Raw genomic sequence first — 72,089 nt, 5'->3', positions numbered from 1 at the left:
CATCGAAGGTGCAGGGTTTGCTTTCTGGTTTTCTGATCCAATCCGTGCGACAGAGCAAACATTGTATATACCGTTACACCCCCGGAATGTAGCCATGGCGCATGAATGGTGTAAACAGCTGGCAGGGAGGGGTTTTGAGACCACAACCCCAGAATGCAGTGGAGCGACACAGATTGTTACATCGCGCTTGATGCTAACGCAAGGGACATACAATACTCGGACACATCATAGTCTAAAGGCAACCTGTTTCATGGCCATTAAGGCATGGGCGCCTTTGGTGGGACACGGTTATAAAAAAAAAAAAAAAAAAAAAAAAAAAAATACACTCCAATAGCAATGGCCTAGAGCGCGGGCAAAAACCATGGCAAAGGCAGGGTGAGCAAGCCTGATCCCCCTCTCTCGCTGGCGGGAGAGGGGTGCTCCGGCGGGCGTGGGAAGGAGGGGCATAGGGAGGGGGGGTTGTAACGGGGGCAGGTTGTAACGGGGGCAGATGACGCGCACCCTGACAGGGGGTTTAAAGGAAGGGGGGTTGGGTTAAAGGCAATAAGCTGGCGTAACATGGAGGGGCAAATGGGGGGCTTCAGGAGAAGTGGGCACTACGGGGCGGGTACAGAAGGGAGGACGACTCCGCGGGAGGTCAGGGGAATCGGGGTGGTATAAAAAAAAAAAAAAAAAAAAAAAATTATTATGCTCGTGGGGGGGGGGGGGGGGCATATCAATAGTATGGATGGGCGGGGGCCGCCCAGTTTTGGGCAGCCAGGGCTAGAGCTGCGGGTGTGTCAGCTCACTGACAGGGCGGGCCACTTAAAAGGGGCAAGGCAAAGGCGTGCCGTTTTCCCGAGCTCACCACAATTTCTTTCATCCTTCAGGTCATACAGGGCGGTGAAGGTTTGTCTGCACCAGGCTGAATCGCAGCTGTTAAAGGGACGGTTGTGGAACCAAAGGTAATTAGGGCCAGTAGGCAGTGCAAGGCTAGGCCGTCGGACGCAGCCAGGGCATAAGGGGGGAGGGACAAATGCATGCCGATGGGCTGCAGCATATCGTGTGCCTACTTCGAAACATTCAGTACATTCCTGGAATGGGCATTACATGAGGTGGAGAACAGGGGGGTCAAAACCCATTATTTAGACGATTTTTTGTTCATTGGGAAACGGGGCACGGACACTTGCAGCTCATTACTGAACAAATTCATAGGTTTAGCGGCTGAATTAGGTGTACCGCTGGCAGCAGAGAAGACGGAGGGCCCCTGCACCCGCTTAACCTACCTGGGCATAGAGATTGACACAACCGAAGGTCTATGCAGGCTGCCTCAAGAGAAGGTAGCTGAATGCATTGCCCACATAGACAGAGTGTTGAGTAGCCACAGGGTCCCGGTGAAAGTTATTCAGTCACTGATTGGCAGGTTGAATTTTGCGGGCAGGGTCATCCCGGCCGGGCGGGTGTTTGCAAGGCGGTTAACGGCAGCTGCAGGGCGGGGCTCCAAAGGTTGGCACATGATACGCTTGGGCGCCGGTATAAGGGACGACTTGTGCATGTGGAAGGGCTTCCTGGCAGACGTCAATGGGGTACGCTTGTGGAGGGCCCCCTGGGTTACGTTTAATGAGCTTCAGCTATTCACAGACGCAAGTGGCAGGCACGGGTTTGGGGTGATTCTGGGTGCGCAATGGTGCAGGGCGGACTGGCCTAGCGCCTGGAGCAAGAAGGGATGGTGCAGAAACATCAATGTGCTTGAATTGTTTCCCATTATAGTGACACTGCACCTCTGGCCCAGAGAACTAGCTAACAAACGTTTAACTGTATGGTCTGATAATATGGCAGTGGTGGGGGGTATAAATACTCAGGTGGCCTATTGCCCAGCAACCCTGAGCCTGCTGCGCCACCTGGTGAGGATAGGTCTGAGCATTAACACAGAGATGGGGGCAAGGCAGATCCCGGGTGTCTCTAACACTGCTGCGGATGCACTTTCTCGTTCGCAGATGGGTCGATTCCGCAAAGCTCTTCCAGGGGCGAACAAGGACATGGTACCGTTCAACAGCGAGTGGTGGAGCCTAGTGTCCTGGACACGGGTATGAGGGCATTGGCAGCCAGGGCACTTTCGGGGGGGTCAAGGGACAGATACAGCAGGGGTTTCAAGACCTTTTTGGAAATCACGGGGGACAGTGACCAGGAGCACGGTGAAGCCAGGGTGCAACAATTTATACTATGGGCCAAGGGGAACAACAAGTCGAAATCATGGCTTGCAGGGCACTTATGCGCGGTCGCTTTCCACAGCCAGTTAGCGGGCCGCAGCGACCCGACCAAGGGCTTCTTAGTCAGGGCAGCTTTGAGAGGATGGGACAGGGATGCGCCCCCCAGCAAGGACGACAGGCGACCTATCCATTTCGAACTGTTGAAAATGATGCTCACCCGGGTCAACAGAGTATGCCACTCCCCTTATGAGTGCACCCTGTTCAAGGCAGGCTTCACGCTAGCATTCTTCGGGGCCCTGCGCCCTAGTGAATTGATCGCCCGCTCCAAGCACGATCAGGAATACAAGGCATTGCAAAGGGGAGACATAAGCATCTCAGAGGGATCACTGAGGGTGAAGATAAGGAGATCTAAGACGGATCAGAGGGGCTTAGGAAGAAACCTGGTACTGGGATGTCTGGGGACAGGAGAATATTGCCCTGTCATGACCATGAGTGCATTTTTGGAGGCCAGGAAAGGGGGCCCAGGGTACTTGTTCATACATGAGGATGGCTCCCCCCTTACGCAGTTCCAATTCAGGAAGGTTATGGCTTCGGTCTTAGCCGACATCAAAGGGAGCAATGGGCACTACACGCCCCATTCGTTCCGAATAGGGGCGGCCACGACAGCATTCCAAGAAGGGATGGGCGGGGAGAACATAAAGAGAATTGGGAGGTGGGATTCGGACAAGTACAAACTCTACATAAGGCCTGAATGGGTATAAGTGCAGAGGGCCTCAGGGGGCGGGGGAGGTCGGCCAAAGAAGCCAGGGGAGGTGCAAGGAATGGGGACAACTCACCAACCCTCAACATTAATTTCTCCACAGATCGCAAAATGGTGTGGGTCATCGGACACTCATTTGTGGCCCGGGCAGCAAGGGGCGCGAAGAAGGAGTACAATGATTTACATATGGGTTTTGTACGGACCCGAATTTGTTGGTTAGCGAAAGGAGGGATGAGATGGGACGAGTTGTGGGGGGTGCTGGATGATGGCCGGGGGCGCCATGGCCGCCCTGACATAATAGTGATCCACTTGGGGGGAAACGACCTGGTGGCAAGGGGGAGAAGGGGGCTATTGGCGGGGATGAGGGCCGGGCTCACTCAGATGGGGAATAGCTTCCGGGGCACGGCATTGGTATGGTCAGAGATAGCATCGAGGCAGGCTTGGAGGGGGGCGCATTCGAAAAGGGGCGTCGAGGAATCTAGAAAAAAAAAAAATAAAAAAATAAAAAAAAAAAAAAATAAAAACTGAATGCAAAAATGGGAAAATTCCTGATCAGCAGGGGCCTGGGCTGGGTCAAACATGCCTTGATTAGTTTGAAAACTCCGGGTTGCTTTGGGGAAGATAAGGTTCACTTATCTGAGGTGGGGGTAAAGGTGATGGTGGCTAACTGGAAGGATGCTTTGGAAGGGTTGGGTTGCAAATAAACCGCTGGCAGAGGCCGAAGGGGGGGGGGGAGAGAAGGTGTCTAATTAGGCACTACCAACTAAGAAAGGCCGTTAGTTGGCCCGAAACGCCCCCTCCCCAATGGGGGGGGGCCTCCGCTAAGACGGCGGGACGGAACGGTCAAGGGAAGACCTCATTTCGGCACGCCACTGCCAGGTCAGTTGGCCCTCCTGCAATGGAGTACGGAACAAGATCAAGCAAACCGGAAGCACGCCGGCAGGGAAGGCTGCGGCACAATTCAGCACGCCACTGGTTCAATCCGGAGGGCCTGGTTGTTTGTTGTGAACGTAATGTTTGGGGGTTAGTTATGGCAGGGTAATGGGGGTGTCACAGGCGACCAGGTGCATGAGGGGGAACTCACTGCGGCCGGTGACCCGCTGTGAGTCATGGCTGAGACACCGGTCGCAGCGACAGGTCTCTTGCAGACAAGCCCAGCGGATGTTACCTGGTGTTCCCGTTAGAAAGCACTGGCGGATACCACAAGGGGAACTGCACAGCCATTAGTTTATTATGAACGGCGCCCAGGAGTATTAGACTCAGGGGAGGCCCATGTGAATGGGGAGGGATAGGGGGCTTGGAAGACCTTCCAACTCCAAAAGTGGGCGGGGGAAATGGGAAGTGCATTGTGGGAAACTAAAAATGGAGAGCAACAATGAAGACAGCAAGGGGGGGGGAGAATCGAAAGATTTCACAGTAAACGGGGCTCCGGCAAGTAGTTTCGAAACGGAGGGGAAGGGGGGGGGTTTCAAGAGATGGGGGCACTCGTGAGTGGCAGCGCCAGTTGAGATAAAAGAAACACTGGGGAGGGGGGGGCCTTGGAATGCGGGGGGTAGGGGCCAGGAGGAGCAGGGGGGATAGTTTGGGAGGACCCCTCTTTAGCGAAAGGCAGGGAAAGACGGTGGGGATAAGAAGGTGGTTGAGCTCTGGGGTTTGATAGCGCGAGATGGACGGGGCTCTCGTGAACAGGAGGGTGCTATGGGGAAGAGGGGCCGGAGGGGAGTGGACAATCCAGGCGGGGAGAGCTAGGGCAGCCCAGGGTCTTGGCGGAAGGGGGATGGGGGCTTCCTAGCAGGACGGGCTAAGGGAAGACCTTTTGGGGAGAGAAGTTTGACAAAGATCAACAAACCCACCAGGGGAAAGGGGTTTTGGAATCCAGGGGTAAGGGAGCAAAAAAGGGGAAATGAGACCGGAACGCATCCTTTAGAAGGAGCCGAAGTGAAAAGAAAAGAAAAATGAATGTAAGACATGGAAGGGAAAATTGCACGTAAATGGTGAGGGGGAAAGTGAATTGAAAAGTAAAATGGAAATGTGAAATGTGAAATGTGTAATGTGAAATGGCCAAAGGGTAGAGAGGGACTGCTGAGGAAGGGGCTGGGCGCCTGGGTCGGGTCCTCCAAGGACCCGAAGAGGCGGGGGGGAAAAGTTGCATTGTCTCAGCGCAGAATCCTGAGTAAAACGGAACACCTGTAAGCTAACTCCTGACTTTATGAATGTAATAAAGTTTGCTGTGGCAATTTTTCTCCCACTCATCCAACTGGTCATGCCTCTCATTTGGGACGTAATGGGGGGGGGGGCTCCGTGGGAGGAGGTTAGCCATGAAGGAGTGTGGGAGTCTGAATGGGAGACTTGGGGTGGGGGGGCAATTAAGCATAGATGGCTGCCGCCGGGCCACACCGCTGAGGGTGTCGGCGCTACGACGGGCTCCCGCGCCCTACAACGGAGGGCCCCTCGGCGGGGGCCCCCCTTAGTGACGATTCCCTCAGGCGGCCCGGTGGGAAGGGGAGTCGAGGGTTGGGGGAGGCAGCGTGGAGGCAGCATCCCCCACCTCGGGGGGGGGGGGCAATGACGCCACTCTAGCGCGCGGGCCCGCGCGCCGCAGCCTGGGCGCTATAAAAAAGCCCGGGAAACCCAGTTGGGGCCTCTTCCGTGGCTACCAACAGCTGAAATTGCCCTCCCGCCCACCCTTGCATTATCTAATAAATTATGTTGTTTTCTTGCAGACAAGCCCAGCGGATGTTACCTGGTGTTCCCGTTAGAAAGCACTGGCGGATACCACAAGGGGAACTGCACAGCCATTAGTTTATTATGAACGGCGCCCAGGAGTATTAGACTCAGGGGAGGCCCATGTGAATGGGGAGGGATAGGGGGCTTGGAAGACCTTCCAACTCCAAAAGTGGGCGGGGGAAATGGGAAGTGCATTGTGGGAAACTAAAAATGGAGAGCAACAATGAAGACAGCAAGGGGGGGGGAGAATCGAAAGATTTCACAGTAAACGGGGCTCCGGCAAGTAGTTTCGAAACGGAGGGGAAGGCGGGGGGGTTTCAAGAGATGGGGGGCACTCGTGAGTGGCAGCGCCAGTTGAGATAAAAGAAACACTGGGGAGGGGGGGGCCTTGGAATGCGGGGGGTAGGGGCCAGGAGGAGCAGGGGGGATAGTTTGGGAGGACCCCTCTTTAGCGAAAGGCAGGGAAAGACGGTGGGGATAAGAAGGTGGTTGAGCTCTGGGGTTTGATAGCGCGAGATGGACGGGGCTCTCGTGAACAGGAGGGTGCTATGGGGAAGAGGGGCCGGAGGGGAGTGGACAATCCAGGCGTGGAGAGCTAGGGCAGCCCAGGGTCTTGGCGGAAGGGGGATGGGGGCTTCCTAGCAGGACGGGCTAAGGGAAGACCTTTTGGGGAGAGAAGTTTGACAAAGATCAACAAACCCACCAGGGGAAAGGGGTTTTGGAATCCAGGGGTAAGGGAGCAAAAAAGGGGAAATGAGACCGGAACGCATCCTTTAGAAGGAGCCGAAGTGAAAAGAAAAGAAAAATGAATGTAAGACATGGAAGGGAAAATTGCACGTAAATGGTGAGGGGGAAAGTGAATTGAAAAGTAAAATGGAAATGTGAAATGTGAAATGTGTAATGTGAAATGGCCAAAGGGTAGAGAGGGACTGCTGAGGAAGGGGCTGGGCGCCTGGGTCGGGTCCTCCAAGGACCCGAAGAGGCGGGGGGGAAAAGTTGCATTGTCTCAGCGCAGAATCCTGAGTAAAACGGAACACCTGTAAGCTAACTCCTGACTTTATGAATGTAATAAAGTTTGCTGTGGCAATTTTTCTCCCACTCATCCAACTGGTCATGCCTCTCATTTGGGACGTAATGGGGGGGGGCTCCGTGGGAGGAGGTTAGCCATGAAGGAGTGTGGGAGTCTGAATGGGAGACTTGGGGTGGGGGGGCAATTAAGCATAGATGGCTGCCGCCGGGCCACACCGCTGAGGGTGTCGGCGCTACGGCTGCTTGACCCCTGCCTCTGCAGAGTGACTCTGCACTGTGGCAGCACAGGCGAGAGGCGCTGGACCGTTTCAGCTTCTCTGTGTGTTTAACGGCGCGTGTTTGCTTCACCTTCTGCTCTCTGGTGGGTCAGTGCAGTGCCAGTGAATGGCAATGATGTGTGAGTCAGTCTCCACCCCCCCCCCCCCTTCCCTGGGAAACTAGGTTTCTGTTACATGCATGCTGCACAGTAGCATCCGTGGACCTGGGGGCTGAAGGGGGTGATTGTAATTTGGTGTTAGTAACCCGTTCCACGGGCTATACCGGTGGTAACGGCCTGGCAGCCCAGGTTAAATGTCTGAGCCAAGCAAGGGCGTTTAACGATGGCACCCGGGACCTTACCCTCCTTGTATAGCTGGTGGAACGGGTTACTAACGCTATTAGCAATGCCGGTTACTTTGCCGTAACCCGGGGTGCTGATAGCAGGGTCTTTTCTATGAATGTACGGGACGCCTCGCTGCGTCCCATTCATTATTCATATAAAAAACTGTTCATTAAGTGCAACACATTTCATGCTCCCAAAATACATCTAAGTGCAACACATTTCCTGCCCCCAAATGACATCTATGTAAATGGATGTTGAAGAACTGAAAGTGTGGTTTCAAAGAAAGTGAATAAGATGGTTGCCCCAAAGTTGAGGACCGATAGAGCCTGGAGCATGTATACGCTTTGATGAGTATGGGTATCCAATGAATAAGATATGTTAGGGTCTGCTTGTCTTTGATAGGGGGGGGCATAGCAGAAATTACACGTAGCATCGGAGCCTGTGAGCAACAACAAGCACTACATCAAGCTTGTGCTGGTGGATAATGAACTTGCAGAAGGGCAATTGTCCATTGAATTCAGAGTGTTATCTCCACAGGGCACGTAAATGCAACTAAGAAGTAGAGAACCCAAAGTATGAGGAAAAGTCCAGGTTGGAATGAGGAAAACTGGTGTTCACTCCCCCGTTCTGTTGATCTTCGCTCAAAGCTGGTTACTCCTCTCTGACCCCCCTTGCAAATATCTCACCCTAATAGGAAGTTAACAATACACTGGATTGACAGACTCAGCCTCCAAACTTTACATCCACGGGGCCAATCTATTATCAACCAAAATGTGGATGGTTGAGGGATTAAGGTAATATGGTGGTGTGCGCTGGGATGAAGAAGAACGTTTCCGGATATGGATTACCAGTCTTTGATTTCTGATGTCTCCCAAATCATGTTTACAGGAAACCTTGGCACTTGATCCTATGTTCAAAAAAAATATTGTTAATTTTGTATTGCTCTTCATGTCGGACTCCAGTTTCTAAGCGCGGACCCAGGTATCAGACCTGCGCTGCTCGGTGCTGACTTGTTTCCAAGGTAAGTGTGTTGCCCCTGAGCTATCTTCCAGGGCAGCCGCACCTCAGTGTTATATACATTTTTGTATTCCTGCCTCGAAGGACCCCCGAGGAAGACTGAACGGGGGACTGTTAGTATTGATCAAGGTGGAAATAAATGCAAAGATGTCATGTTTAGGAAGGCATCTCAATTGAATTGTCCAGTAGTACACTTTTCCCATCCAGTTTAATGTATATAATAGACTATTTCCACTGAAGACTGATGCCAGTTTAGAATCCCCATTGGAGAATTCTGATGAGCAGCTTAATGTCCATGGGAGATTTCTTCTAGTTATATGTCTTTATATCGAAGTAAGTTAAAACGAATGCCCATATATAAAATCTTTTATCTTGAAAACTTTTATAGTCAATGCATTTTTTTTGGGGGGGCTGTTGACACCCAAACTCCCGTTTCTAACCTAAAAACCCATCCCGACCGTTTCCCCAAATAATGTAACCCGTTACCCCACTCTAAACAAATTCACTATAAAGGTTTTCAAGATAAAAGATTCGATATATGGGCATTCAATGTAACGGATTCGATATAAACACTGTATACCAGTTCTTATGACAGATTTGAATATTACTTTTCAACCTCTCCCTATTATGCACTATGTTACGGTCTTTGAGAATCCAGAGAAGGGTAAATCCTCAGCGGGTGCCTACACCCAAATGCAGAAAAAACATGCCCAACTTCTGATGGAGCTAAGATGTAGGGCAAGCAATGGCAGGACAAGGGGTGATATGCCAGCTGGACCTATGTTTCGAACATCCTGCCGCCTGAGTCAATATTATTAATATGGCATTTATTGAGCGCCGATCTAAGTTTGGGAAGCATCAGGGAGATTTATAAGTCACAGGAGGAAGTACACTGCAGAGGAAGCAGATCCCAAGAGATCAATGCAAGGGAGCCGGAAGCTAGCAAGTCATGTTGACTATGTCCAAGGGGGCCGATTACATTGGGGTTGGGTACACGATTTTGAGGTGGATATGCAGGTAGAAAGTGCTCAGGAACCCTTGCATCACAAGGCAACTATCCGTGGATTAGATTTAAACTTGAGAGGCTAATCTGTGCCGAGTCGTCTACGTTGGTTGCCACCACCAATCGCAGGAGAATTCACTTGGCAAACCTACAGATCTTAAACACTTATGGAAATATCAGTCTATTAGCTAAAATATTTCTCACCAAGCCATGTTCTGCTTTTAAGAAGAATTTTATTGCAGACACAGATTGTAGTAATGCAAAGTAGTGGGCGGACCTCAAGGCAACGACTGGTAGAGGTAGGATGGAGATTTCCAGTTGGACTGATTGCAAACAGTTGATTATGAAAGAGATCGAAGAAGATAGAAAGAGGGAAGTAATAAGGGAGGTACTAAATTCAAAAGACTGGTGGATGTCTGAAGCACCGTGGTCCATGTGTCGGGGCATCCACCCCGATTTTGCAGTCGACTCGAACATTACAGAAGACGCATGGTTTGACCTTTTTAGCAAGCTTTATTAGCAAAGAGAACAGCCGGAGCAACCCTTGGAGTTTTAGTGCAGACAGAGCAGTGAGGGAAAACGGCACCTTAGATCACCGACGAAAAGGCCAAGGTGGCGCTTGAGTCCCTGGACTCAGGGAAATCCCTAGGGCCTGACAAGATCCCTAATAGTAACTGTGCCTAAGCTATAAGGGTGCTCCCTAACAAGGCTCTTTGGCGAGATAAGTATGGTCATCTGGTGTTCCCATCATGGAGGGGCGGAGGTTTGTCCTGGTTTGGAACAAAGGTGACAAAAGGGTTCTGGCCAAATATTTGTGGGGTGGAATAGCCCCAGGATGCCATAAATAAAAGGCAAGAGTCAGTGGGGAAATGCCCCTAAGTAAAGGCCTGCGCTGAAATAATGTGGGACATGAGGCTTATGGAAGCAAGTTAAAAAGTAATGAAAGTTTGCATCAAAACGTCAAGACATTTAAGGATGCCAACTGCCTTGCATATGGGAAAGGCACATTGCAATGTTTGACACATTCTTGGAGAGCTGAAATCACATTCTCAGAAACAACAGCCCACGGAACCCTCAATGGGATGTTAACATTGTGTGCTGTGAAGTAGACTGCTTTTTGTCATGAACATTAAATAAAATGAGTAATCATTTTTTTCTCTTTAAACTAAAAATATGCTCATCACAATGTGTGCAGGACTTTTAAATATGAACTTGGTTTCTGTCTATCATGAGCATATCACAGAGGAAACAACAGTGTACAGGGGATAAGGGGATGTTTAACTGCAGTAAAATGAAGGCCTTTCAAGGCTGAAATCATCAGAATGACGTTTTCGATTTTGCCTCTAAAGTGACACTCTGCACAGCCAGATGTGCACCAAAAGTCCGTAGAAGTGTAATTTTGATGCCCTCCTTTAACCCCCGTATGCAGGGAACAACTTTGCAGTGACACTTCTACATGTTAAAATTGTGTGCATTTCCAAGAGTTCATTTTAAAGTGAAATGTGAGTTACAAGGCAATTTTGGCTAAGTGGGGGCAGGCCATGGGTTTTTCTTTGCTTGTGATTTCTTCAAATGTGAAACTAGATTCCAAGCCCCCTGTTGTCATGGGGATGTCAGCCTGGCTCACTTAAAACATGAGGGTCTTCCTTTAAAAATACAACTTAAAGGTACTTAGAGATTGAATTCACGGTGTGGACAAGATAAAGGTAATTCTGTTCTCCGGCATTTATGACCTAGGTCACACAGGCCGCCATAAAACTTGTATTAGCTGGCCATTAGCTCTTGGAATGAGCAAGCTAATCTCAACACAGGACCGCTCTTGACGTCCCAGCCAGGAAAAGGCAAATTGCAAGGATGAGAGCCAGGGTCAAGGAGGCAATTGACTGTCCATTGTGTCAAATGGGCGAAATGGTTTTCATTGTGTAAAATTGGCAATATTTGTCACACAATAGTCATGGTGGGATTTCTGAAAAGGTGTCAGCCAGCCACTTCTGGTAATCCCAAAACGATTTTTGTGGGACCAACAACTGAATGTGGCCCTTCATGTGAATTTGAGAACTAAAGAAAAGTTGGTTAAAACATGCAAAATATGATTTACATGTTGCCCACCAAGGGCCATATTTTTCACTGATATAATTCTGGAGTAAATGAAGAAACCCGTATCTTTGCACCAGTATACCACACAGACAGCTGACGAGGCTTATGTTGTTCACTGAAAAATATAGTGTTAAAAATGCCTTCATATTTGTCAAAATATGGAGATAGGGCACTTGTCATGCAATGAAATTTCTATGTCCCTGAACCAGACCAAACCTGCCTGTCGAAGGAAGATGATGGAGTAGTCACCTCCCCTGGTGTCTCAATGCACTCCCACATTTTCTGGACCTATCAGCATGCAGGTGGGTGTGGGGTAGTGACAATTAACCTATCCCTTCTGCGGGAACTATCACACATTTGTAATGTCATTTGCCCTATAACTAGGCAACCCCGCCTCAGATCAGGACACTTGCCACTAACCCCTGAGGTGAGCTGCTGCTGGAAATCTGGAGGAACATCCCAGCAGTAGCAGTGATGCCTAATCTTGCAGAGGGACCAGGAGACTTAGTAGCTGACTTGGGACCCATTGGGGGAAAGAGGAAATCCTTGACTGACCCCATTGGCTGTCCCAGCAGTGGTGCTCTGACGATCCATGATGTCCGATGCAGACCTCTCCTGTAAGTACATATAGCACAAGCCATAGATTGCATAACCCCTTTATTCTTTCGGCATTGTATTAGAGAATTTGCCTTTCAAAATCCCCAAATGCCTGTATTTCAGTCATTGCCCCATTGAAGAATCCCCATTTGCCTGTGTAAATCCTTAGTGTATTTGTCTAAGCAAATCAATTAATTTCCCCATTTATTTCACAGGATTTGTATTGTTGGAATTCAAACCCAACCATCTTTTCCCAGCACATTGTGAACTGGTATAGTCATAAAGTGTTGTCCAAAAGAATGAATCCCATTGTGATCTGAGTAACAAATGCGTCCCTGTGGTTCAATTGTGCCCTGCTAAACAAATTTCCACCTGCAGCTGTATTTTCCCATTGCATCTGTCATCCTAACTCAAAACCGATTTTCCTCGTGTGAGCTTCCCCCTTTCCCCGACCTTACCTGTCATTTTAAGCTTTAGAAAAATGAACTGCATTTGCATTTTCTTTCACATTAAAAGTGTGCCCAACATCCCAAAGCCGATTTTCCCCTTTTACTCCTCTTTCCCCATCGTGAGGTAAAAACAAATTTCCATGTGCCTTTTCTTTCCCATTGCCCTTCTGTTGAATATCCTGGAACCAATGTTGTCTTTGTGTGCTGACTAGTATTCTCTAAAGCCCTGCCTGTCTTTCTAAGAATAAGCAAGTGAATTCCCTGAATTTCTATTTTTTTTCTCCAAAACAGCTGTGATAAATAATTTAAAAAACTAAAAATAAACATTCTTCCATGGTGCTCTAAAAAATGAATTTTTCCATTCTTTGCTGGCTCCCCATTTTGTTTCCGTGGGCACCACACCAAAACCGATTGTCCCCGTGTATTCCTACTCCCTGCCACTGCCTTCCATTTGAAGGAATCAAGTCCAATTGCTATTTGGGGGTAGAGGGTCACAGGGGGAGTGCTTAACTATAGTGCTATCATTGTTTGTTGAATTGTTCTTCTTTGGTTTTGTCATTAAAAAGGAAGGATTTTTGACAGTATATCTTAACCAAGTCGCTTTACAGAAGTCATTGCGTTTTTGTGTTGCCACAACATTGGTGGCTTATGTAAGCTGTTTGTTCTAATTTGCACTTAAATAATAAATTAATAAATCTCTTATTGATGCACACCAGCCTGGTTCCTAGTCCATTGTGACATGGGGTGTTTGTGGAGGTTGGGTGCGAGACGGGTTGGAGGCCTACTCAAGAAAGGATCCTTATTGTAGAAATAAAAAGCTTTTTTTTTGTACGCCACATTACTAGTAAGGGAAGGAGGTCCCCGACTTGTGTGTGCCGTGTAATAAATCGCAACATATTGCCCGGTTGCTCTAATCAATGGTGTGAATAAATGATATGGCAAGATCCTGGATTCCTGGATTGAAGCAAATGCAGTGATTTCACATCCACAAACTGGGTTCCAGAAAGGGGCTAGTGCCCTAGTTCAGGATTTTTCATGTTATTTAGCTGGTGTGAAAAAAGGTTCTTCTGAACAAGGGGTCATTATAATGTATTTAGATGGTTTTAAAAGCAGCCTTTGACTGTGTATCACAGACTTAGGTCTGGAATCCCTCCTGCCCTCGATCTACATACTGCAGTTATGGGCCTATATAGTGGGAATCATGCAGAGGTAAGGTGGATGTGGGGGCAAAAGTAATTTGTCATTTTAGGGTGGGGCAGTGGTACGCCATAGCTGTGGTAGCCCCTACTCGTTACAGGCAACATTAGACAGTCAACTGGGGAACAATCCTTACAGCATAGCTTTTATTACAGGTGTGCCCACAGGGGCTGTTGGGAATAGGTAACATTTACAGTTAGTGGGGAGCATGTAACAGCACTGAAAGGTAGTTGGCAGTGTGGAACAGGGGTGGGCTGTATAGAGGGGTCTCTAGGAGTGATGCTAGGCTGATAAAGCACATCAAAAATGTAAGGGTTTTAGCCTTCAGTGATTAAAAACAATATGGCCTTACGAGGGCAGAGCAGGGCAGGCAGATCGCTGCTGGACTTGGTCATGTGAGTCCAATGAAAGACTTGGGAGTACTCCGCTTCCCTTCTGAACTTCGGATAGGCAAGTATCCACAAGTGATTTTTGGAAAGGAATTCTGCAGGAGCGGAAGTCCCTTTAAATATGACGTTCCTTTAGTTCCTCGTCATGATCACCCAACAAATGATGACTTCCTTTTCCCCCAACCCTTCTGGCATGAGCAAGAATTGTGTCTCGATGATAACCCCTGCCAAACACTGCAAGAGTTTCTCCATCCGTTGATGGTTTTTAATGAAATATTGTGTGATCATAAAGATCCTATGTATATAATTCTGTAGGTATGTGCATGCTTTGGGCATGTCCACAGCAAATCTGACCCTGGGACATGGCTTCACCTCTCAGCCACTCCTTTCATAGATTATGTGACCTTCTAGGTTTTGGGGAGTGGAAACATTGGGCCTCATTACAAGTCTGCCGGTATCCAACGGTATTACCTTACCCGTTGCCTGAAATGCTGGAATTAGGTAGTGGGAATACTGGTAAATCCCACAGGACACTGTTTTCAAAACGGTTGAAACCACAATAGGGGATAAACAAACTTCTCACTCTGTAGTAGATTGTTTGTAATGTACAAAAAGGAGTTCAATTATGTGAAAAAGTGTCTATAGTATCCTCTCAAACAATTCCAATAATACTGGAGTGTGTATATATTTAATTCACAAAATATTACAAATTTTATTAATGACACAACATCATGTTTCTTAAAACAACAATCATAAAAATGATCATATAGCATAAAACAATTGCAAAAACTTAAAACAACACAAGTGAAACCAACATAAGTGGGTCCTAATGATGTATTTGTTTAAGGGTCAAAAATGTGTAACTTATTCACATTCAGATCCCTAAGCCTCAATAATTTTGGCCGTTTCTTGTTCTTATTGGTACATTTATAGATTCCCGACTTGTACAAGTTTCTGTCCATTCAGAACAAAGGTTTCGGACATTCTTCAGGGGTGTATAGTATCTTGTGTCGATTCCTAAAATCTTCTAGCATGTGGGAAGTACCCTCTCTTACTCGAGGGGTTACTATCCTGGAGTCTTTTGTAACCTCAACTGGTTTTACTATGCAGATTCCAAATTCTTGCCGGAATTCTTGCCTTCTTTCCTCTATTATCCAAATTCTGTAAGTCCAAATGTTCGCTGACTTGTGAGAAATGACCAGGTGACACCACTCAATGTTAAATATATTAACAAGCGGCGGTTCTTCTCTATCTCAAACATACAAGAGGATCCTTGAGTCTCTATGGTAGATGATAATCTCAATTGCACTTTCCAGGTAGCCACAAAATGCAGAGCCCAATTCCAATTCTTCCTAGAGTCTGGGTACTCAAATCTCTGTAATGTCTCTGACTCACTGACTCCCTCCACATCACACTAAAAAACAATTAAAACATAGACAATAACAAATGTAGTTGTCAAGCATGCCGGCTGGAACTGTGGTACATTATAAGATCAGCATCAACCTACACTTGTAAACTGGTAACTGCTTGCAGACCCTTCATCTCCACTCCCAACTGCATCATCCTGGCAAGAAGCCTTGTAATGGCCAAAATGGACTACTGCAATGCCCTCTATCTTGGAACTAGCCAAAAGAACCTTAACAAGCTTCAACAAGCTCTCTGGGAGCACTTATTGACTTACCTGAACCCCCCCTTGCACTTGTGCCTCCTTCCCCCCCGCACTTGCGTGATCTGAATGACACAAGGCCTAGTAAAGTTGTTTGTTTTGTCCTACTTCTGTCGCCCCTTGCCTTTTCGCGCCTAGAAACACTTGTGTACAGGCGCCTTATAAATGACTTATCATATCATATCATATCATATCACAAACAGCACTTCAGTTGGTTTGCCATTAACTGGGATTTACATGCAATTAAGTTAATTGTTTGATAATCAGTACTATATTTTTTAGCACCTGCTTTGAATAGGTAGCCAGATCTTTTCAGGAGCAAAGCATGTCTAGATGGTTAGACGAATATCCTCAGAAAGAGCCTTTCATGCCTGTGTCCACCTGCAGGAAGGCAGTTTTGTCACTGGGTTGGCCTGGATGACCAAGTGCCTGCACCATGCACTATTGAGAAGCACAGATTTCACATCAGGGATCGTCATGCATTTAAAACATGCCCTTCCATGGTGCAGGGTTGCGGGGCAGGGCATGGGGAGGGCTTGGGAAGGTGGCGGTTCATAACTCTGCTATTAAGAATTAAAGCAATATTATTCTTTCCTAGCGAACAGAACCCCGGTCATTCCACAAAGGAGCAGCATAATAAGTGAATTAAACCAAGTCATCCTGCAAACACAGCTTCTGAGAAGCCCACTTCCCTGCACACCACTATGGAGGAAAAGGCATCCAGGGCCCAAATGGCACTGCCAGATAATTATTTGAATTTGCTGCCCTTGTCTAAAGATCACAGCACTCCCAGCCACAAGACCCCACTCCGCCTTCCCCCTCCCATTGACCGTCCATGACTGAGCTGATTGGTGGTCCATGGCATGAAACATGGAACACCAAAAGGACTTGGCAACAGGAGTCACATCCAGCCCATGCCCTGAATGCCGTCACGGGGGAAAATTCATCCAGGACTTAAGCAGCCTGCATGGTAATTATTTGAATTTGGGGGCCTTTTTTAAAGCACATAGCACTTCCCAGTACCCCCCAGCCATAAGCCCTTCTGCTCCGCCTTCCCTTCCCACTGCCCACCCTTGCCTGAGCTGAATGGTGTCCCAGGTCATGAGACCCAGAACCCTACATTGAAGCCCTTCCTCAGGGCAGCCTTGCCCAGGCAGCCGGCTAAGGGCTCAGGCAAAGGGTACCTTCCTGTTGGCACCTTCCATCACTTTTTTCCTGTTCCCCCCAGGCACCCTAGCCCTGCCAGGTCTCGCCCTCACAGTCTGAAGCTACAACAGTTAGGAGACTACACCGTAGCTGCACTGCTGCGTTTTGAATCTCTCTGCCATTTTGTTCCAACCCATTGCATTATCTACCCACAGTGCTTCTGGGTTGGATCTGCATTTTGAATCTCACTGTTATTTTGTTCAACCACATTGCATTTTCTTCCTTGAGTGTTTCTGGGTTGGGTTTGCATTCTTGAATCTCCCTATTTTTTTGTTCCACCGCATTGCATTATCCTCCCACAGTGCTTCGGTTACAGGCTCGCCCTCCTCCCCCATGACACCTCAGGCACTCGGACACAAATAATACACAGGAGACCAAAGGTAGAGGGAAATGGGCTGTAATGCAAACCAGACCAGTGCATGGGAGGGCTGCTTACTGCTCTACCGCCCAGGCCTGACTCATCCTTATATGCAAACCGAGTTGCTAAATCCATTCTTCATCCATAAGCAGATATAAAGCACGTATAATAACAAACAAGTCCATTTCAGAGAAAAGGGGGAAGGGGCATAGCCTGCAGTTGTGAAATGCACTGTCATATCAGTGTGTCAGCGCCTGGCTTTGGGGATTTGATCCAACAGTGTCGTCAGTTGTGTACCTCTGAAGAGGGGCTCATGAACTGGCTCCAGAAAGCCTGAGACATCACGCATCATGCATTCAACAGCTCAGCTCAGCTCTGCGACCTTGCTTTGCACAGGTGTTCAGCTGAAGGACAGTCTGTAGGCCAGTCTCATTGCATCAGAGGGGCCTCAATGAAACCAAAAGAAAATGCAGTATCAGAGTTGGTAACTATTTTTCCTTCTCATTTTATCTATGAACCCCTAGAATCACTCTCCAAAGCATTGCACTACTTCTACATAACATACACTCCAATAAAATAATAAGGAAGCAAAATAAAAATAAAAAATTCAAAACAAGACAACTAATTTATGTCCTAACTTATCTAAAGCAATTCATTCCTGCATAAACACCCCCGCTATCATCATTGTGAGGAGTTGGACCATCCGCATGGTGGGTATGCACTCACCGCGACTTTTCTGAAATTTTATATGACATTGAATGACGGTAGATCAACCTCTGGAAAATGTGTGGGGCTAATTCGCACACATTTTCCTATGCTCACCGCACAACACACAGATACACCTTTGTTCTCTGGTGGACACAGCCTACAGGCACAGCCCTCCCTGTCATATTTAGTTGGGATCTGACAGGTGGAGTACACAATGCATCTCAGAGGGGGTAGGGCCAAAACCTTCCTCCTGCCATGGCCAGCCTAATTAAAGACTCCATAGATCTGCACTCTCCATTTGTTTACCCTCTGCAGATGGTAGCAGCAATTAACATAATTATCACACTAATAGACTATACTTCAAACAGGCCCACGTGGGGCCTGGCTGCAGAGGCTAAAACAAAGGAGACATGAAACCCCAATACTCCTTTTACATGCACTGTGTCATCCTGAAGCCAGCTCCCGCCTCTCAGTATCAAGGGCAGTGACGTGTCATGTCTGGGACTATGTGTGTACAGTATGCCACCACCACATGTAGACCCCATTCAGAAGGTACAAATATGTGGATTGATGGAGACATAAAATCTGTTCTCGCTGCAGCTTCAAGGGAGACCTGTCGCTTTAATCAGGAACCACAGCGAGCTCAATTAACCACAGAGACCCTTTGATCCACAGCAGACAGGAAGATGGGTAGGACTTAGTATTACATGTTTTCACTACTTTACCTTTTCTGCTACAAACCACCTCATGCATACAGGCTATTGTTGGTGGGGACCCAGGATTGGTTCATTAAGGTATGCGTAGCCTACACCAATCACTGTGGCTCATTTGGCTTTAAAAGAGGGCTGAACCCATCTTTTGGGCAGACCATCTGAAGACTCTGTAAGGAGTGGCAAGAAGAACTCAGCATTGCACCCTGGCTGAAGGAACAGGTATCCAGTGATAATATTGCAGGAAATAATAAAGTATGAATTTACAAAGATGAACAAATATAGTGGGTAAAAAATACCTAAAAGCAGAACAAATATTGAAATAAAGAAAATAAAATGTAATGATAGGGGCGGGTTTCAGGTGTAAGAAAAACGGATTTAGGTTAAAATTGGGTTGAATAGGAGGGACACAAGGAGAGTTTAGGAGCAGAAGAGGTAAGAGGGGGCAGGCCCTCCCACCCGAAAATAGGTATTTTTACAATGTGCACTGAAAAACTAATTTCAATATTTTTTCATGCAATATTTATTACACTTTGTAATTATACTTCACTGCTATCATTGTTATTTCCGCAATAAATCACAGTGAACTGAAGGAACAGTCAGCCTTACATCTTCTGCCAGTGAGGGAAGGCCAGGACCAACAAGGGGTAAATAAGATCCCTCCCCTAAACACCTCCCAAAGAACAGAGTGAGATACTGAATCCAGAGGACCCTCCAGCAGCTGCCGTTACGTCCACATTACCAAAATTGGACAGTGAGGTTTATAATGTGCTTGTGTTTCCAATCTGTTCAGATCCCTTCTGGTGTACTAGAGGTGTGGGGCTGATTGATGGCTTAGAAACTGATAGTCAACACTGGTGCTCCAGAAGTTGATTTGTCACAATCATAAACCATTATCTAGGGAGCATCTAAAACAACAAAAACAGCTATGACTACATGTCCTTCCCTTTCTAGCTTTGAGCATCCCTGTCACTCCAAAATCCAGCACCACCTTCTTCATGTGTCTGTCATGTTCGTGCGCACTGTCCAAGTCAATTTTTCTATTACTTTCCAGTATATAGTCAGGCTCTAGTACCTCGAAGAACCTATGTGCACACGCAGGCAGTGTCAGCGACAACATGCCAGTGCTTGGCTTATTTCTCACAAATAGCAGCTTACATGGTGAATACCTGGCCGCTGACCGCTCTTTCACTCGTAGGCCATGGAGAACAAATCACAGCCAGTCTTGCCATTGTGTGACTTTCACATCCATCTGCTTGAACAGCTCCTTCTTTGGCCCCTCTTTCTGTTTTTTCTTCTAATGCGTCACACAATTGTCCATGTGCTCCTGCCAGCCCTCTCTGCCCGTGGGCCATCAGGCCATCTCTGTCCGGCACTGATACCCATTGTCTTGCTCTTCCTCCCCATTGATATATTGCATCATTTGTTCGTCCTTCTCTTGCCGGTCTGCAGGAGCCACTCGCATTTCCTTTGACCCTCCTTCTTACTCTTCTGTAGGATCATTGGTATCACTTTGAGCAGATGCCTCACCTTATCTTCTATCGATGCCATTGGCTGTGGCTGTAGGTCATTGTCAGTTGTCATGGGCCACTCTCACTCAGATGGCATTATCTTCTTTTTTTATTAGAGTCAACACCATTGTCATTCACCATACTGTGCTCTTTTCCCCCCAAACACTACCGGGTCATGCTGCCACTGACTACCTTCTTTATGCGTGGGCCCAATGTCCTTCACTGGTTCACATGCTCTGAAAACGTCCTGTTGTGTTTTGACAGTCTCTGACATACATTGATGTAGGTTGCCTGACACTACCCCTTCCACTGGATTTTTGTTCACTGCACCGTATAAGGTGCACACTGCAAAGTCACCCGTCCTTCCGAAATCTAGTTTATTGCTTGCCCTTCTGTCCAGATATGTCTTGCCCCATGCCATCAGAAACAGGGTCGGACTGGGACAAGAAATCGCCTCACAAGAAGTGCCCACCCCTCGCCTCAAAAAAGGTGCCCACCCCTTGCCTCATGACCCTTGACCTCTGATGACATCACCGGAAATGTCATTTGACCCCACCCCAAAGTGACATCGCGGGAAGTGATGAAACATGACCTTTCACCCCTTGACTAAACAGGAAGTGGCATCAAATAGTATTGTTCCTAAGTACACTAAATTACTGTGAATCCAAGCAGACGTCCATGGCCAAATGATAATCTGTTATTGTATAGCACTTATGCTTAAGCTCTTTTTTATAGAACAAATATGCATACAATATCACCCAACCTGTGTTGGTACTCATTTATCGACCTAAGAAGGATGAAAGGCTTTTTGAAAAGAAAAATAAATAGAAAAAAATATATATATTTTTTTCAGTTTTTTTTTTCTTCTTCCAAACTGGCCCAGGCATGGCCAGAAATCGGCCCCCAGTCCCCAAGGACGATTTCGGGCCGGCCACGGGCCGAAAGGCCGAGGGGCCAATCCGACCCTGGTCAGAAACCCATTTGTGTAGGTCAGAATGTGGGTGGTACTCTTAGTAGAGGCCGTCACCAAAGCCACTGGGACTACCTGTAACCTGCCTCTCTATCCCTGCAGGCACCTTTCCAATTCCTTCCCTTTCTTGGAAATACGTAGAGGCAACCCCACAGTGTTCAGTGTACCCACCCCGATTCGCACAGTTGCTGGTGCAAGCATCTCACAATCCTGCTTCTCTTTGCATTATCCTCCTGCCCACTCATTGCACTCACTCACCGGCACTGCTTTTCTCAGTGTCAGTCATGCATCATCAGCAGCATTCAGAATGTACACCCACCCCTGGGTGGACCCTAACTTTTCCTCCTCTTCCACCCTCATTATGTCGTCTGTTGTGGCCCTCATGAAAGTGTGTGTAAGCATGGCTGCAAAATCTGAGGGGCTCTGATCACTCCCTATCCACATAACCTTTGTGATATCATGGTGTTTCGCTTGCTTTTCACCCCAAACTCCCTTATCCGTTCCCTGCAGTATCCTTTGTAACTGCCAATCCTGGGTGACCCCCACTTCCCTATTCTTTCATACCGACTGGGGGCCCACATCCCAATTGTCCACCATGCTCCTCAGCCTCTCCAGTACTACCCTTGACCCTGATTTATATAACAGGTCTGCCCCATACTCCCACCCAGTGGACCGGCGTCTGCCATATTGTAACTGTAACTGTAATATGGAACTGGAATCAGCCATACCACACGTTAACTCAGGCTTCCGACTTCACACGCCTGCACTGTGACCTCTACAGCATCCACCCTACACCGGCTCTCCATGACCGGCACTGTGACTGTATCGCAGGTGCTTAGGAAGGCACTGACCCAATTGCAGTCCTGTAGTTGCCCTTGCATTCCTGTACTGTACCACTGCAGCACTTTGAGGCACTGTCTCTGTATTATTCCAGGAAACACCAGAGTACCCTAGTCAAAGGCGCAACAGGTACATTAAAAACACTTTTTTCACGTACCTGTTTTATTGTTATATACCCCAGTCATGCACGTCAGGAAGGGGAGCTACCGTGTTTCGGCACCAATATGTTACAGCCTTGCCCTGATCCCCTTCAACACCTCAGGCACTTGGACACAAATAATACACAGACCAGGGCATGGGAGGGCCGCTTAGTGCTCTGCCTCCCCAGGCCTAACTCATATACCCTGATCCCCTTCGACACCTCAGGCACTTGGACACAAATAATACACAGACCAGGGCATGGGAGGGCCGCTTAGTGCTCTGCCTCCCCAGGCCTAACTCATATACAAACGGAGTGGCTCTACCCATAAAATAGCACGTATAAACCACGCATGATAACAAACAGGTGCATTTCCGAGAAAAGGGGGATGGAGTATAGCCTGCAGTTGTGAAATGCAAAGTCATATCTGCAAGGCAGCCTCACATCAGCTCAACTGATAAAATACTACTGATACCGACGCACAATTCGGCCCAGCTGTACATACATTCTGACCCATTATCTCACCTGATAACTATGGGTTGGTACTAGGGACCAAGCCACTCCCTACTCATCTTTGTGGTGGCTAAAAATGTACACACACAAATTAGGAATTCATTTCTTCATCTCACACATCACTGACAATGGTCTTACGAAGGGAGTTCAACCCCACAGCGCTCGGAGGCCTCGCCAATGGCAATAGGCACTATACAACTGACATATATCATAGCAGAACATAACATAACACACAAGAGGCTAACTTCCTGGCTGCTTCCACTATGATTCTACCCAGCCCTCACCCGTCGTAATACACTGATTGTAGCAATCACCCCCAACATCAACGCTCATAGTTTATGCTGTCACCATTCCGAATTCTTCTAGCCACTCAAGAAGAAAGGTGCCTAGACCACCAGGGGGCGATGTCCAAGATGGCTGCCGGGTCCATAGCCTGCAGTTTCCTACTGGCCAAAAAGTAATTTAAATGATTATCTGCAGCCCTCCTTGCCTTCCATTTCAGTAAGCAATGGATTTCTGATGCCCCTGTGACTGTGATCTTGTCAACTGCTATAGGAACTGACGGCAGTGCCTGGATGCAAGAAAGTGATGGAGAATAACCTTTCTACAATGGATCCGTTGGTAGAATTTACATTCCTGACTGCTGGCGATACAAAACTCACGGTGAATGCATGGCAACTGTGATTGAAATGGAAAGCAACTGCAGGTAGCGGCTCGGTCGTGCGAAGCTGTGGGGAGCACGTCCATTTTGTGGCGGATTACACACCCCTTTTAGGGCAGCAACGCGGTCTCCATTACATTCTCCTCTGGTATCCCAACATATGACAGTTAGTGGTGGCACCTAAGGGGACATTCACTGTACTCTTCCAGAATATCCCTGAGTTCACATACTGAATTTGCCGATCACCCATACAAGTAGACATCGCCAATAATTTACTGGGAAGAATCCCTTGTCCAAACACGCGTCGAGGTGGTCAGGGATATCACCCAGGTATCCCATATCTGCGCTCCTCCACAGTGGGGAACTATTGACTGTCTCTCCTGCCGGACTCAACCAGAAGGCGGGCTGGGGTACAGACTCTATAGTATGCCTGGCTCCATCAAAATAATTGGTCAATAGCAAAGACTGGTCAGCCAATGTTTTTACGGAATTTAGGGCACATTAGGAGGTCTCAGGCCCACACGCAATCTTTGTGGCGATAGCTAATGGGGTCAATACTAGCGACACTAAGCAGACCTTACTCTTAAACAGGGCACTACTTCTGCAAGAACATGCTGTGGTACAAATTCCCATCTGACTAAATAACTCTGGCCTTGCCACAACGCATCATGTGCTACTGAGCCCATGCTCCCCAGTCTCATTGCGTCTATAGGGGCTTCTACAGTTTTACATTCTGTTGTTTGTTGATCACTCAACACTGCGGTTCAAACCTATCAACGATTAATGTCTGCCTGCAGACTGTTCTGAATGATCAGCCTCTAACAGCGCCAATGTGACCCAGAGGTCATCAGGCAGATTCTGCCACCTTGGGTGCATCTGGCAGGAGTTTGACTTGTAATAGAGGGTGGTGGTGGTGCCGCAAGGGGAGTGCCCCTCCTGCGCTTGCCTACGGCACAAGAATGGCCGGTCCAAAACCAGTCAAGTAATATACTTCCTCAAAGTTGCCGACTGGTGCTTTTCACAAGACTGATCCTCCCTCCCGATTTAAATTGCTATCCCAACCATTGATAGAATTCATGGCCCAATCCAGTAAATTTATCAGCACAGTGGGTGGCTGAGGGGGCTATATCCCCGGAGGTCTTGGTTGTAGGCCCGGATAGAAGCTCATGTGCTACAACCAGTCCCGCCAGTCCTAACATTAGCTTAGCCCCTGATCTTTTCCAGACCAAGCAACACCCATTGATGCACGCCTTATTGCAGTACTGAGAAATTGAACCAAGGAGCTCTACAGATTACCCTTACATGGTCGTATTACCTTCAAGACCACATGCATCACCTAAAAAGCTCTAATGTCCAAGGTGCCATCCTCTTTAGTTGAGAAGTTCACCATCTCAGGAGGTCAACGCAGCACGAGGAGAAAAGATATCGCCAGACTGCAAAAAACAAGCCTTCTCCTGCTATGCTCCCACACTCTAGGACAAAATCCCTGCTAACATCAGGCTGGCCCCCTCCTACCTGCAATTCAGGAAACATCTGAAGACCCTGCACCTAAATGAACCCTCCACCAGTGATGCCTGTGTAAGCATTAAACATAAATATAAACAAATGAGGACCAAAGACCGAAAAGACGAGCCAACCCCCACCCCATGTTCCATTTCCTTTATTGTACGGCACTCTTTGCTTTTGAGCTACGATGGCGCTACATAAATTACAAACCTACATGTTTATTTTTTTTTTTATTTTTTTTTTATTATTAATTGAGCAATTGTTAGGTGCTTATGCAACAAAATGGTGTTTCCAAGTGCCACAAGCAAATGGGGATGGAACAAGGGGAAGGAATACAATGTAAAAAGAACAGTAAGTATACACACATGGTCCTACGAGACCTTGTGGCATTCGGATGTGCAAGTGCAGTGAAGAGAAGTGCAGGAGATAAGGAAGGGAGGGGGTGTGAAGGGAGTAAGGTATGGGCAAGTGCTGGTGAGCCTGTGAGGGAAGCGCAAAGTGGCGCCAGGGTAGGAGTCCACTAGCTAAGTGCTGGGCAGAAGGATCCCAAGGAGTGGGATGCAGGCTCGATAGCCAAGTGTTCCACAAGTGCAGTGCTGAGGGGGAAGTAATGGTGTCAACTGGGCAGAGAGCCTGGTCATGAAGGACCAGGCCGCCAGTCTCGGTGGCAGGGGGATGGTTAGCAGGGGAGGGAAAGAGGGAAAGAGGTAGAGAAAAGCAGAGTTTTGAGAAGTTTCCAGAACTTAAGGAGGTCCGGCTCAAGTCTAAGAGGGGCAGGGAGGCTGTTCCAGGGAGAGTCACCCACCGAAGAGAGAGACCTACCCCCCACTCTCTGCTTGGAGAAGCATTTGACAATCAGAGAGTTGGAGTTAGAGGAGGGATGTGTTCAATCAGGGCAGTATTTAGGGAGAGAAAGTTGGAGATAGCATGGCCCCATGCCCCAGAAAACCTTGTGGATGATGCAGAGGGTCTTGAATTTGATCTTTGCAGCCACAGGGCCACATACATACACAGATGCATAATGCTAAATGATACGCCTCTTATGTGTCCTACCAACAGGAGGCCTGGTGTTCTTTCTGCAGACCACATGCCACTCCCCAAATTTCCACTGCTCTCTCCCCAAATACTGAACCTAACTTTACTAACCAGATAATTCAAAAAGCCATCACGTCTATAGCACAAGGCTGGGAACCAGGTCCAGACTAGATCACCGTGGATTTCTTTTAAACCTCCAAAAATCTTGTCGCCCCATGCCTATTAACACTATGCAATTCCTTACTGTAAGAGCTGCATAACAATAGTTCCCTTTGCGAGGCCTTAGTCCTCTTCCCCAAAGCCAGCAGGGACAATACATGGATCACACATTTTAGACCCATTTCACTTTGATTTCAAAACGTTTGCAAAAATACTTGCTAGTAGAATTAATACAACTCTATCTGCACTGATCCCCACCGAACAGGTCGGATTTGTGGGTGTCAGATTGGCCTACGACAATCCCAGATTGGTATGGAACATGGTACACACGGCCAGACCCACACATGTCCTGAGGGCCAAGTCGCTGCTATCCCTCTGGATGCTGAGAAGGTATTTGATCGGGTGGATTGGAACTATATGAATAGGAGCCACTCCTCCATTCCCATGGAGACCAGGAAGCAGGAGCAGCAACAACGAGGCGGCAGCCGGGTATCGCCACCGCAGAAGAATTCAGGAAAGGGAGACTTGGGGTAGGATGGACGGGAGTACATATAGGCAAGGGAGGGTCGGGGGAAGATGGCGGTGTGGGGCAGGAGAAACCGCCAGCAGGTGGCTTAGAAAACAGGCTTAGATCAGTAGATTCAGGCCGTGTTCCGAGCAACCTGATTGGTCGGTCACACCGCCTTTGGGTACTAATGGAACATAGGATACATCGCTCGCAATAAGGACCCGTGAAGGGACTGCGCCTTGCTCCTCTTACCAATAGTCAAACATAATGCAAATAAACTGTACCTGTAACAGCGCCTCGATGCCTCCGGGATCTTGTGCGTTTTATAAATGAAATAAATAAAAAGAATGGTGGTGGTGGAAATAAGGGGGGATAATGTTGGCGTTCCACACTACATTTCCACAGTGCTCAGATATGGGCCTTTTGTGATGCAAATGCAGAAAAATCGGCACTGAAATGATGACAGTTTCTAGGATGCCACGGAACCCATCATTGCAATCAACATTTTAGGAAAGGGCCCGGGGCAGGACATGCCTGGATACCCGGACGACTCTGTTACATCAAAGAACAAAGAAGTTTGACAGAGAATAGAGGCGCCTAAGCCAGTGGTAGCAAGTGCAAACAAAGTGGTCCTGAGCAGGACTGTCTCTCCAGAGCATGTCCCGAGCAAGACTGTCTCACCAGAAAATGTCCCGAGCAAGACTCTCTCACCACAGCATGTCCTGAGCAAGGCTGTCTCTCCAGAGCATGTCCCGAGCCAGACTGTCTCCCCAGAGCATGTCCCGAACAAGACTGTCTCTCCAGAGCATGCCCTGAGCAAGACTGTCTCTCCAGAGCATGTCCCGAGCAAGACTGTCTCACCAGAACATGTCCCGAGCAAGGCTCTCTCACCACAGCATGTCCTGAGCAAGGCTGTCTCTCCAGAGCATGTCCCGAGCCAGACTGTCTCCCCAGAGCATGTCCCGAACAAGACTGTCTCTCCAGAGCATGCCCTGAGCAAGACTGTCTCTCCAGAGCATGTCCTGAGCAAGACTGTCTCACCAGAGCATGTCCCGAGCAAGACTCTCTCACCACAGCATGTCCTGAGCAAGGCTGTCTCTCCAGAGCATGTCCCGAGCCAGACCGTCTCCCCAGGGCATGTCCCGAACAAGACTGTCTCTCCAGAGCATGTCCTGAGCAAGGCTGTCTCTCCAGAGCATGTCGTGAGCAAGGCTGTCTCACCAGAGCATGCCCTGAGCAAGACTGTCTCTCCAGAGCATGCACTGAGCAAGACTGTCTCACCAGACCATGGCCTGAGCAAGACTGTCTCACCAGACCATGTCCTGAGCCGGACTGTCTCTCCAGAACATGTCCTGAGCAAGACTGTCTCTCCAGATCAAGTCATGAACAAGACTTTCTCTCCGGAGCATGTCCTGAGAAAGACCGTCTCACCAGAGCATGTCCCGAGCCAGACTGTCTCAACAGAGCATGTCCTGAGCAAGACAGTCTCACTAGATCATGTCCTGAGCAGGACCGTCTCACCAGAGCATGTCCCGAGCTAGACTGTCTCAACAGAGCATGTCCTGAGCAAGTCTGTCTCAACAGATCATGTCATGAGCAAGACCGTCTCACTAGATCATGTCCTAAGCAAGACTGTCTCACCAGAGCATGTCCCGAGCCACACTGTCTCAACAGAGCATGTCCTGAGCCAGACTGTCTCTCCAGAACATGTCCTGCGTAAGACTGTCTCACCAGAGCATTTCCTGAGCAAGACTGTCTCATCAGAGCATGTCCAGAGCAAGACTGTCTCACCAGACCATGTCCTGAGCCGGACTGCCTCTCCAGAACATGTCCTGCGTAAGATTGTCTCACCAGAGCATGTCCTGAGCCAGACCGTCTCACCACAGCATGTCCCGAGCAAGACTGTCTCACCAGAGCATGCCCTGAGCAAGACCGTCTCATCAGAGCATGCCCTGAGCCAGACTGTCTCAAAAGATCATGTCATGAGCAAGACAGTCTCACTAGATCATGTCCTGAGCAAGACCGTCTCACCAGAGCATGTTCCGAGCCAGAATGTCTCACCAGACCATGTCCTGAGCCGGACTGTCTCTCCAGAACATGTCCTGAGTAAGACTGTCTCACCAGAGCATGTACTGAGCAAGACTGTCTCTCCAGAGCATGTCCAGAGCAAGACTGTCTCACTAGAGCATGTACTGAGCCAGACTGTCTCTCCAGAGCATGTCCTAAGCAAGACCGTCTCACCAGAGCATGTCCCGAGTAAGACTGTCTCACCAGAGCATGTCCCGAGCAAGACTGTCTCACCAGAGCATGTCCCGAGCAAGACTGTCTCACCAGAGCATGTCCTGAACAAGACTGTCTAACCAGAGCATGTCCTGAGCGCAAGACTGTCTCATCAGAGCATGTCCCGGGCCAGACTGTCTCACCATGGCATGTCCCGAGCAAGACCGTCTCACCAGAGCATGTCCAGAGCAAGACTGTCTCTTCAGAGCATGTCCTGAGCAAGACCGTCTCACTAGATCATGTCCTGAGCAAGACTGTCTAACCAGAGCATGTCAAGAGCAAGACTGTCTCACCAGAGCATGTCCAGAGCAAGACTGTCTCATCAGAGCATGTCCAGAGCAAGACTGTCTCACCAGACCATGTCCTGAGCCGGACTGCCTCTCCAGAACATGTCCTGCGTAAGATTGTCTCACCAGAGCATGTCCTGAGCCAGACCGTCTCACCACAGCATGTCCCGAGCAAGACTGTCTCACCAGAGCATGCCCTGAGCAAGACCGTCTCATCAGAGCATGCCCTGAGCCAGACTGTCTCAAAAGATCATGTCATGAGCAAGACAGTCTCACTAGATCATGTCCTGAGCAAGACCGTCTCACCAGAGTATGTTCCGAGCCAGAATGTCTCACCAGACCATGTCCTGAGCCGGAATGTCTCTCCAGAACATGTCCTGAGTAAGACTGTCTCACCAGAGCATGTACTGAGCAAGACTGTCTCTCCAGAGCATGTCCAGAGCAAGACTGTCTCACTAGAGCATGTACTGAGCCAGACTGTCTCTCCAGAGCATGTCCTAAGCAAGACCGTCTCACCAGAGCATGTCCCGAGCAAGACTCTCTCACCAGAGCATGTCCCGAGCAAGACTGTCTCACCAGAGCATGTCCTGAACAAGACTGTCTAACCAGAGCATGTCCTGAGCGCAAGAATGTCTCATCAGAGCATGTCCCGGGCCAGACTGTCTCACCATGGCATGTCCCGAGCAAGACCGTCTCACCAGAGCATGTCCAGAGCAAGACTGTCTCTTCAGAGCATGTCCTGAGCAAGACCGTCTCACTAGATCATGTCCTGAGCAAGACTGTCTAACCAGAGCATGTCAAGAGCAAGACTTTCTCACCAGAGCATGTCCAGAGCAAGACTGACTCTCCAGAGCATGTCCTGAGCAAGACCGTCTCACAAGATCATGTCCTGAGCAAGTCTGTCTAACCAGAGCATGTCAAGAGCAAGACTGTCTCACCAGAGCATGTCCCGAGCCAGACTGTCTCACCAGAGAATGTCCCGAGCAAGACTCTCGCACCACAGCATGTCCTGAGCATGGCTGTCTCAACCGATCATGTCATGAGCAAGACAGTCTCACTAGATCATGTCATGAGCAAGACAGTCTCACTAGATCATGTCCTGAGCCAGACTGTCTCAACAGAGCATGTCCTGAGCAAGTCTGTCTCAACAGATCATGTCATGAGCAAGACCGTCTCACCAGAGCATGTCCCAAGCCAGACTGTCTCTCCAGGGCATGTCCCGAGCAAGACCGTCTCACCAGAGCATGTCCTGAGCAAGACTGTCTAACTAGAGCATGCCCTGAGCAAGACTGTCTCAACCAATCATGTCATGAGCAAGACAGTCTCACTAGATCATGTCATGAGCAAGACAGTCTCACTAGATCATGTCCTGAGCCAGACTGTCTCAACAGAGCATGTCCTGAGCAAGTCTGTCTCAACAGATCATGTCATGAGCAAGACCGTCTCACCAGAGCATGTCCCAAGCTAGACTGTCTCTCCAGGGCATGTCCCGAGCAAGACCGTCTCACAAGAGCATGTCCTGAGCAAGACTGTCTAACTAGAGCATGTCCAGAGCAAGACTGTCTCTCCAGAGCATGTCCTGAGCAAGACCGTCTCACCGGATCATGTCCTGAGCGAGACTGTCTCACCAGACCATGTCCTGATCCGGACTGTCTCACCAGAGCATGCCCCGAGCCAGACTGTCTCACCAGATCATGTCATGAGCAAGACCGTCTCACCAGAGCATGTCCCGAGCCAGACTGTCTCTCCAGGGCATGTCCCGAGCAAGACCGTCTCACCAGAGCCTGTCCCAAGCAAGACTGTCTCTCCAGAGCATGTCCCGAGCAAGACCGTCTCACCAGAGCATGTCCAGAGCAAGACTGTCTCTCCAGAGCATGTCTTGAGCAAGACCGTCTCACCGGATCATGTCCTGAGCAAGACTGTCTCTCCAGAGCATGTTCTGAGCAAGACCGTCTCACCAGAGCATGTCCAGAGCAAGACTGTCTCTCCAGAGCATGTCCTGAGCAAGACCGTCTCACCAGAGCATGTTCAGAGCAAGACTGTCTCTCCAGAGCATGTCCCGAGCCAGACCGTCTCCCCAGAGCATGTCCCGAACAAGACTGTCTCTCCAGAGCATGCCCTGAGCAAGACTGTCTCTCCAGAGCATGTCCTGAGCAAGGCTGTCTCTCCAGAGCATGTCGTGAGCAAGGCTGTCTCACCAGAGCATGCCCTGAGCAAGACTGTCTCTCCAGAGCATGCACTGAGCAAGACTGTCTCACCAGACCATGGCCTGAGCAAGACTGTCTCACCAGACCATGTCCTGAGCCGGACTGTCTCTCCAGAACATGTCCTGAGCAAGACTGTCTCTCCAGATCAAGTCATGAACAAGACTTTCTCTCCGGAGCATGTCCTGAGAAAGACCGTCTCACCAGAGCATGTCCCGAGCCAGACTGTCTCAACAGAGCATGTCCTGAGCAAGACAGTCTCACTAGATCATGTCCTGAGCAGGACCGTCTCACCAGAGCATGTCCCGAGCTAGACTGTCTCAACAGAGCATGTCCTGAGCAAGTCTGTCTCAACAGATCATGTCATGAGCAAGACCGTCTCACTAGATCATGTCCTAAGCAAGACTGTCTCACCAGAGCATGTCCCGAGCCACACTGTCTCAACAGAGCATGTCCTGAGCCAGACTGTCTCTCCAGAACATGTCCTGCGTAAGACTGTCTCACCAGAGCATTTCCTGAGCAAGACTGTCTCATCAGAGCATGTCCAGAGCAAGACTGTCTCACCAGACCATGTCCTGAGCCGGACTGCCTCTCCAGAACATGTCCTGCGTAAGATTGTCTCACCAGAGCATGTCCTGAGCCAGACCGTCTCACCACAGCATGTCCTGAGCAAGACTGTCTCACCAGAGCATGCCCTGAGCAAGACCGTCTCATCAGAGCATGCCCTGAGCCAGACTGTCTCAAAAGATCATGTCATGAGCAAGACAGTCTCACTAGATCATGTCCTGAGCAAGACCGTCTCACCAGAGCATGTTCCGAGCCAGAATGTCTCACCAGACCATGTCCTGAGCCGGACTGTCTCTCCAGAACATGTCCTGAGTAAGACTGTCTCACCAGAGCATGTACTGAGCAAGACTGTCTCTCCAGAGCATGTCCAGAGTAAGACTGTCTCACCAGAGCATGTCCCGAGCAAGACTGTCTCACCAGAGCATGTCCCGAGCAAGACTGTCTCACCAGAGCATGTCCTGAACAAGACTGTCTAACCAGAGCATGTCCTGAGCGCAAGACTGTCTCATCAGAGCATGTCCCGGGCCAGACTGTCTCACCATGGCATGTCCCGAGCAAGACCGTCTCACCAGAGCATGTCCAGAGCAAGACTGTCTCTTCAGAGCATGTCCTGAGCAAGACCGTCTCACTAGATCATGTCCTGAGCAAGACTGTCTAACCAGAGCATGTCAAGAGCAAGACTGTCTCACCAGAGCATGTCCAGAGCAAGACTGTCTCATCAGAGCATGTCCAGAGCAAGACTGTCTCACCAGACCATGTCCTGAGCCGGACTGCCTCTCCAGAACATGTCCTGCGTAAGATTGTCTCACCAGAGCATGTCCTGAGCCAGACCGTCTCACCACAGCATGTCCCGAGCAAGACTGTCTCACCAGAGCATGCCCTGAGCAAGACCGTCTCATCAGAGCATGCCCTGAGCCAGACTGTCTCAAAAGATCATGTCATGAGCAAGACAGTCTCACTAGATCATGTCCTGAGCAAGACCGTCTCACCAGAGTATGTTCCGAGCCAGAATGTCTCACCAGACCATGTCCCGAGCCGGAATGTCTCTCCAGAACATGTCCTGAGTAAGACTGTCTCACCAGAGCATGTACTGAGCAAGACTGTCTCACCAGAGCATGTAGTGAGCAAGACTGTCTCTCCAGAGCATGTCCAGAGCAAGACTGTCTCACTAGAGCATGTACTGAGCCAGACTGTCTCTCCAGAGCATGTCCTAAGCAAGACCGTCTCACCAGAGCATGTCCCGAGCAAGACTCTCTCACCAGAGCATGTCCCGAGCAAGACTGTCTCACCAGAGCATGTCCTGAACAAGACTGTCTAACCAGAGCATGTCCTGAGCGCAAGACTGTCTCATCAGAGCATGTCCCGGGCCAGACTGTCTCACCATGGCATGTCCCGAGCAAGACCGTCTCACCAGAGCATGTCCAGAGCAAGACTGTCTCTTCAGAGCATGTCCTGAGCAAGACCGTCTCACTAGATCATGTCCTGAGCAAGACTGTCTAACCAGAGCATGTCAAGAGCAAGACTGTCTCACCAGAGCATGTCCAGAGCAAGACTGACTCTCCAGAGCATGTCCTGAGCAAGACCGTCTCACAAGATCATGTCCTGAGCAAGTCTGTCTAACCAGAGCATGTCAAGAGCAAGACTGTCTCACCAGAGCATGTCCCGAGCCAGACTGTCTCACCAGAGAATGTCCCGAGCAAGACTCTCGCACCACAGCATGTCCTGAGCATGGCTGTCTCAACCGATCATGTCATGAGCAAGACAGTCTCACTAGATCATGTCATGAGCAAGACAGTCTCACTAGATCATGTCCTGAGCCAGACTGTCTCAACAGAGCATGTCCTGAGCAAGTCTGTCTCAACAGATCATGTCATGAGCAAGACCGTCTCACCAGAGCATGTCCCAAGCCAGACTGTCTCTCCAGGGCATGTCCCGAGCAAGACCGTCTCACCAGAGCATGTCCTGAGCAAGACTGTCTAACTAGAGCATGCCCTGAGCAAGACTGTCTCAACCGATCATGTCATGAGCAAGACAGTCTCACTAGATCATGTCATGAGCAAGACAGTCTCACTAGATCATGTCCTGAGCCAGACTGTCTCAACAGAGCATGTCCTGAGCAAGTCTGTCTCAACAGATCATGTCATGAGCAAGACCGTCTCACCAGAGCATGTCCCAAGCTAGACTGTCTCTCCAGGGCATGTCCCGAGCAAGACCGTCTCACAAGAGCATGTCCTGAGCAAGACTGTCTAACTAGAGCATGTCCAGAGCAAGACTGTCTCTCCAGAGCATGTCCTGAGCAAGACCGTCTCACCGGATCATGTCCTGAGCGAGACTGTCTCACCAGACCATGTCCTGATCCGGACTGTCTCACCAGAGCATGCCCCGAGCCAGACTGTCTCACCAGATCATGTCATGAGCAAGACCGTCTCACCAGAGCATGTCCCGAGCCAGACTGTCTCTCCAGGGCATGTCCCGAGCAAGACCGTCTCACCAGAGCATGTCCCAAGCAAGACTGTCTCTCCAGAGCATGTCCCGAGCAAGACCGTCTCACCAGAGCATGTCCAGAGCAAGACTGTCTCTCCAGAGCATGTCTTGAGCAAGACCGTCTCACCGGATCATGTCCTGAGCAAGACTGTCTCTCCAGAGCATGTCCTGAGCAAGACCGTCTCACCAGAGCATGTCCAGAGCAAGACTGTCTCTCCAGAGCATGTCCTGAGCAAGACCGTCTCACCAGAGCATGTTCAGAGCAAGACTGTCTCTCCAGAGCATGTCCTGAGCAAGGCTGTCTCACCAGAGCATGTCCTGAGCCAGACTGTCTCTCCATAGCATGTCCTGAGCAAGACTGTCTCACCAGAGCATGTCCCGAGCCAGACTGTCTCTCCAGGGCATGTCCCAAGCAAAACTGTCTCACCAGAGCATGTCCCGAGCAAGACTCTCTCACCACATCATGCCCTGAACAAAACTGTCTCAACCGATCATGTCATGAGCAAGACAGTCTCACCAGAGCATGTCCCAAGCCAGACTATCTCAGCAGAGCATGTCCTGAGCAAGTCTGTCTCTCCAGAGCATGTCCTGAGCAAAACCGTCTCACAAGATCATGTCCTGAGCAAGTCTGTCTAAGCAGAGCATGTCAAGAGCAAGACTGTCTCACCAGAGCACGTCCTGAACAAGACTGTCTCACCAGATCATGCCCCGAGCAGGACCGTCCCTCCAGAGCATGTCCCGAGCCTGACTGTCTCACCAGAGCATGTCCCGAGCAAGACTCTCTCACCACAGCATGTCCTGAGCAAGGCTGTCTCAACCGATCATGTCATGAGCAAGACAGTCTCACTAGATCATGTCCTGAGCAAGACAGTCTCACCAGAGCATGTCCAGAGCAAGACTGTCTCTTCAGAGCATGTCCTGAGCAAGACCGTCTCACTAGATCATGTCCTGAGCAAGGCTGTCTAACCAGAGCATGTCAAGAGCAAGACTGTCTCACCATGGCATGTCCCGAGCAAGACCGTCTCACCAGAGCATGTCCAGAGCAAGACTGTCTCTTCAGAGCATGTCCTGAGCAAGACCGTCTCACTAGATCATGTCCTGAGCAAGACTGTCTAACCAGAGCATGTCAAGAGCAAGACTGTCTCACCAGAGCATGTCCAGAGCAAGACTGTCTCATCAGAGCATGTCCAGAGCAAGACTGTCTCACCAGACCATGTCCTGAGCCGGACTGCCTCTCCAGAACATGTCCTGCGTAAGATTGTCTCACCAGAGCATGTCCTGACCAGACCATCCCACCACAGCATGTCCCGAGCAAGACTGTCTCACCAGAGCATGCCCTGAGCAAGACCGTCTCATCAGAGCATGCCCTGAGCCAGACTGTCTCAAAAGATCATGTCATGAGCAAGACAGTCTCACTAGATCATGTCCTGAGCAAGACCGTCTCACCAGAGTATGTTCCGAGCCAGAATGTCTCACCAGACCATGTCCTGAGCCGGAATGTCTCTCCAGAACATGTCCTGAGTAAGACTGTCTCACCAGAGCATGTACTGAGCAAGACTGTCTCTCCAGAGCATGTCCAGAGCAAGACTGTCTCAACAGAGCATGTCCTGAGCAAGACTGTCTCACCAGAGCATGTCCCAAGCCAGACTGTCTCTCCAGAGCATGCCCTGAGCAAGACTGTCTCAACCGATCATGTCATGAGCAAGACCGTCTCACCAGAGCATGTACCAAGCCAGACTGTCTCAACAGAGCATGTCCTGAGCAATACTGTCTCACCAGAGCATGTCCCGAGTAAGACTGTCTAACTAGAGCCTGGCTCAGTGACTGTCTCTCCAGAGCATGTCCTAAGCAAGACCGTCTCATCAGAGCATGTCCCGAGCAAGACTCTCTCACCAGAGCATGTCCCGAGCAAGACTGTCTCACCAGAGCATGTCCTGAACAAGACTGTCTAACCAGAGCATGTCCGGAGCGCAAGACTGTCTCATCAGAGCATGTCCCGGGCCAGACTGTCTCACCATGGCATGTCCCGAGCAAGACCGTCTCACCAGTGCATGTCCAGAGCAAGACTGTCTCTTCAGAGCATGTCCTGAGCAAGACCGTCTCACTAGATCATGTCCTGAGCAAGACTGTCTAACCAGAGCATGTCAAGAGCAAGACTGTCTCACCAGAGCATGTCCAGAGCAAGACTGACTCACAAGAGCATGTCCTGAGCAAGACTGTCTAACTAGAGCATGTCCAGAGCAAGACTGTCTCTCCAGAGCATGTCCTGAGCAAGACCGTCTCACCGGATCATGTCCTGAGCGAGACTGTCTCACCAGACCATGTCCTGATCCGGACTGTCTCACCAGAGCATGCCCCGAGCCAGACTGTCTCACCAGATCATGTCATGAGCAAGACCGTCTCACCAGAGCATGTCCCGAGCCAGACTGTCTCTCCAGGGCATGTCCCGAGCAAGACCGTCTCACCAGAGCATGTCCCAAGCAAGACTGTCTCTCCAGAGCATGTCCCGAGCAAGACCGTCTCACCAGAGCATGTCCAGAGCAAGACTGTCTCTCCAGAGCATGTCTTGAGCAAGACCGTCTCACCGGATCATGTCCTGAGCAAGACTGTCTCTCCAGAGCATGTCCTGAGCCAGACCGTCTCACCAGAGCATGTCCAGAGCAAGACTGTCTCTCCAGAGCATGTCCTGAGCAAGACCGTCTCACCAGAGCATGTTCAGAGCAAGACTGTCTCTCCAGAGCATGTCCTGAGCAAGGCTGTCTCACCAGAGCATGTCCTGAGCCAGACTGTCTCTCCATAGCATGTCCTGAGCAAGACTGTCTCACCAGAGCATGTCCCGAGCCAGACTGTCTCTCCAGGGCATGTCCCAAGCAAAACTGTCTCACCAGAGCATGTCCCGAGCAAGACTCTCTCACCACATCATGCCCTGAACAAAACTGTCTCAACCGATCATGTCATGAGCAAGACAGTCTCACCAGAGCATGTCCCAAGCCAGACTGTCTCAGCAGAGCATGTCCTGAGCAAGTCTGTCTCTCCAGAGCATGTCCTGAGCAAAACCGTCTCACAAGATCATGTCCTGAGCAAGTCTGTCTAAGCAGAGCATGTCAAGAGCAAGACTGTCTCACCAGAGTACGTCCTGAACAAGACTGTCTCACCAGATCATGCCCCGAGCAGGACCGTCTCTCCAGAGCATGTCCCGAGCCAGACTGTCTCACCAGAGCATGTCCCGAGCAAGACTCTCTCACCACAGCATGTCCTGAGCAAGGCTGTCTCAACCGATCATGTCATGAGCAAGACAGTCTCACTAGATCATGTCCTGAGCAAGACAGTCTCACCAGAGCATGTCCCAAGCCAGACAGTCTCAACAGAGCATGTCCTGAGCAAGACTGTCTCACCAGAGCATGTCCCAAGCCAGACAGTCTCTCCAGAGCATGCCCTGAGCAAGACTGTCTCAACCGATCATGTCATGAGCAAGACCGTCTCACCAGAGCATGTACCAAGCCAGACTGTCTCAACAGAGCATGTCCTGAGCAAGACTGTCTCACCAGAGCATGTCCCGAGTAAGACTGTCTAACTAGAGCATGTCCTGAGCGCAAGACTGTCTCACCAGAGTATGTCCAGAGCAAGACCGTCTCACTAGAGCATGTCCTGAGCAAGACTGTCTCACCAGAGTATGTCCAGAGCAAGACCGTCTCTCCACAGCATGTCCTGAGCAAGGCTGTCTCAACCGATCATGTCATGAGCAAGACAGTCTCACTAGATCATGTCCTGAGCAAGACAGTCTCACCAGAGCATGTCCCAAGCCAGACTGTCTCAACAGAGCATGTCCTGAGCAAGACTGTCTCACCAGAGCATGTCCCGAGTAAGACTGTCTAACTAGAGCATGTCCTGAGCGCAAGACTGTCTCACCAGAGTATGTCCAGAGCAAGACCGTCTCACTAGAGCATGTCCTGAGCAAGACTGTCTCACCAGACCATGTCCTGAGCCGGGCTGTCTCTCCAGAACATGTCCTGAGCAAGACTGTCTCACCAGACCATGTCCTGAGCCGGGCTGTCTCTCCAGAACATGTCCTGAGCAAGACTGTCTCACCAGACCATGTCCTGAGCCGGATTGTCTCACCAGAGCATGTCCCGAGCCAGACTGTCTCTCCAGAGCATGTCCCGAGCAAGACTGTCTCTCCAGAGCATGTCCCGAGTAAGACTGTCTCACCAGAGCATGTCCCGAGCCAGACTGTTTCTCCAGGGCATGTCCCGAGCAAGACTGTCTCACCAGAGCATGTCCTGAGCCAGACTGTCTCTCCAGAGCATGTCCCGAGTAAGACTGTCTCACCAGAGCATCTCCCGAGCAAGACTGTCTCTCCATAGCATGTCCGGATCAAGAGTGTCTCACCAGAGCATTTCCCGAACAAGGCTGTCTCACCAGAGCATGTCTTGAGCGCAAGGCTGTCTCACCAGAGCATGTCCTGAGCGAGACTGTCTCTCCAGAGCATGCCCTGAACAGGACGTTCTCACCAGAGCATACAGATTGTAAATAACCATGTTCTCACATATATTTGACATCGTCTCTGCTCCTCCCCCTCAGAGTGGGCAATGATGCTGTTATGACTGAACCATGTCATTTAGAGCAATATCAAAAAAAGCCGCTCGGATGCTGTGGAAAACATCGTTTTCACACAGCCATCTTTCGTGTCTTTGTGGCATGCGCCCATTACAGGGACACCTCAGAATACGGGGGTAGGTGGGGTACATGAACTTGCAAATGGCGCAGAGCATCACGGTCCTTCCCTCTGGCTCTGTGACAACATGAGAATCAGGACCTCCCTGTTCGAGTCAGAGAGTGACTCAAGGAAGCACTTCCTGTCCACCATGGTGCCAGGGCTTAACGCCATGCGTGCGATGGCAAACTCTTCACCCATTTGGTAAACGCAATTTTTAGTTTAAAAAGATGACTGCACATATTTTGTTGTTTATCTTCACGTTGGACGGGTCTGGATTCAACAAGTTCACAATTAAAAACAGTGCTTGACTACGTGGTTTTCATTTTAGACAACAGGATTGCAATTATGATGTTCTAAATGTTAAATTCATGTCCTCGATGCAGACCTTGCATTAGCAATGACGCGGCTTACCTTAATTCAGTGAAAACGCCCACCTTGCTCAGGGCCCTCCCCTCATCCTCGTCGCCAGTATGACGTAGCAGAGAAGACGTCGGATTTGCAAACTTACCTATATCTTCATATAAGTAAAGACAAGGGGGCTTATTTCCCAAGACACTGGCATAGTGAACAGAGCTGCTAAATATTGACAGCTTTGCTGGTATCATTCAGTTACAGCGTAACCACATTAGCCCACCTCGTCTCTCTTGGCCTTCTTTCTATGCCATCCTTCTAGAACCACAGGAAAGAATCCTACATCCACAGAATTCTCTCATAAGTAGAACATAGCATATCCTCCTCCAATCATTATCATTACAAAGCTCCACACATCCTCACCTTTGCTACCCTATTCAAATTCCCCCATCATCCTTCACTTGTCAACACACTGGTTTTCATCACTTTAACTACTTTAACTGGCTTACTGAAGCGTGAACATGTTTTCTTTTGAAGAGGAAGTGCCACGTGGCATCCACACTCCAGCCACCCCCTTCATAGTACCTGGAACATTCACGGCAAAATATGTGACGTATGAAGAACAGATAAACCAGCAGAGAGACGCAGTAGGGCTCTGCCCAGTGCCTATCAGAATAACAGCACCTATTGAAGTACCGACACTCAAGCAAACCTGGACAGTAAGGTACCCACTGAGAAATCCATACCTACAGACACAGCAAATGGACGTTTGTCAGAATGGGATACCCGAAAAAGTCAAGAAGATACTAAAAGACGACGACTGGTGACATCACGAGAGATCGGACTGACGCACATATAGAGTATATAATGACCTAAGAATGCTGATAAAGAGACGAAATACCATGGATAAGTGACATCTTCAGCCTAAGGTGAAACAGTTGATCTCAAGATGAAGAAACATTTGCCATATGCCCGATGAAGACATTAACCAGTTTAAACGTGTACAAATGCAAGAAACCGCAAAAGCAAAGAAATCGTGAAGCTTGCTTATGCTTAGTAGTAAAATAGATAGTGGCAAGCGCCAACTGCATATATCTACCTCAAAAGCACTTTATAGATGAGTGAAAATCCACTACACACATGAGCAGTATTGAATAGAGGTTACTAAAGGTTTCGAGAGGAGAAGGCCACAGCAAACAAATCAAGAATTAAAGATGGAGAGAAACCCAGCTGAAGGTAACCATGCAAAGAAGCCAAGGTCGTATCAGGCTGGAATAGGCTGGCGATGCCTACAATTAAAGAGAAAAAATAACAGAGTCTCCTGTTCAGCAAGGTCGAGATAAGCCACAGATAGCAGAAGATTGTCAGAAGTAAATCAAATACACGAGAATCCATGAAGAAGAGGCCGATTTCATGGTGTCCTAGTCACGTGGCAAGGCGGCAGAAGGAGATGAGACTTTCACAACTACACATGGAGCCTTGCTGTACCCATACGCCTTAACTTTTTCAGGCCAAGAAGCAGACTCAAGGCCAAACTACAAGGCAGTAATTCACACACGTCCACTGAGGTGATGAATGGTTGTAACATAAATTGGAGGGAAGTTGGGGTACAGACTTACTATCTATCTATCTATCTATCTATCTATCTATCTATCTATCTATCTATCTATCTATCTATCTATCTATCTATCTATCTATCTGGATTCTTCTATTGCACCATTAACCCGCAGGACTCAGGGCGCACACAAAAGAGAAGAGAAAGAAAAACATCAACAACAATCAACAAAACAGAGAGAATGGAGAAACAGATAGACATAGTAGACCAGGATGAGACAACCTACAGATCCTACACAAGTGTTGGTAGATTTTACAAGAGGCAGAGTAGGGGAAGATTGTTAAAGGCAGTCTAGAAAATTAACCATGGCCTGCATGAAAAAGAAACATGTTTAACTGTTTTTTAAAAGCAGTTAGTGAGTTGCTTTCAGCCAGATATCTAGGAAAGGAATTCCACAGGGCAGAAGCCCACAAATTGAAACTAGCAGCCCCAATTTTCTTCAATGAAGACAAAGTTGAATCAAGGAGATGTCACAATTGGATCGTAGTATACGTCCAATAGGCTTCTTTTTGATCCTAGCTGTAAGGTAAGATGGGGCATCGCCCCATCGGCATTTAAACACATAACATAGGCCCTTATGCTGCAGCCGCTGTTGAACAGACAGCCAGTGCAGGCTGCGTCTGGCCTCAGAGACGTGCATATCACGTTTGAGGCCAAACACAGCACGCACAGCGCTGTTCTGAAAAACCTGCAGATATTTAAGATTGGCCTGAGATATGCCAATAAAGAGACTATTACAATAATCCAGCTTGCAATTCACAATCGATGCTGCAATCAGGGCAAGATTTTCTTTAGACAAATAGGACCGTATTTACCAGAGAAGCTGAATGTAGAAATGGCAGGAGGATTTCAAATAACGAGTCTGCCGATTGAAAGACAATTGGGGATAAAAAAAACTCCAAGTGTTAACTGTTTTTGAGAATTGGATAGTATGTTGGCCGATCAAAAAATTCTCATATCTTACATCCAGTCTCTTTAACCATTGTAGAGTACCTAGAATCAGTTTTGGCATTGTTAAGAGCCAACAAGTTCATGGCCATCCAGTTCTGGATTTACGTAAAGATATAGTTGACACGCTCCTGATCTTGAAGGTAGTCACCAGTTAGCTTAATAACTATCTGCGTATCGTCGGCATATTTGGCAAAATATATGCTTATAACCAACAGAAGTATGCAGAGAAGGCGGGAGTAGATATTAAAGAGTAAAGGATACAAGCATGATCCCTGAGGAACACCACATAAAAGCACTGTCTTTAGTTACTCTCATACCACGTGGTCCCAGGAATAATTTAAACCAAGCAGTCACATCTTTAGAGCATTTGCCCACTGAAACTAGTCTGTCTGCCAAAAGTACTCCCTGAACCTGGCTAATATTTCTGCATGCTGCTAAGCACAAGTAGAAAAGTATGTGTGGGATGGATGCCAATCCAATCATAGTGGGCCATGTAATCTAGGGTCCTATAGAGAGTAGAGCCAATGGGACGTCATACTTTTAGTGACGTTTACAGTGGCCAGTTTGAAGGAAGGGCTTACTTGCCCCACCTGACATTATTATCCAATCCCCTCTCCCCGTTACCATATACAGATATAGTACCTATGTTAAAGTTACCTTCTAAACAATCAAGTTGCATGTTAGGTGTTTAAGATTGCACGTCAATGATGATGAGTTTTTGGTATAAATGTTGTGTTGTTGCTGATATTAAACAGAGGGGGGGGGGGGTCAGGGAAACTCTCTACCAGTACGAACACAGCCCATTGACTTGTTCTTGGGTGGGTGGCCCCTAGGAGAGTCTCAACCAAGTCTTTAGCTCTCTGTTCTTTTCACAGAGAAGAAAAGTCCCTGCATATCAGTCTTTGTCCTGCCAAGGGGCAGTCCAGCACCGAAATGCTAGGCAATTCTCCTCCAGATGTGGACCCCTTGCTCACTGCTCTTAGAGAGGCACAGCTTCACCTCACTGATGATGCCCAACTAGGCTGAAAGACGTGTATGGGGTTGCTGTGGTACTCTTGTTCAGAGGAGAATTGCCGAGCATTTCGGTGCTGGACTGCCCCTGGGTAGGACAAATATTGATATGCGGGAACATTTCTTCTCTGTGAAAATAACTGAGCTAAATACTTGGTTGAGACTCTCCCAGGGGCCATCCACCCAAGAACAAGTCAATGGGCTGTGTTCGTGCTGGTAGAGAGTTTCCCAGACCCCCCTCAGTTTTGCATACCAAGTAATTTTGGATCTCACTCTAAGTTACATGGGGAATCCAGACATGGACCCCTTGCTCACTGCTCTTAGAGAGGCACAGCTTCACCTCACTGATGATGCCCAACTAGGCTGAAACACGTGTATGGGATTGCTGTGGTACTCTTGTTCAGAGGAGAATTGCCTAGCATTTCGGCGCTGGAATGCCCCTGGGCGGGACAAAGACTGATATGCGGGAAAATGTCTTCTCTGTGAAAAGAACAGTGAGCTAAAGACTTGGTTGAGACTCTCCCAGGGGCCATCCGCCCAAGAAGAAGTCAATGGGCTGTGTTCATGCTGGTAGAGAGTTTCCCAGACCCCCCTCTGTTTTTGCTGATATTAGTTGGAGTTTAAGCGAGAAGGAAGATTGAGTGGTTGCTGATGTTCATTGAACTCCCCGTTTTCTGTACTTGTCATTAAATGGACTCCCTTTGCCATATTATTGAGTTGTCATTATTATTCGATGCAAGAGTACAAACCTGCATCCCATCTATCTCGAGGGTGCTGCTGCTCATCTTAAAGGGCTGTTTGGAGGCCCTCAGTCTTATGGGCCGGCTGGGGTCCATCCGGTTCACTTTATATTGAGAGGCAACTTTATCTTAACACAGTCACCTACCTTGATACCAACATACCCCTTTCCCTTTTTGAAATTGTTACTTCCCTTCATTCGCTCTCTCCTCTCTTCCATCTTATTCATATCAACAGACACACCCACATTATTAATTTGCTTCTTCAACAATTCCGCCATCCAGACAGAAAATCTAATGACCCTACAATGTCTCCCTCTCATCAATTAGAAGGGAGTTGTATACATACTAGAGTGTCTGCTGGCTATATATGCAGCAAACATCTTATCCATGTCCTCATCAAGATTCAACCTCAACTCCCTGCTCAACTGTATCATGTTCTTCACTACCCTATTGAATCTCTCCACTAAGCCATTTTCCTGTGGATGGTATAAAAGTGTTGTTATGTGTTTAATGGTTTATAGTGATAATTTCGAATTACATTATGTCGAAAGTCATAATGTCGACATTTATTTTTTACGAATGTCTATTTTTGTTTGTTTTTTGTTGGAAATGGAGGGGGCTCCCCCCTAAACCCACTTTTTCGTATTTTTTTTGTTTTACCCCTTATTTTTTACTTGCGGAACCCAAAAAGAAATGTAAATAACAAAATAAAACATTCAGAAAAAACATTTTGACTTTTCTTATTGACATTATGACTTTCGACATAATGTTTTTGAATTTTTCACTGCGCACTGTGTTTAATCCTCTTTTTGTTCATGAAACGTACGATCTTACTGGATAGATAGTGTGTCTCATTAACAGTGACAATTTCCTTTGTGATACCTTCCCTATGAAATATGTCTTGAAGAAAACCTATGACAGTTTCGTGTTAACCTCTCTTACAAATTTGACTTATGGCCAATGACTATAATAATCAATTAACACCAACAGATTCCTCCTCTCTACCCTCAACCAATGAAAAGGTCCTATTATGTCCATGGCAACCCTTGCACCAATGTTAAGTTTGTAATTGTAATCACTTTCATTGCACTGTCTGCTCTCCCTGATATACCATTCCACGTCTCTGTCTACTCCCGGCTACCAAAAATGTTTTGCACCAAGGATTTGGTGCTTGTTATGCCTGAGTGGCCTATATGTGCTTTTGAGATAGCGACGCCCCTCACATCTTTGGGAGGTACAACTCTTTCGCCCCTCCTTAAAATGCTGCCTTCTGTGAACAATTCTTCACTGAGCTTTCCAAATGGCTTAACATTCGTGTTGTGGTTTTTGCTCAGTGGCCACCCTTCAACAACATACTTGCTCACCTCTTGGAGTACTACATCCTTGCTCGGCGCATTCATCCAGGCCTCCTTTGTTATCACACTCCCAGTCAACACACACATTTCTGCTGTTGAACTTGCATCATCAATCACATTGTCCTGAACTTTTATCTCATCCAACAGCATTCTCGATAAACAATCTGCAACCTTGTTGCGATGTCCCTCTCCATACTCAATACTATAAATTGTACTCAATCAACCTTGATGCTAGTATAAACAATCCGGGAGACCTTTTCTCTGCCCCCTCGCTTTTTATATCTTTAATTTGGGCCTATGATCTCAACAAAAAGGGTGCTCCTCAAATAAATTGCCTAAAGTGCTGAACACCCCATGCACAAGCCAAGGCCTCTTTTCCAATAACTGAATAACCTCTCTCAGCTTGTGATAGTGTTCTAGAGGCACAACCTATGGGTACGTAACCCCCTTTCCATCATTTTGCATAAGTACATCCCTCATCCTCTTGTTAATGGCATCAACAGTCATATTGGGCCTCATTACAAGTTTGGAGGTAGCAGTGCCGTTTTTACCGACATGGCAACCCCCAAACTCGGGTCCGGGTCTGGATCCCAAAAAATGGGACTTACCGGGCCATTTTGACCATTTTGGGCCCGGTAATTCCCATTCACGGGACCCGGACCCGGTACGTCCCCATTCCCATTTGAGCCCCCATAGCATAGCACTACCGGCACTGTTGTTGCCTTACCGCAACACTTATAATGAGACCCATTGTCTCCTTTTGTGTCAAATGGTTTTGTAGAGGAGGTCCCAAATGAAGCCTGCACTCCCATCACCCATTTTGAAGCACCAGGAACATTTGTACCAAAATATGTGACGTATGATGAGCAGATAAACCAGCAGAGAGCCACAGTAGGGCTCTGCCCAGTGCCTATCAGGAGAACAACACCTGTTGAAGTACCAATAACCAGACAGCCATGGACAGTAAGGTATCCATTGAGAAAACCCTACCAGCAGATGAGATGAAATGAAGATTGCTTAAATACCATCCCGGAAGAAACCACAAAGGCCTTAATTGAAGACGAATGGTGACGTCACAAAGGCCCGGACAGACTTGCAGATAGAAGATAAGACGACCCAAAGATGACACAAGAGACGAAATGTCATGAATAAGGATATCGTGAGGCTAGAAGAAGAGACGATGTTAAAATGTAAAGAAGCTTAGACTATAAAGCAGGATGAAGTCATTCAACCAGCTAACGCCTGTACATATGCTTGAAACCGCAAGAAAGCTAAGAAAACAGTGCGACTTGCTATGCTTAGTAGAATATAGACCGCGGCAAGTGTCTACCTCAACGAAGCACAGTATACAAGTGCGAGTCCACTTTACACAAAAGCAGAATCAAATCAGGTTACTAGAGGCCAAACGGGACAATATTCGTATTCCAGCTAAAACGAGAAGGGATGGCTGAATCGAAACTCAGCAGAAGCAACATGCACCAGGAAAGAGCCAAGGTCAGACCAATAGAAGGAACGAACAGTAGCCTCGAAGAATCGAAACTTAAGACCAGAGTATCCTATCTTTGGAAGGTCGAGATAAGGAGGCGTAGGCAGGTGGCAAGCCGAATAAGAATTAAATGCACAAATTGAAGGAAACTAAGCAGATTCACGATGTGAGCAGCACGTGACCATCACGTGACCATCAGAGCAAGAAGAAGCACGGTTTCACACCTACACTGTCAGCCACCCAGACAGAGATATGATAACTTTTCCTGACAAGAAGACACAGTTTCGAGGCCGACCACAGCCAACTAATTGACACAAAGCCACTAAAGTAATGATGGATTGAGGGAAGGCCGGGTGAATCGCGGGGCACCCTGCACCTGGCTGACCACTCTGCGTGCTGCTAAGTAAAGTGGAAATGTATGCATGGGGTTGAAGCCAACCCAATCACAATGGACCAAATAATCTAGGGTCCTATAGATAGCAGAACCAATGGGACGTCGTACTCTTAATTACGTCCACAATAGTAATGTTAGAAGGTAGAGCTTAGAAGCCCACCTGATAGTGTTTATCCAATCCTCTCACTCTGTTACCGTAAGCAGATATAGTACCTATATTAAAGTTACATTTTCCTAATCAATAGAACTGCATGTTAATTTTTTAGTGTTACATGTCGATGATGACGATTTTTGAGTATAAATATTACTGTTTGTAAGAAGTTTGAGGGAGATGAAGCGAGACGGACTATCGCATCACTGTTGATTTCCATGTTTCCCCGTTTTTTGTACTTGTCATTAAACGGACTCCCCTTTGCCAAACCATTGCGTTGTCCTTATTGATTGGTGTTGGAGTAATATAACTGCACCCCCATCCATCTCAAAGGTGCAGCTATCTCGTCTTAAAGTACTGCGGAGCAAACCCCGACTCTATGGGCCGGCCGGGGGTCTCCCCAGTACATTTGGTAGCAGAGATTTGATGGTTATCGACTATCGATTATTTGACTAAAGTAAGACACCTATTGACTGTCGACATAAAGTAACTCTAGGTCTTCGGCAATATCGCAAGTCCTTTGCCATTCGACTGAGTAGACCGTGAAGCTCCCCGTAGACAATTGTAGCTTAAGCAAGAGTCTGCAGAAAGGGCCTGAAGGGACATGTTTTCCCACACATCCCTTCCCATTCCTATGGGCAGCTGAGCAAGCGAAAAACCGAACGAGGCGGTAACAAAGGCAGTGATCCCGAGGGTCCGGAGACGAACCATGCGAACGGTGAGTCAGGCTAAAAATTGAATGCTTTGGCAAATAATGCATGCCTTAGAACAAGTAAAGGGAAAAGGTAATGGAGGGAGGAGGGAAAACAAAATGTAGTTAGAAGTAGAGAAGACTGTATATATTTAAGGGGATAATGACTCGAGAGTAATAAAAGGTAAATGAGAGGTTACCAGGGTAGACACCCGAGAAGAGAGAGGTTACCGGGGTAGACATCCAAGAAGAGGGAGGATTCGCCTTATTCCTGAGCTTTAATATAGCGGCTAGAAAAAACGTGTACCCAGAGTCCCACATGATGGGGAACGACTAGGCTACCACAACGTTTAAAGACGTTGTGAAAGGGGTACATTTACACTCCATGAAGGGGTAATGATTAGAGGCAGAGATGTTTGTGTCCAGCTGGTGTACGTCTAGTTTGTTAATTGTCTGTCTTACATGTTTCTCTGTTGTGACGTCACACATATGTATTGAACATTTTTTGAGAAAACTGATTTAAAAATTTCATGCGATTTGATAGCTGAGACAGAATCGCACATGAATTGATGTTTTTTTAACAAATCGGTAGTATAACATTTTGTGGAAAATTTGGGTTGGAGCTTGTAATATTTGGTGCTCGTTCATATTGTTAAAAGCTGTTTGAACCATACAAAAATATTGACAAGTGTTATATAAGAGGAAAGGGAACAGATTTAAGCATGGAAGACATAACTCCATTGGCACACTTATGCAAGCAGTTGCCAAAGCACGCACCCAAGCTAAAGAAATATAGTACCAAGTGGGTTAAAGGTACCACCCACAAGATGTTTATGCCGTGGCCACAAAATGGGTCTTTATCTAAGCCCATCTTAGAGCATATGACAACATATTTGCACGCCACATATACAGGCAAGCAGTTAGAGAAACGCCTGGCTATTCTCGAGTTGTGGAAAATGTACGAACAGGTAAAGGAGGAAGAGCTGCCAACAGTCCCAAGGTACAAGGGGAGGCACGATGATGAAAGAAGATATCAGACACAAACAAATACATCTCTCGACAAGGAGAGAAAAGAAGCGATGTAAGGGAAGCGAAGACAGAACTGATGAGATAGCATTCGCAAAAAACAAATGGATGGGAGGACAAATTTTACTAAAACTTGATGGGAAAGGCATTGATGACACGAGGCAAAAGGAGAGGATAGATGAGACACAGAGGAAGGGGAAAGAAAAGGCGTTAAGAGACAGAAGGATAAGAAGGAAAGACAGACAAAGGCGAGAACAGCTATATCGCGAAGAGCAAGAAAAACAGCTCGATCGCAACACAAGAGCAGCCAACAATCCAGACGGACAGAAACAGCAAATGTTAGAAGAAGAGCAAAGGATACGTGAGAAAAGAATAAGGAGACAAAGAGATGAGGAAATTCGAAGGGCAGATGAATGAAGAAATGAAAAGAGAAAGGAAGAAGATAGGGTCAGAGAAGAGGTGAGGAAACACAAAGAATTTGATGATGACGTAGAACGTAAGCGAAGACAGAGAGCACGCGATCTTGAATATCTGGGGAGAGAGGTTAAAAAACCTGCTCCAGTAGTAGATTGGGAAGACATCGAAGAATTCTTTCCTGCGTATGATTCAGTACCAGGCACGTCTAGGGCAAATATTGATGATGACTTCGACACCAGAAGCATCGGAGAAACGATCAATAGAATATATGATGAAATGGGGCTAGAACAAATACCACAAGGAGAGGGGGAAGACGGGCGCTTGGAAAGCACTCAGCTGTATGACACTGAGAATGTCACCCGAAGTAGTGGGAATAGGGAACTAGGCAATAGATACTCAGAGTTTTACAGGAGCGACCAGTCGAGTTCCCTTTACAAAGGCACTTCCAGTCTCTATAGGGGATTGTGAAATGTACGTACCTCTACTATATTCTCGGCAGACCCTAGTAAATATGAGCCTTAATGACAAAGTTGAACATGACAATCTCATTTACGGAGGAGGGCATAGTATGTTCTACTCCAGGAATGCACTACTCAAATGTATGAAAAATGATTAGAGCATACTCAGGACACACAGCCATGAGGGCTATACCATTAGAGCCAGAAATATTCGCATATGGCATGCGTGTGCTTATGGCAGGATTGCCAGGCCTTGGAGACAAAATCATGAGAACCCCTGATGAGTTTTTATTCAGACCAAGAATAGCGATGCACGAAGAGGAGGGACAAGTATTTTCCTTGATGATACACCCAGCTGCAATATGAGGGAAAGTGGCATTGGTTGACGGTTACAATGGCGAGGGCAGACAATGGTGCACGATAATCGTCATCGAAGAAGGATATCGAGTGACTGACGTCACTGATGACGATCTGTTTGAAGAACAAACAGACATAGGAGAGACAATGGTAGAAGTGAGCCTCACCTTTTTGGTAAAGATGATCAAGAGAGAGGTACCTCAGAGAATGATGTTGGCATTAAACTGTCCTGAATATTTTTATGACGACATAGCCAAGGTGCCTGTCTCATTGTGTACTACAGGACCCTATGACGTGGGTCTCTTGAAGGGGGTTGGAGAAGTAAGGAATAAGCTGAAACCAGGAGCGATTCTACCAAAAGCCCGACAATATCCCATGTCCAGAGATGCAGATGAAGGGATTTTTAAGACAATTTCTGCCATGATGGACCAGGGCATCTTAGTGACGTCAGAGTCACCATGTAATACGTCAGTGTATCCTGTGAAAAAAAGTAAAGGGGGGTCTTGGAGGCTAGTGCAAGACCTTAGGCCAATAAACAATATTGTTGAGGCCAAGTTCCCTCTAGTCCCTAACCCGTCTACAATCCTATGTAATATACCAGTTGAAGCAAAATATTTCACGGTGATTGACTTGAAAAATGGATTTTATCTCAATCCTGCTGCACGGTGACTCACAAGATCTGACGTCATTCACGTTCAGACAAATGCGTCTGAAAAGCACGAGGCTTCCACAGGGGTACTGTGAGTGCCCTTCTATTTTCAGCAGAGTCCTGCAGATGGACTTAAGCAATATTGCATTAAAAAGTGTTGTCCTGCAGTATGTAGATGACATCTTAATCTGCAGCACAACAGAAGAGCAATACAGGCACAATTCTATTCAACTACTGACTATACTGGCTGAGAAAGGATATAAGGTTGACAAAGAGAAGTTACAATATTGTCAACAAGAAGTGCTGTACATAGGCCAGCTGATCTCACATGAAGGAAAGAAAGTGACCCCCGAAAGGGCTGAAGCCATACTGAACACGGCTGAGCTGCACACGATAAAACAGATGCAGAGCTTTTTAGGCCTACGCAACTATGTCAGGGCATGGGTCTTCAACTACAGCTCTCACACTAAGCCTTCACTTCAGGCCCTAAAGAAGGCCCAAGTGATGAAAGAAAAGATCGAATGGTCTGAGGCCATGGAGAAAGGCCTTGCCGAACTCAAAAGAGCTATTTGTACAGCTCAAGTTCTAGGGATCCCCAATTATGCAGAGGAATTTTACCTGTTTTCACACACAGATGGCAGCGTTATGAGAGCAGTACTCACACAGAGAACCACAATGGGGTACAAGCCCCTGGCATATTACAGTGGGAATTTGGACACAGTAATGGGGGATCATTTTCCCTGCGAACAAAGTGTAGCTGCCGCAGCTTTTACCATAGATAAGGCTACATCCATTGTGATGGGATGCTCCATGACGTTGTATGTTGAGCACTCATTTGCCATTCTAGAGAAACCAAAGGGCACATTGACATCTCAGAGAGCTTCTGCTTACAAAGTGAACATATCAAACCCATCGATTTAAATAGTCTGATGTAAAATAGTGAACCCAGCCATGTTTATAGCAGAGCCAGTCACTGAGGGAGAGCCGATACATGACTGTGCAAATCACAAAGAATTCTATGATGAAATCCCCAGGGTGAAAGAAAATGCCTTGGCAGGAGGAGAGATCGTCTTTATTGATGGGTCTTCAAGGATCGATCAAAATGACTGACAAAGACATACAGTCGTCGCTGTGATGAAACACATAGCAAATGGAGAATTTTGAGTACTTGTCAGTGCGCGAATACCATCTCATTACTCAGCACAGGCTGCAGAATTATTGGCGTTGATACTCGCCATTGAGAACGACGCAGACCAGGAAGTAACGGTGTACAGTGACCCCGCCTATGTGACGTCAACAGTGCACGCAGGCGTAGCGCGCTGGAAAAAGAGAGGCTACCTCCGAGCAGACGGCACACAAGTGCAGCACGCAGCCTTATTGGACAAGCTGATTAAGGCACTACAGCTCCCAGTGGGCATAGCGGTCGTGAAATGCACTCCCAGTGGGCATAGCGGTCGTGAAATGCGCCACCCACACAATAGAGACAGATTTTATCTCACGCTGAAACCAAGCAGCAGATACGGAAGCCAAGCGTATGGCATCCAAAAGTGACATGATTATGGAAGTGGAAGTCGCCCGTACAAATGAGAGAATGTTGGTTGCACGAACAACATCTGAAGCCTATAACAGTCTTGGGCAAACGCAGCTGATGGAACTCCAAGGGGAGGCACCACAGGAACAGAAGAACCTATGGAAAAGTCAAGGGTGTTCTTTAAACCCTTCTGACAGCTTGTGGCGACAAGACAGCAATGGTAAACCAGTAATGCCTGTAGCCCTACTAAAAATAGCACTGGAGCAGTTACATTACCCAGCACATATGACAAAGGAGAATCTAGCAGCAACGCTCGCAGAAAACTGGTTCATACCGAATTTAGCTGAGCATGGTGCATTTTTTATGGTGAACTGCATAATCTGCCAGCAATTCACCGCTGGGCACACATTAAAAGTTATGAGAGGAGTCATCCCCAGGCCAAATGGGCCTTTTCAGCACTTGCATGTCGATTATGTCGATATGATTCAAGTATCTACAGATACTTAATTGTTGTGGTGTGTCCATTCTCTAGATGGATAGAGGCAGGTCCAAGTACACACCCAAACGCTGCCTGTGTGGCAAAACATTTAGTGAGGGAAGTGTTCCCTAGGTGGGGGGTATGCAAAGTCATGAGATCAGATAATGGCCCTCACTTTGTTAATGCAGTATTTGAACAGATTAACTTGCTGCTTGGCATAAAGCACAAGTTCTCATCGGCTTAACATCCACAAGGTAATGGAATCTGTGAGAAGCTCAACGGCTTGTTGAAAGTGAGAATAGCCAAGTTGAAGCTTACTCTAAGGAGGGGATGGTAGCACTTCCTTCCACTGGCACTGTATGCACTTCGGAACCAACCAGGGTCCGACCATCATCTTACGCCACACGAGATAGCCACAGGAAGAAGAATGAGATCTCCCCTAACGCCCGAGATAGAGCTAAATGTGATGCCCAGTCAACAGGAGAGATTTTAGGGTCTGAAATGCAAAACTATCTGAACTGCATGACATCTTGCCTTACTGTAATCTCAGTCCAGCTGCAGCGATGACGAAAAGGGTGAAGCGCAGCACAAAACACAGAAGGAGATACTGCAACAGACCTAGTTTCAGGTCTACGTGTTCCACTCATCTTCCCTGGAGATGCTGTCCTCGTAAAAAACCATACAAGGAAAAGGAGGGGCGAGCCAAGATTCAATGGCCCTTTTGTCGTAGAGGACTGCACTCCATCCGCAGTGAAGCTGAAAGGCAGAAAAGCATGGATTTTGTCTCGGTGATATCAAACCCTACATTGGAGAAGGCCCTCTGCCTGCACCCCAATGAGAGGAATCGACGAGCGACGGGAAAAAACCAGAGCACGTGCATACGATATCCATGACGAGGAAGAAGGACGCATGACCAGCAAAGTAAAGACAAAGAACTTTTTGTAAGTTCTGGCTTAAATTGGACACTTCCTCTAAGCAAAAAGGGGATACGGACATAAAAAACAGACACTCTGTGCATCCTAGTTGCAGGGTGAAGAAGAAAAATTGCACGCATAAGCCACAACATAATCTGTTGATTTGAACTTTGGACTGAGGCACACTTAAGCCTTGATGAGAAAAGAATATGCTAAATTTTGACCGAGGACACTCACATTGAAAGCAAACACAGTATCCCGACTCGTTCCACACCGGAACCCTATTTGGAATCACTTATGGTGGCCCACAGTAGAGACATCACAAAGGACCTAGTCACCTATTTCGACTTAGTACGGAGGTCACTAGGCTCACCGGTGGCACAGACATTCTAAAAGATCCTGAAAACGAAAAGACAATAAGACAACTCATCACTGGCATCGCCGAACAATTTATCCTACTCCCCGAGTACAGTGAGAAGAAATTAAATGTCCCCAACTCAGGCGGAAATAAATGAGCTTGTCAGAACACTGTTCTTTCGCATAATCAAAGACTGTCCAACTCTTATTGGAAGAATGACAGACACACTCATGTTTCTTCAAGACCCAGCAAACACCAAACATTTAAGCCATCTTTTAAATAAGATCATCATTCTAGTCGCACTCCACGCGACCTGACTGTGCAGACATTGTTTACATCAAGGAAAAAACATATAATCCTGAACCCAGCAAGACAGGACAGATGTCCCTGTCACCAAAAGACAGCAGATTGGCACACAATGTCCTCTTTCGCCTAGTCACTGACTTTCCAGAGCTAGTGGGGAGACCTATCGATGTTGACATCCTCACATTCATCAGAGATCCAGCTAATGTCACACAGATGGGAATGCTCCTACATGGAATCCTTGTCCAAGTGGAACTTTCCAACCATCAAAGAGACTATCTGAGGAGATTCTAAGAAAGCCTTCCACCGAGGGACAGATCGAGGGAGCAGAGTCAAGAACTCAGTGTCCAATATGTCCTCAGGACTGAAGCAGATTCGAGGAGTGGACTGGGAGATTACTTACTTTGAATATGGACAGTAAAGGAACTCACTGAAGCATTAATTTATTTTAATTTTCTTCTCATAGTCTAGCAAAGGAACTGCATCCTGAAATAAGAGACAATGGGCCTCATTAAGAGTCACCCGGTCTGGAAATAACGGTGGCGGTAAACACGCCGCCACTGTTGTTTACAGACCGGGTGATCTCGAGTTCTGCAGGAGGGAGGTGTCATTCCCACCAGGTCTGACCTGGCGGGTTTAACACCATCCGCCTGCAGGCAGACGTGGAAACACCGGCACCATCACGAGATGGTGCCGGTGTTTCCACTTCCCCATTCCCATTGAGTCCTACAGGACTCAATAAGAATGGGGATTTACCGGATTCCCCCTCCGGAATTCCCGGGTTACGGGGGTCATAATGCCCGGTAATTCCGGGAATCACGGAGGTGGAATGGTAATACGAGTCCGGCGGTAACCTGCCGGAATTTCAGGCATGGTTACCACCGGACTCGTAATGAGGCCCAATTTGTCATTCACAAGAAAGGGGACATTTGTGAAGCACCTGATATTCATAACGATAAAATCTGAAAGACGATATTGGGTGAGGGAACAATAACATTGACATTTGGCAAATGATCGAGATGAGGGTCCAGAGCAGCAACCTGGTCCTCCCACAAGCAGAGATGCACCCCCGCTTCTCTGGAAGAAAATGCTGCCGCCTGACCTATAAGGGCATAATGTGCTTATGTATTATATTCATCATTATTTTACTGTCATTAACGATCAGAACTGCATTCTTTATCGGTGCACAAAGAGTTCCAATTTCAGTGCACCCACCTGATGATACACATATGAAACCCACAAAAGCACCCAGACCTTATATAGTCATTACAGTCCCTAGAAAGTTTGATGGTAGAGTAAATGAACTTGAAATGAACGTGATTAATAGTGATATACACACACTTATGGTAACGAATGAGCAGGAAAGCCGGAGACAGGGTCGGCATGAAATGAATGAAGAAAAAACACTGACAACTACACTCACACACACACACTGAATGCACACGAAACAGGCCTAGTATCAATGGCCGCAGAACCACAAATGAAAGCAGCAGAGAAGATGAGACTGCCTGCCATAAAAAAGTTCACAGAAGATAGTGTGAGAAAACAAGAAGAATTAAGAGAACGACCAACAGAAGCAGTCATTTCAGAAACCCTTAAGAAAACGGGATCCGCCTCACAGAAACTCTCTGCACTGACACAACTGATAGTAGACTCATTATTCCCATACATAGCCAGAGTGAGGAAACTACAAGAGGAAATGAAGAACAAAACAGCAGAGACTGTATTGCCAAGCACACATGTTCTAACACAAAGGACAAGTACCAAGTCTACAATACAGCCATATACCGGACCAGTGTCAGGCTGGTTGGCATGGGCATTTGCACGCAGCAAAGAAAAGATGCATGAGGACCATGAAAGAGCTGCCAGACTCCCATCCACTCAAATGGTGCAGATGAAGAGACCTGCACCATGAACCAGGATACCTGAGGATCCTCCAACAAGAAAAAGCCATAGAGAGGCATTCAGAGATGTAGTTATAGTGAACTACAGGAAAACCTCAAGAATCAAGAGAAGCATGCATGAAGATGACAATGAACTAAACGACTACCTGGAGAGCACAGCACATCTGGGAAACAACATTTGGTACCAGCACATGAAAGAAGTTGGAAGACGAAGTTCAGAAGGAGAATGCTTTGTTTGTGCACTCCTACCCTACAGCATGGGGAAGTCCAAGATATTCGTAGCTGTAGAAATTGATTTCCCAACAGCACACTGTCTCTCACAGATAGCAATGTGCAATACCAGAGGCCAGTTCATGGGAACGGATGCCTCATTGATATGGGCAACTGAAACATCCTATCCCGATGAAGATGATTATGTGCAGGACATTAAAACAAGAAACAGAGCTCACACAAGGAATCATGTGATTAGATACGCGAAGCCTGGAGTTAAAGGAGCAGGAATCAGATGGGAAGAGAACCCAAGATTAAATGTCCAAGGAAAAACTCCAGAAGAAGCTCAAATTTGGAAAAACGGAGGCAAAATGCAGATTTGGGGAACGGTGCTTTCACCAAACGGATGGGAAGAGGAGTAGTGATCTGCTGAGCATGGATGGTCCTCGGAGCATGCAAGAAAGCCATTGAAAACTCACAAAGACTGTGCAAGCCAGTATGGCCAAAACTTGCAAAACTACTGACATGGGTTGAGGACAGAGAAGGACCCTTGCAGATAGTGCCACTAGAAAGCCCATGATGGTGCTTCAGGAAGAATAGCACAAGAAATATGGGAGAGAATCAGAACTGTGGACAAATATTTGATGCTCCAGGAATGGATCACGGAACCGCAGTAATTATGGATCATTATTGGCTTTGCGGACCCAAAGCATACATTAGACTGCCGAAAAACCGGGGAGGCATATGCACAATAGTGAATGTCCACGTTCCGGCATTAGTAATCCCGAAAAGCGACCTGAACATTGACAGTTTCCCAAAAGCAGATGCTCACCTGAGGAAGAGGAGATCTGTGGAACTGACAACTCGAATGAAGAGAGAAAGCTACATCTCTGTTAAATCAGAAGAAGCATTTCATGCAATCCCATATGAACACAGGCTGTTCAGCCTCACCTCATCAGTGTTCAGAGCGATCTTCATGCCAAGAATCCAAGTTGGAGTGAATACTAAATGGCTGCAGATACCTAGATGGGAATTGCTACAGACAATCAATATCACCATAAAAGGATTCAATGCGATTAAGGAAGTGTTAAGAGCCATCCGACTGATGACTCTCCAAAACAGATATGTACTTGACACGATCACAGCTATGGATGGAGGAGTTTGTGCAAAAATCGGAGAATCGTGTTGTACATTTACACCTTCTCACAATGAAGAAAATGTAACTCTAACAGAAGCTATAGGTATGCTGACAAACCTGCAGAACCAGATGATCAATGAAACCGATGAAGTGGATGATGACAGCTAGTTTGGACCACTGTTTTCATCAGTTCCACAATGGATGGCGGATGCATTCAAATTCCTGGGAGCCCTGCTAGTGATGATATTACTAGGATTTTGCGTTATCAAGATAATAATCTCGCAATGCCAGAAGACTGTGATGAAAGCCATAGGGATGAAGGTCATGATTGATGTGAAGCCAGGATGGAAGCCCAAAGACCGGACTGATGAAGAAATAAGAGACTTTGTGAAGGCCAGCGAGCATGCTCCAGAAGGTACAAAGTTTCTTTATCCCAGGAAACGCAGAAATTATGAAGGAAAATGGATTTACTGCAGCCCAAATGGACAATGCCAATTAATGACATGGCATAAAGACGAACATGTAAGAACAGCAGGAAGCCTGAAAGGAGTTATAAAATTATGGACTCCAAAGAAACACTTCTTCAAACCATCATGCACAAACCCAGAAGATGAAGAAGGAATGAACCCAGACGATGAAGTGAAGATGAATACAGAGGAACCAAGTGAGTTGAATCCAAAGGAGAAAGTGAAAGTGGTCGATGAATCGCCCAGAGGGGGGAGTGTAGAGGAGGTCCCAAATAAAGCCTGCACTCCCATCGCCCATTTTGAAGCACCGGGAACATTCACACCAAAAAATGTGACATATGATGAGCAGATAAACCAGCAGAGAGTCGCAGTAGGGTTCTGCCCAGTGCCTATCAGGAGAACAACACCTGTGGATGTACCAATAACCAGACAACCATGGACAGTAAGGTATCCATTGAGAAAACCCTACCAGCAGATGAGACGAAATGAAGATTGCTTAAATACCGTCCCAGAAGAAACCACAAAGGCCTTAATTAAAGATGAATGGTGACGTCACGAAGGCCCGGACAGACTTGCAGATAGAAGATATGACGACCCAAAGATGACACAAAAGACGAAATGTCATGAATAAGGATATCGTGAACCTAGAAGAAGTGACGATGTTGAAATATAAAGAAGCTCAGACTATAAAGCAGGATGAAGTCATTCAACCAGCTAATGCCTGTACATATGCTTGAAACCGCAAGAAAGCTAAGAAAACAGTGCGGCTTGCTATGCTTAGTTGAAGATAGCCCGCGGCTAGCGCCACCTATAGATATCTACCTCAATGAAGCACGGTATATAAGTGTGAGTCCACTTTACACAAAAGCAGAATCAACTCAGTTTACTAGAGGCCAAAGAGGACAAGATTCGTATTCCAGCTAAAACGAGAAGGGACGGCTGAATGGAAGCTCAGCAGAGGCAACATGCATCAGGAAAGAGCCAAGGTCAGACCAATAGAAGGAATGAACAGTAGCCTCGAAGAATCAAAATTTAAGTATAGAGTATCCTATCTTTGGAAGGTCGAGATAAGGAGGCCTAAGCAGGTGGCAAGCCGAATAAGAATTAAATTCACAAATTGAAGGAAACTAGGCAGATTCACAGTGTGAGCAGCAAGTGACCATCCAAGCAAGAAGAAGCACGGGTTCACACCTACGCTTGGCAGCCGCTCAGACAGAGATATGATAACTTTTCCTGACAAGAAGACACAGTTTCGAGGCCGACCACAGCCAACTAATTGACACATAGCCACTAAAGTAATGATGGATTGAGGGAAGGCTGGGTGAATCGTGGGGCACCCTGCACCTGGCTGACCACTCTGCTTGCTGCTAAGTAAAGTGGAAATGTATGCATGGGGTTGAAGCCAACCCAATCACAATGGACCAAATAATCTAGGGTCCTATAGATAGCAGAACCAATGGGACGTCGTACTCTTAATGACATCCACAATAGTAATGTTAGAAGGAAGGGCTTGGAAGCCCACCTGATAGTGTTTATCCAATCCTTTCACTCCGTTACCATATACAGATATAGTACCTATAGTAAAGTTACCTTTTCCTAACCAATAGAACTGCATGTTAATTTTTTTGTGTTACATGTCGATGATGACGATTTTTGAATATAAATGTTATTGTTTGTATGAAGTTCGAGGGAGTTGAAGTGAGACGGACTATTGCATCACAGTTGATTTCCATGTTTCCCCGTTTTTTGTACTTATCATTAAACAGACTCCCCTTTGCCAAACCATTCAAGTGTCCTTATTGATTGGTGTTGGAGTAATATACCTGCACCTCCATCCATCTCAAACGTGCGGCTATCTCGTCTTAAAGTACTGCAGAGCAAACCCCAACTCTATGGGCTGGCCGGGGGTCTCCCCAGTACACTTTCAGTGCTGGAGCCCTTATGATGCATTCGTTGACTCTTCATGTTGCCTCTCTGTTCATTCAAATTGTACCCCCTTTCTCATCAGGTCTCTCATGGGCCCCACTATCGAGGCAACACCTCTTATGATCTTCATATAAAACTCACACAAACCCAGAAAGGCCCAAAATTCTTCTTTGTCAGATTGTTCAGTTGCGCAATAATACTTTTGACTTTATGCCAGGAGTCTATTCTTTGGGCTTTATGCCAGGAGTCGATTCTTTTGGTTTCATTCCAGGAGTCGATTCCTTGGGCTTAATGCCAGGAGCTGATTATTTGGGCTTTATGCCAGGTGTCGATTCTTTGGGCTTCATGCCAGGAGTCGATTCTAAGGGCTTTATGCCAGGAGTTGATTATTTGGGCTTTATGCCAGGAGTCTATTCTTTGGGCTTTATGCCAGGAGTCTATTCTTTGTGCTTTATGTCAGGAGTCGATTCTTTGGGCTTCATGCCAGGAGTCGATTCTTTGGGCTTTATGCCAGGAGCTGATTCCTTGGGCTTCGTGCCAGGAGTCGATTCTTTGGGCTTTATGCCAGGTGTTGATTATTTGGCTTTATGCCAGGAGTGTACTGTCAAGAGCCACCTCAGACATTGCTGAAAGCAGAGTGACCTAGGAAAAACATAAACCTTAGGAGAGACCTTAAAGGGGCTAGGGGATGAGTGTGCACTGTGCTTTTGTATTGTCAAAAGTAGAATGAGAGGAGTAAAGACAAAGGCATCCCCAGAGCTGAGGTCAGCCCTTGTATTAGTAACCTACATTGCCATCACATGTGTACTTCACGAATGCCGTCATCTTGCCAAGTGCACATCATCCATGAGTGGTAGGGTAGGTGAGCGGGACATGGATAGACTCTGTCGGAGGATGGTGGGGTTCGGACTAACCTTTTAAGGGGCCAAAGGACCAGGATGCAATGTCTACAACTGGGCATGCTGTGTTGCAGTGTTTGTTCAATATGAATGCTTGTGAAAACAGCAACCAGCATACAATAGTAAACATAGCCGTGGTGCTCATAGACGAAACAGATTCATCTGAGTGTGACTTTGTAAACTGTACCCTTTAAGAAAGTTTATAATGTTCATTTTTGTTGATCACTTTCAACATACATTTTAGTCATAACTTGTCCTCTGAGCAAATCACATTATTAGAACCTAGAATAACCTTATACATTATTTTTGGAATTATTATCATTCCAAGATGGAGGTTCTGGGATGCTCATAATGTACCTTTTTGGAAACACGGTCCTATGAGAAAGGGGAAGGGGACAGATAGCATCAATGAGGGTTCCTGGTTGTTCTGCATACCATCAAAGAACATTTTGGGAACAGAAGAGAGACCACACATTTGTTATATTTCACAAATATATCTGTTATTAAAAGGTTTTATGGTTGAACCACAAAGTAAATAATCATACTGGGTTAGTTGCCAATTAATTATTTGGAATCATGTACCATATACACTCATTTGGGCAGACACAACATTTGGGGATGAGGATAACATAGACACAGAATGTCCAAACGAGCCCACATTTTAGAAGATGAGGGGGGTGAGTGGGTGAGCAGGGACGTGTGCTTTCCCGGTACACAGTGCTCAAATATCCTTAGAGAATTATATATAAAACAGCTGTACCAGGTGACACATATACTGACCTAGCTCTGTCTTCCTTTCTCTGTCCCTCTCTGGCTCACCCTATGTCTCTCTCTCTCTCTCTCACGGCCCTCATCTCTCTCTCTCTCTCTCTCGCCCCACCTTCATCTCTCTCTCTCTCTCTCTCTCTCTCTCTCTCTCTCTCTCTCTTTCTCTCTCTCTCTTTCTCACTCACTCCCTACCTGAGAGATGCATTTTGAGGTGCACGTTTGATGGAGCAACCTACACCATGGCAGAGGGCCGCTCGATCAGTTGAGAAACACAGATGTAATGATGATAGTAAGAGGGAGAACCCCAGGTCGGGGCCAGCCACCTGTTTGGAGACATGTGTTCTCATTGTGCAAGTCCTGCAAGAACGCTACCATCTCTCTGAGGGCGCCTTGTCCACATGGGGTGACAGGACTGAGGCATGGATGGGCTCCGTGGAGGGTCCTGGGATTTTAACAGACCTTGTAAAGGACCAAAACACCAGACTGCAGTCTACAGGTGCTTTTGCAATCAGTGGCCAGCACACAAAATTAAGCATGGCCTCTCTGTGACCTTTCCAAGAAAGAAGGACATTTTGAGAGACAAAATTGTAAGTATTCTCAGCAATGGAAGCTATTTCTTTTTAAAAGGAATGCATTTACTTATACTTCCATTGAAAACTGTCTCTCTTTAAAAGTGTACAATGTTCATTTCTAAGGATAATTTCCATTATATATTCTAGTCATAATAAACATATTAGGCTTGTCTTATTGAACAAATAACATTATCAGAGCCAAGAATCACCACATACATTCTTTTTCGGGTGAGTCCCGCTTTGCCGCTACACGCTGCATGCTGCATGCTGCTGCAGTTCACTCTACTCTTGGATCTTGGACTTTTGGACTTTTGGATTGCTGAAAACTTCAACGCCCAGCAGGCCTTGTGTTGATTCCTGCTGGAGGCGGGCCTATTTAAGACCCTGGCCGCGCGCACCGCGCGCGCGCACCCGAGCGAGTCCCGGTGAGTCCCGCTTTGCCGCTACACGCTGCATGCTGCATGCTGCTGCAGTTCACTCTACTCTTGGATCTTGGACTTTTGGACTTTTGGATTGCTGAAAACTTCAACGCCCAGCAGGTGAACCTGACGTTCCTGCATAACATAAACTTTATACAAGGCGGACTATATTATACTTAAACCTTGTTTATGTCTACCTAGGCCTTGTGTTGATTCCTGCTGGAGGCGGGCCTATTTAAGACCCTGGCCGCGCGCACCGCGCGCGCGCACCCGAGCGAGTCCCGGTGAGTCCCGCTTTGCCGCTACACGCTGCATGCTGCATGCTGCTGCAGTTCACTCTACTCTTGGATCTTGGACTTTTGGACTTTTGGATTGCTGAAAACTTCAACGCCCAGCAGGTGAACCTGACGTTCCTGCATAACATAAACTTTATACAAGGCGGACTATATTATACTTAAACCTTGTTTATGTCTACCTAGGCCTTGTGTTGATTCCTGCTGGAGGCGGGCCTATTTAAGACCCTGGCCGCGCGCACCGCGCGCGCGCACCCGAGCGAGTCCCGGTGAGTCCCGCTTTGCCGCTTCGCCGCGGCGCAGCTCGCACTCGCGCTCGTAGCGGCTTCTAGCGATTTTGCATATTATTGTTGCTGTACTGATCGTGTTCACCTACTGTGTTCACTTACCCCCTCAGCTAACCTGTAATTACTGAGTTGCTAGATCCTATCCCCGCCCAAAAATGACTCAGTTACCCTATTCTCTACGGACTGGAATGCCAGTAAAATCTGTAACAGACGAATTTAACCCTTTGAAATCTAAAGATAGGACTAACTCATTAAAAAGCTTTTTCTCTCGAAATAGCTCCACCCCAAAACAGCCACCCCCAGCGAACCCATCGACGAATTTAGCCATGGTGGACTCTTGTAATCCTCCGTGCCAGTCAACAAGAGGAATGAACCTGTTATACCCTGCTAATCAGGCGGGAAAAAGACATGATGTCGCAGGAGTTGTTTATCCAAAAACCGCAGAGTTAACTGATCTGTCTCTTCAAACGCCTGAGTGTGAAATGCTGTTTTTGGCTGGTTCAAATAATATTACCTCTAATGCCATAACTTCAACTTCAATAAGTGATCAGCCTCCGGATCACAAAAACCTCAACAACGACAAAACCGATTTAGTGGTAATTGATTTAGACTCTATGCACACTAGTTATTCAGTACAAACTATCTCAGAAAAATTATCATTCTCTCCAAAAATGTTTTCTAATATTAGCATGGAAGAGCCTAGCTCCTCCCCGTCATTTCTAGATCCCACCCCAAGGCACATACTAAATAGAGAATCCCAAATCAGAAAAACCGCACTTAGAGATTCGCAGTCCCCCCAAATGAGTAACAGAATTGTGGGCTTAGCATTGGAAGCTATGAACACAACTATGAACACACTGGTGAAACTGTTCGAATCACTTAATGAAAAGTTAAACACACAAAGTGCCCAGATCACGTCTATTATGGCATGGCAAGCTACTGTTGCTCAAGTGTCTAACTTAAAAGACATTCATGCGGTTGAGTCTAAATCCACCTCTCCCATCAGAATTAAACACCACGACAAGGCACTATCCCCTATTGATGCTGGTCACAATCGAGACGAGTCTCGCTTTAATGCAGAGACTCATGATATCACTTATGCAGTACCTTTTTTCCAAAAGATCATATTTGACCCAATGGCTTCTGTGCCTGAAGAATCGAACTCTCTACCACCCAGTGTAGAATCAAGCAATAAATCTATTTACACTATCTTTGCTAAACCTGCTAAGGGAGGAACGCCTGTTCCCCAACCTATAAGTCAAGTTTTAGGTAAACCACCTCAAAAAACAATTGTAGTCCCAGAAAAAAAGAAATCTAAAAACATAAAATCGAGAAAAGGGGACGCCTCGAACTCCGCAAAACAGTTCATTAATGCACTTACCACCCCAAGACAACAAAAAAACAAAAAAAATAGCAAGTTGTCCACTTCCGGACAACACAGACCCAGAGATCCTAGTGGAGGAATATAATAAAGCCATGGCAACAGCACTGGACCTTATCGCCCCTCTCAAACTCAGACCCAGCAAACAGAAATCACACCTCAACAAATGGTATACACCATTCCTCAAAAATTTGAGGCAACAAAAGAGAAACTGTGAGACTACTTGGAAAAAATGTCCTTCAGCTGCTAACAAACTCAATCTATCTAAAATAACTGCACTCTACAAAAAAGAAATTTATATAGCCAAACGAACTTCCTTTGACTCTCGCATATCATCTGCCAAGTCCAATATGAAAGAACTCTTTTCCATTCTTAAAGAAGTCGAAACCCCCATACTACCCATTGATACCTGCACCAAAGATAAAAACTGGTGCTCAGAAATTCAGAATGCCCTGGCCAATAAGATCAAGACCCTCCAAACTAAAATCTCTAGCAAAAAAGCGACCTTAAAAGACTTGCCCCCCTCTAGGAGACCAGACAAGAGCGCAACCACAGACCCCACCCGCTTCAAATTTTCAAAAGTCAATACTCTCGACATAGAAAAAATTATCCTGTCCTTGAAACCCTCTAACTGCCAGGGAGACCTTTGCCCAGCACAGCTTATCAAAGACGCTGCTCGTGATCTTTCACCCTTCATTACGAAACTGATCAACGCCTCTTTCACCACTGGCTCCATCCCCATGAATCTAAAACAATCCTGGGTACTTCCATTACTGAAAAAACCCACTCTTGACCCAGCCATACCTACCAATTACCGACCTATAACAACTGTTCCCTTTTTACTAAAAATCCTGGACAAGGTCGCCTACGTTCAAATACAGAGACACCTCGAAGAACACCACCTGTTAGGATCCAGACAATCAGGATTCCGCCCACTACACGGGACTGAGACTGCACTCATCGACTTGAAAGCTCAGATTGACACACTCAGGGACAAAGGACAAGTTGCCTTGCTCCTCCTCCTTGACCTTTCTGCTGCTTTCGATCTGGTCGACCATTCTGTCCTATGCTCACATCTCCACACAGCAGCACACTTCTCGCCCGAGGCCATCTCTTGGATCACCTCATTCCTTAACGGTAGGACTATGAGGGTCTTCTCGCCCACAGCTGCAGCAGATCCCATACCCATCACCTGTGGTGTACCACAAGGCTCCTGCGTCTCCCCTACACTGTACAACATATTTACCAAGCCCCTTTTCGATTATTTGGATCATCTTGGTATCACCTACACCAATTATGCAGATGATACTCAGATCCTCCTTCCGCTTTCTGGAGATTATGGAAAGGATTTGGCCTTGCTAAATAGGGTGTACATCATCATCCAGGCATGGATGGCCACCCACGGACTATGCCTGAATGATGAGAAAACAGAGCTTATCATCATGGGCACAACACACAGTCTAAGGAAACTTAGCCCGGCCTACAACTCTTTCAAGATAGATGGGAACAACATTAAAGTTGGACAGGAGGTTAAAACTCTGGGCTTCTACTTAGACTCTACCCTCTCCTTCAAAAGACAATTGAGTTCACTGGCATCCTCATCTGCATACACGTGCAAACTTATCCGCTCAGCTAAACCATTTCTGTCAGATACCAGCTGTCTTACAATCGCTAGAGCCCTTATACTATCCCGCCTTGACTACTGTAATGCCCTTTACCTGGGATCCTCCATGGCTACCACTAGCAAGATACAAACTCTCCAGAATAATGCCCTGAGAGCAGCTCTAGGTATCCCCAGAAGAGAGCATATATCAGGACTCAGTCAACAGAACAATTGGCTCTCCACCAGAGATAAAATTCTCCTAAAAACGGCTTCACTCACCTACAAATCCCTTAACAATGCCGCCCCGATCTACCTGATCAACAGGTTCCAGAGACAAATTTCCGCGAGACCCCTCAGAACGGCTTACAAAGACTGCCTCTCTATCCCAAATTATAAACTTGCCACCATAGGAGGTAACAGCTTCCCGGTAAAAGCAGCCAAACTTTGGAACTCTTTGCCCCCTAACTTTAGAGCAGACATGCCCTACCTGAACTTCCGCTCTAAGGTCATCTCATGGCTGAAAATGAAGGACCTCCCAGACAACTAAATGCCAAGGTTACTCCCCATGTGATCCGCACTTGTATGCTTGCCACTCCTATTGTGTATATATTGTATATATTTATTGTTTTCTCTGCTGTTCTGTACATTCTCCCTACGCCAATTTGTACTTTTTACACCTTGTAACCAAGTTTCGCATATTCTTGTACATGCTGCGCCCTGATACCCCTGGGTATAACTGCGCATTATAAATAATAAACTAAACTAAACTAAACTATTGCCATTACAAAAAAATATGAACTTTTGAACCAAAAGCGACGAGAGAGAGGAGGAAATGAAAACTATCCATCTAACGCTTTACCTCATTCACCCTTAGATGGATTAGTGGAAGCCATTGAGGGCCATGACCCTCTGATACCCATTGAATCGGCGTTCCCCCCTATGCTCGAGATTGTTTCCTCCAAAGAGCATACTAATTCAACTGCTTCTAATGAACAATCCTCTAGGGAAGCAGAAATCAAAAAGGCGGTTGAAGCTTATATGGCTAACTTTGTGCAAGCTCCCACATTGAGAGCCAGACAAAGAACCCTTGAACCATATGCGACTCTTGAAACCATTCCTAATGAAGACATCATACATGATCTAAACGATTGTTATAAGGCTGTTACCTCCAAAGTAATTCCTCCTAGCGAAGAAGCTAGAAGAGATGGCAATCCAAATCAAAAAAGCAAATTTGCGGATAACTCTCCAGAGAGTTATGGGCTAGAAATCGCCGAAATGGTTCGAGCACTACTGCCCAAAACCCAATCGAAGACTATAGCACAACCAATAGTCAAAACTCAACAAGTATCTGCCCCAGAGAAAAAACAATCCATACCCCCAGCAAAAGATAATAATCTGAACTCACTGACCATTGGATGTCGTCCAGCCCCTCATCCACAATTTCTTCTAAATCGTAAGAGTATTCTTGACATCTTCTCTGACATAGATGAGCTTGAGGACGTGAGTTCAGCCGATATTGAACAAGTTGAATTTATTGAAAAAAACATTCTAACAATCAGTCGCATTAAATTACGATCTCGTTTAGTTCGCAACATAATATGGTCTGCAAAAAATCAACTTTTTGATATGGGCTTTTTGATCACCCCTAACTTGACATTGACGAATGAACCCCACAAGGGCCCTACACTGGAGGTCGATATAGTGGCTAACTCGAGAAATGGTGAATGTGTACCTCAATGCAACTGTAAATGTAGCTGTGTGTCAAATAATTAACTAAGCCAACACCTGCCTGACAAGTTAATCCTCCTTGCCTCTTGGAACTCTTGCGGTCGCTCTCACTTGTTTAACAATTATAGCTCTGATCTTAACCAGTTTGATATAATTATGTTGCAAGAAACCATGCTCACCAACTCCCCAATTTGGCAAGGATATACCATACACTTTACTCCGGCTATACGTGCCGAAAAAGGCAGACCGATGTCTGGCCTTTTAACTGCCATCAAAATTAGCCATTCCATTGAATTTATGTCAACTTATTCTTCAAACGCGTTTATGCAACTAACCATTATTTCTGTTTGCTCAACGTTATATGCTTTAATCAATATATATTGGAATCATGTCAACATCTCAGATGAAACTTTTTTTAAAGAAATGATTTGTATGTTAGATTATATTGTAATGACACCAGAAATAGTACACACCATAATTGCTGGAGATCTTAATGTGCATCTTTTTTCCGCACGTATTCCATCAGAAAATTCTAGACGTATTCAATGGGAAGACTTGATGTCCTCACGGGGTTTTTGTATGCTAAACGGAGCTTGTGAAAGAGATGTTCCACCAAGTCACACGTGGCAAAGAGGTACACGAAGAGCTATCATTGATTATATATATGTTGACACAAAGTTGTTCATGAGTGGAGTAACCTTTAAGGTTTTGCCTCGCAGCGACAGCGACCACCTACTTTTATCTGGTCGATGGACAATCTCCGTGGCAAAACCATTAAAGCATGCAGCTGCTTATCCTGAAGTGCTGAGCACAAATTCTCAATTAAATCGAATCAAATGGCATGACTCAACAATACAACGTTATACCAGCTCATTAGCAGCAGCATTCACCCACTCATGACTAAGTAGCACTTATCCAAACGTTTGCTACTATGATCTTATGCAGGACTTCGTCCCAAGGAATCATTATCCTAAACGACAAACCGCCTTGAGAAATCACGCATTTGATATAATGGTAAAAAAGAAAAAGACTGAGTTTCGCACACAAAAACGAAAAGCTAATCTCCTACCTATCAAATATAGAATTCCAGTCCTGACCCGCCTTAAAACAAAATATCGAAACTGGATACGCCACTACCGGGCAAATCTCTATCAGAAAGATGGAGAGAACATGCTATCCATGACCCGGAACCAAAACACAGCTCAAATGTGGTCCACACTAAACTTAGTCTCATCTAACCCTCAAACATTAATACAGTCGCATAATGTATCCGAAAAAAGCTGGATCGCTCATTTTACTAAAATATACGCGCGGCCCACAACATCACCTGTAGGGCCCCCTTTTGACGAGATTATGCCATTTCATCTTAACTTCACCAAAGGCGACATACTGTACATTATCTCAACACTGAGCGAATCTAAGGCACCCGGACAGGATGGACTCTCGAATAAAATATTCAAACGCAATCCGAATTTATGGGCGGATGCTTTATTCCAAATTTTTCAAAACATTATTGCTATACAATCTATTCCTGCTACATGGAGACACTCCATAATTATTCCAATATTTAAGAAAGGTGATTGTCAGCAGCCTCAAAGCTACCGCCCGATTGCTATATTAGACGCTCCAGGCAAACTATTTTGTCGGATTATTTTGCGAGAATTCAATGATTGGACATATCAGAAATTCAAAAGAGATCCTTTCCAGTCTGGGTTCATTAAAGGAATCGGCACTGCTCCAAATATGCTTACACTTAATTTGATCAAGCATAAATATGTGAACGAAAATCGTAATCTTTATATTGCCTTTGTTGACTTTAGCAGTGCATTCGATTCTATCGATCGACACTTACTATTTCAAAAACTTCATCAACAAGGGTGTCCTTCTTCAATCCTTACATTAATAAAACTTTTCCATTCCCACACCTCTTTGCAGGTAAGATTATCCCTAGAGGGGCTCCTCACAGCTATTATCCCAACAGAGCGGGGCTTAAAGCAAGGGTGCACCCTCGCAGCTACACTATTCAATTTCTTTCTGTTAGATATTGGCACGAAATTTGAGACTACAACCTCCGATTCACCCAAACTAGGTTCCCAGAAAGTGACATGGCTACTTTATGCCGACGATCTCGTTTTACTGTCATGCTCTCCTTATGGTCTTCAAAACTTGTTAAACAAATTGCAAGAGTATGTGCTCGAGAATAATTTAACCATTAACCTTGGAAAAACCCAAATTGTTGTATGCCACAAATCAGTAATCAAAAAAACCTGTAGATTCACATGGACCTTACACAATCAAGAGCTACTTGTAGTGCCTCACTACAAATACCTGGGCCTCCCATTTTCGGGAACACTGAATGACGATACATATTGTGTCATACTTGATGCAAAAAATCGTTCGCTAATATCACAAGCCAAAATTTTAATGTTTAAATATGGCAAATTTACACTATCTCACGTAATTACCTTTTTCGAGCAAAAGGTGACTCCAATTCTAATTTATGGAGCTGAGACCGTAGCACCAAAGTTAAGATCCTTTTGGGACCGGCTTGAATCTCAATTCTGGAAAAGCGTGTTGAGACTGCCTCAATCGACCCCAATTGCAATGATTCGCTATGAACTGGGAATAACTTCCATGTTTTGTCAAGTCCTATGGAAATTTTGCTCACTTTATCGGAAATGTTTAATTGGTGCCTCATCCCATAACATTTTGTGTGTGCTAGCTAACCATTTGATAACTTCTAAATTGAAACTCCCAAAAAAATGGTCTAAATGTGTATTAGATATATTAGTTAAAGCAGACATTACAATAGAATTATTGTTGACGAATCCAACTAAGGCAAAATTAAAATTGTATCACCATGACTGGATAAATACGCGCCAACAATGCCTAGAATATGTGGATTGTGAATTAGTAAAGCACTCGCATAAAAAAATGCGCAGCCCAGAACCATATCTAATCAAATGCCCTTCAAGCTATATGAGAACCCAGCTGATGCGTATCCGGCTAAATTTGTGTTCAACGAGACAGATCCTGGGTAGGAGGCATCTGGTGCCCCAAGATCAAACTTTTTGTAGACATTGCCTCAATCACCAAACAATTGAGACATTGAGACACTTAGTGGTGGAGTGTCCAGCTTTGAAAAATGTGAGGTACAAATTCTTCCACACAAAATGTAATTTTTACATAGAACATTCGATCGAAGAAATTTGGTATCACCTTCTGACCAATGCGAATCCCTCTGTTCAAATTGCATTGGTCCAATTTGTTAATCATGTGATCTCTGATCAATTAAGCTGAGTATGCAAGATTTGTAACATTTGTAACACTATGTACTTGATCATTTCCATTTTTATCTTTTATATCAAATTAACGTTTTTACACCAATCCTTTTTTTATTTTTGGATTCATAATGTATGAAATTTTTGCTGAATTATTGATGATGTAAATAATCTGTTTGAAAGGTTGAATTCTTCAACCAAATCAATAAAAAAAAAAAAAAAAAAAAAAAAAAAAGGAATTTATTCCAAGATGGATGATCTGGTCTGCTCATATTGTAGGCTTTAATAAAATATTCCTTTGGGAAAGGGGAAGGGGCCAAATAGTACTAATGACACCTCCTGGTTTCTTTCAATAAAATCAGAGAACATTTTGGAACAAAATAATGACCACAGATCTTAATATTTTAAAAATATGTCTGTAGTAAAAGGGTTATATGCTTAAAAAGCGAAGAACATACTCACATTGGGCTTCTTGCTCATTTAGTTTTCACAATACCTACCCTATCATTAAAATGTTAGTAAACATGAGGCATCAGCCCTAATTCAGGTAGACTGGATGGGAGGATAAAATGGGCATATAGGCCCATGATCCAGCGTTTTAGGAGAGGGGTTTTGAGGAAGGTGGAGCCGGGGCTGTATGAGTTCCTGGTCCCCACTGCTCAAATACTCTTGGGGAATTATGCTTACATCAGCAGTAAATGGTGATCCATATTTTGACTTAGCTCTCACTCTCTGTCTCTCTCTGTCTCTGTCTCTCTCTCTGTCTCACCATATGTCTTTGTCTCTTTGTTTCTCTCTCCCTCTCACTCTCTCTCAGCTCAGTTGCATTGTCAGGTGGGTGTTTGCTATAGAAATGCAAACTGCCGCAGAGAGAAATACAATCAGAGGAAAAG

This window comes from Ambystoma mexicanum, chromosome 10 (genome assembly GCF_040938575.1).
Source record: "Ambystoma mexicanum isolate Mex_15411 chromosome 10, UKY_AmexF1_1, whole genome shotgun sequence".
Classification (NCBI taxonomy): Eukaryota; Metazoa; Chordata; class Amphibia; order Caudata; family Ambystomatidae; genus Ambystoma; species Ambystoma mexicanum.
Note: the sequence above shows the minus strand (reverse complement) of the source record.